Source organism: Olea europaea, chromosome 7 (assembly GCF_002742605.1).
Source record: "Olea europaea var. sylvestris chromosome 7, O_europaea_v1, whole genome shotgun sequence".
NCBI lineage: Eukaryota > Viridiplantae > Streptophyta > Magnoliopsida > Lamiales > Oleaceae > Olea > Olea europaea.
Window position 1 is genome coordinate 423311 of NC_036243.1, and position 66794 is coordinate 490104.

The window sequence follows — 66794 nt, forward strand, 5'->3', positions numbered from 1 at the left end:
TAGATGCTAAATCCAAACAACCACTAAATTATATAATCTTAAACCAAATTTAGAAATAGTTTGGGAGAGATTTAACTATTGTCGGGAGATATTGAGATAAATGCGGACTTCATGTGTGCTCAATTTTGTGTGAATTTTTTAAGGCTAATAAGATCAAAATTAGATGAAAATCTTATGTTAGGGGTCGATTTTTGAAAATGGGTGTTTGATAAGGGCATTGCAATAATCATTGTATAAAAAATTTTAAAAAAAATTGTCTCATTGTGAAACGTCTTTTTTTAGTCTTTATGACTTGAGTGATTAAACTTACAAGAATATTTAAAATTTGGTATCCTAAAGTCACATGACTTGGCATTTATAAGCCAAAAACTCGCTACATTGGTCATTTAGAAAATTTAATGAAGAGAAGTCTGCACATAACATGTGAAAAAAGAAAAACATTTAATAAAAAAAGGAAAAAAAGATTGTTACATGCCTTGATTAAGCTTCAAACACTTATTTGAGAGAGTTAGGCTTTTAACAAGGGATAATTAGCCTAGTCAATTTTTTAAAGTTGAAACAATCAAAAAATAAGGAGAATCCTCATTTGTTGATATGTGGAACTACAATTAGTAATATGTAATCAAAGTAGCGAGGGTGAAGACTAATATATAAATTCAACGTTAAATCACACCTTGGGAAAATAGTTATAAATAAGTTTGGGAGTGTGATTCTCAAGAGAGGAGAAATGGTAAATTTGATCATTGAGGGTTAAGATTTGAATCACTTTATAAATTTATGACACTTGACACGCCGTTTTGCATTGAATAAGTATAAATTAATTCGAACATTGTGATTTTGTAGTAGCTTACGACTTAATACATATATTCTAATCCTGAGATCAAAAGCAAATTATTTAATCATGTGTTTTTAAATTTTTTTTATTAAGTTAGACTATAGTTTTGTTTAAGGACAAACAAATGTACAAGTTTGGGGGTGTTTGATTTGTAAACTTATCTAGACTAGTAAATTAGAGTATGTGTTAGTGAATTGGATAAGTGATAGCTTAATTATATATTAATTATATTTGTCAGGTTAAACTCAACGCAAATTGGTGGAATTTGAAGAAAAGAACGAAAAAGGGGCAAAAATGAAAGAAATCCGAAGTTTGGGACCAAAATATTAAATATTCAATAGTTAATTCGGACCATGAAATGATTAAAGATCATATATGATCAATTGAATGCAATTAGAGTCAAATGAATGAAATAAAATTGAAATATTTTCACAAAATCAATATCCAGCTAAAGAACATATACTCCGAATTTTTAGCCTCAACTTGAGACTCATTTTTCGGATAGCAAATATTTGAATTAGAAAAATTATATTCTTGAAGAATTGTAGCTTTGAGTTAGCTTTTCATTGCACTTTAAATCACCTCAATTAAATATTGAGAGAGAAAGTTACGACCAAAATACCGAAAGCTATTCAGGGATGACTTCACGCAAACTGATGTATGCTTGCATTCTTGCCTGCGCAAAACACCAAAATTTTGACCCAAGAGTCATATGGTTCGGTGGCGTGTATGTGATGGTTATGCCTTTGTACGCATGAGTTTTTCAGACTAATTAGTAATTTTCTTTCGCTATTCAAACTCTTTTGGGACCTAAATTGGACGCGATTTTGACCTATTTGTGGATCTTATAAATAGAGAACAAGGGTTATACATTGAAAAAACTCTCTCTTGCTTCTTCATTCACATTGAAGAATTTAATTTTGGACCTGAAGATTAACATCTTTTGTATTCTTTCATGATCTGGAGTGATATTTTTCCATTATTATTATTATTATTATTATTATTATTATTATTATTATTATTATTATTATTATTATTATTTTTGTAATTTATTTAACGTCATGCTAGGTTAGATTTGTTTTTTTGTATTGGACAAGATGAACCCTGTTGTTTATTTGTGTTAAATTCAAGACTAAATCATTTTTTGATTAATTTTGTATACCCATTGCATTATTTAATTGATTGACCACCAATTAGATAATTAGTTGCATCAATTTTGTACGAACATTTGGTGCGCCACAAGAGGTTTCTGTTAGTGTATTCGATAGAAGTGGGCGAAGGTTGTAATGAAATTTAAATGGTTAACGTCGAACAAAATAAATTTTTGTGATACAATTCAAACCTGGATTAAGAATCGGTGATTAACTATATAGTTTTACTGTAATAAGCATATTAACTTCGAAATAAGTTGCATTTAGAGGTCTAATTTAAAAGGTACTCCTGTAGCCGGGAGCCACTGTTCTCCATTAATAAGAGACCTCACAGTATATCTACTAGCTTCCACTCTAGGAGGATTAATTCTTAAACCTTTCCAATACACCCTACTACTAGTTGTTGCACCAGGGCCCCAATTATTATACTCCACATATATTACAGTCTCTGGTGGAGGCGTATTGTTGTTGAACGGCAACCACCCTTGTGGATCAATCAACTTATCCATCAAATTATCCAAGTACGCCGCGATAGAGAAATCAGTCAGAGGCCTGCCTAAGTAAGTCCTGACGCCGGTGAGGTCCTCGGCCGCTCGAATGATGCAATTTTGTATTGAAATTCCTGTATAGTCCTCTGGGAGGAACTTCGAGTGAGAGGTTATGACATTTTCTTGTCCAGGCAATGGCCTTCGAATAAAGATGTGACTGTGCTGTATAACAGTGGCTGATAATCCAAAAATGAAATCTACAGTTCCATAAATGAAGCATTCTCGAAAGAATTGGCGCATGGATTGTGGATTTAGAGAATCTTGATAGCCATCAATGCGGCATCTGTAGAAAACTGATTGATCGGAATCTGAATATAAGGCAACAGCTTGTTTCTTGATTGCACCAGCTGTATTCCGAAATGTCATGTCTCGAGCTATAAACCCCTTGCCATAAACAGCTGCGAAGAGAAAAATAAATAAATAAATAAATAATATATATATATTTCTTCTAAGTATGTTAAGTAAATATTTTAAGCTTTTCCAGACGTGCTCTAATACACATATCTGGCTGTACTCAAAAGCTGCTTTATTTTTTAGCCGAATCTTTTGTAATATAGCTGACAATAAAGTAGAAAGAAATTTTAAAATTTATATAAAATAAATTATTACGGAAATAAGAATAGAAAATAAGGTGAATATGACTGATACGATGGACATCTTTACGCAAAGATCTATTTATATACAAGATTGCAAAGAATCTAAAGAATTATGCCCAAAAAAAAAAAAAAAAGTTCATCAGATGCTGAAAGTTGTAGATATTTCTAACACTTGTTATGGTGATCTATATAGGAAAAATATGATGGATATGATTATACATTTCCCCGAGATCGTTCTAGGCTTAACAAAAGAGCTGAGTACTTTCTGAAACTTTAGGTTCAGATGTTGGTGGTGAAATCCTTTTGCAATAAATCAAGCCTATAGAAATTTGGGAAAAAGAAGGATGCAAAAGGATAATGTTATAGAAACTTACAGAAAGTTCCAGTCAAAGATGTTTTCAATCCGTCGGACGTGCTGGCATGGCCAGAAACAACAGTCTTGTGTATTCCGTCACCAAACATCATGACATTCCATTTACTAAGCTCAACCTTAACTCTTTCAAAATAAACACCCTTCTTCACATAAATAACAAACCTTTTACTACTGTAATTTGGGACAGCATTTAGGGCATCGCTGATTGTTTTGAAATTTCCAGAACCATCTTTTGCCACTACAAGATTAGGGTTCATATGATTCAAAAACTTGGAATCTGATAACTTCGGAATATCCGTTGAGCTTATACGAGTGTTAAGCTGTTTTGTGAGTTGAAGAGACTTTTTTACCAATTCAACGGATTTGTTCAGTTTTTCCTCGGCAAGATTTCTTGTTTTGTCTATTTCTCCATCAAATTCCTCAATGCATGTATAAAGGTTAACACCTGCACCACTCAGCCAGGTTTTAATATCATTTAGTATTGTCGAATCCAACGAGGACTCACTTGGGGATATTAATGAATTATTGAGCTTATAGAGTGCAACAGAAATGTGTACACGACAACTTTCCAATGCTGAAATCGCTGGTTTATCTCGGGCAAGTCTTTGAAGAATTCCATCCTGGGAAAAATCTTTGAAGGCTCTTGAAAGTTCATGAATGGTGGAATGAACTGATTGTTCATAAATGAGTTGAGCTTGAATTTCACATCCCGACTTGATGAGTTTACCTTGAGACAGCCCAAAAATGTCTGCAGCCATTGTAATAACAATAAGGAACAATTTATTGAAGAAGGCCATTGTTTTGCAGATTGTGTTGGTATTTTATGAGAATGTTCAAGGCAACAACCAATTTTATATATACCAAAATTTATGAGCATCTATCTGTTTTGTGTGAATCATTCAATAAATTAGCATTATACAGCATTACAGTCAAATGAAATGAGCATCAAAATTGTTGATGATGGTCCCCAAACTTTTCAATTTCTTGCAGACTATATTTAAATCTTTCATTTATGCACTCATAGTTCTAAACCTTTTATCTCGATTGCAAATGGAGGACATATGGAAGGAACCCATTTATTCTTGCATTAGTTGACCAAAAAATTAAAAGTTTGACTCATTTTAACCCATTAAGCGAAGGGTAAAATTCTAATTTTACATTCCTCTCATAAAGTAATTTTAAAAAAGATTACTATTCATCTTCTCCAAACCCCCACCCCCATCCAATCAAATCCACCCTTCCCACCTCCAATAATTGTCGCCACCACCTTCTCCCCTACCAGAGCCACAACATGCATACCACCAACCAATCTACCACATGTGGCGGCGATGACAGGTGGGAGGGTCATGGCGGCGATTTTAAGAGGTGGGGATAGATGGATTTAATTGGGTGGCATGTAGGGGAAGAAGATAAATAGTAATTTTTGTTTTAAAAAAAAATAATTTACGAGAGAAATGTAAATTTACAATTTTCCTTTCACTTAATTTTTTTAAATTTTTTTTTTTTTTTTTTTTTTGGTCAACTAACATAGGAATGGACAGATTCTATCCATATGTTCTCGAGTTGCAATCAAGATGAAAGATTTGAGATTGTAGATACAAAAATAAAAAAATCTGAGGTATAGTCTGCAATAAATTGAAACGTTAGAAACTCCAGCTACTATCCTCCCATGATATTCATTAATAATTAATTAATTAATTAATTAATTTTTGGGATTGCTATTGAAATAATATGAGAATGTTATTATAGCAATTTATTTCTAGGTGTCATCAACTCATATTTTAATAGAATTCACAAAAAATTAGGTACTTTCAACTAAATTTTAATTAATTCCATTAAAATTTAAGTAATCCCAACAACTCATGGATTTCTAAAATTTTCATTAACTCAAAAGAAGTATTTTTGTGGATTTCGACCTCATAAACATACCTGTCGAACTCCTTCAAAATCCCAGCCTGGTACCTCAATTGAGTGGATTTCGAGCCTCATAAATATTAAGTCAAAAGTATTTATATTTATAACAAAAATTAAAAAAATAGAAATAAGAATAAATAAATAAATAAATAAATAAGTAAGTAAAAGGAGAAATTAGTTGCTCATTTTTATTGAAATGTGGGCTTCCAAATGTAAAAAATGAATTAGTTCATTCTCATTTAAAAACTCTTTACAATTAAACATGTTTTTTCAAGTAATATTTTGTACATAATGCTAGATACTCGGAGCGCTAATTAGGAGGTCCCGACTTTGTCTCTTTGATGGAATAGATTATGTATGTAGAGTGTATATTGATCACAAAGGTTGGCCCAGGCTTAGTTTCTTCCAACCAAAACACCACAACCCGACAACAACAAACCAAGACAATAACCAAGCTTTCACTTTCGGTTGCCAAAGAAATAGTTCATTTAGGAGACCACAAAGGTATACAATATCTCATATGCAATCACCACACGAGGTAGAAACCAAAAGGAGGCAGAAGTGTAGAAGAATAATGCAATGGCCGAGAGTCACAGAGAGAGAGAGAGAGAGAGAGAGAGAGAGGCGCAGATGGGTTCTTCCTGCAAAAGGAAGAGAAAGACCCAATATATTAAGTCAAGTGGCCCAAATATGGTAAGTAGCATCACGTTAACAATTGGGTCAAGTAGAGGCCTAATAAGTAGAAAATGGGCTACCAAGTAAAGTCTCTTATATTTGGCCATCCAAAAAAGCGGGTTGGGCCATGAGCAATACTAAAATATTTAGGTTTCTTCAAATGGCCCAATTAACCTTTATGTCGTGTCGTCTCGATTATGGTGTTATAATTTCGTTCAATCATTTGGCTAAACTGACTGAAGATTAAGACCGAATAATATCATAGCTCAGAGAGGTCGTTTGACAATAAATTGCCTAACAACCTCCGCCTTAGTGTCGAAGGACCTGCAAAAAGAAAATGTCTCCCATTAGTGACACCTCTAATAGAAAACCAATAAAATTGAAAATCATTTATCTGTACCAATGTTTAGAAGATCCTTACAACTTCTAAGCTTTACCAGTGGTAGCACTTTCATGCCCATAACTAAAGGGTTGTATTGTGTGTAGACCTTTTCAAGTCTTACCACCTCTTGAGATACATATCTCTCATAAAAAATAGTCTAACATCAATGTGTTTAGTATGTTTGTGAAGAATAGGGTTCTTGCATAAACGTATAGACGACTGACTATCCGAATACACTACCACATAATCATTCAAGACACATAGTTCATAAAGTAGACCTCTAAACCATAGAGAGTCTTTAATTGCTTCAGTGGTAGCAATATATTCTGACTATGTTGTAGATAGTGCAATAATGTGTTGTAACTATGATTTTCAACTAAAATAAGAAATAAATAAGGTAAACACGTAAGAGGAAGTTGATTTCCTACCATCCCTATCTCTCGCATAGTCAGCATCCATAAAACCCTTCAATTTTATGTCTTCTTACTAGCACTAAAATTTAGACCTATGTAACCAGTACCTTTCAGAGTATCTTAATAGCCACTTTAAGGCTTCTCAATGTTCAAGACCTAAATTAGACATATACCTACTAAGGGTGCTAACAGCAAAACCTAAATCTGATTTAGTGCAAACCATCAAATACATTATGGAAATAATCACATTAGAATACGAAATTCTATTCATGTATTCTAATTTACGTTTATTATAAGGAGCTTGTTCTTTAGATAAAACTAAGTGATTAGCTAGAGGCAACGTGATAGGTTTTCAATTATTCATATCGAATTTCTTCAACACCTTGGATATATATGGAGACTGATGCAAAAAAAGGCAGAAGTTGACCTATATATTTCAATTTCCATGCCTAAAATTCTCTTAGTCTTACTTAGGTTTTTCATGTCAAATTCACCACTTAAATTTTCTTTTATGTTGTTTATCCACTTAGATGATGAACTAATCAAAAACATGTCGTCTACATAGAGCAACAAAAACAGATAGTTATTATCAACCTCGTTGTGTTGAAAATAAAAACAATGATCAAATTTACTTCTTTGGAACCCTATAGTGAGTACAAAAGAGTCAAATCTTTTGTACCACTGTCTAGGTGACTGTTTCAAACCATACAAGGACCTTTTAGGAAAACACACATGATTAGGTTTTAGTTTGTCCTTAAAACCTTTCGATTGATTCATAAAGATTTGTTCATCACCATGTAAAAAAGCAGTTTTTACATCAAGTTATTTAAGTTTCCAGTCAAAATGTGCAACCAATGCAAGTATGACCCTAATAGCAGTGTATTTAACAACAGGTGAAAAATCTCATTATAATCAACGCCCTCCTTCTATGTGTAGCCCTTAGCCACTAACTTAGCCTTAAACCTTAAGGGTTCCGAACTACTAGTACTTTTCTTAACCTTAAATACCCATTTGCAATCAACGGTCAATTTATTCTTAGGTCCAAGTACTAGCTCTCAACTCTTATTCTCTAGAGAACTCATCTCTTCTTTCATCGCTTTAAGCCACTCTTTAGATTGATCACTATCCATTGCCTCTTCAAAAGTTTTTGGCTCTTTATCAACTAGTTCTACGTAACTAGCATGGGCGAAAGCTAGATCAGATTCATATCCGAACCTCCTAAATTCTCTCATTTGTCTCCTCTCTCTATCCCTAACTAAGTTGTAATTAGCTAGATGATTTTCTTCATTAATGTGTTCCTCTATTACTACTTCGTTACTATACTCCACCTCAGGTTCCTAAACTTGAGTCTCCACCTCATTTGGAGTGGTAAGAACAGATGTGCTAAGTTTTTCTAACTTCACCTTAAATCGATACTCACTTCACCTGGTTCAGTTTTACTCAGGCTCAATTTCGCCTTTAAGACAAGGCATATCACCCTCGTTAAATGTTACATCCCTACTCACGATGATCTTAACCCCCTTTTGGCTTCTATCCCATAACCTATAACTCTTAACACTCTCGGGGTATCCTAGAAAGACACACACTTTTTAGCTCTAGGTTCAAGTTTTCCCTCACTCTAATGAGAAAAAGCAACACAACCAAAAGTTCTAAGCATAGAATAATCATTCAATTTACCAGATCATCTCTCATGCGGAGTATTACCATTTAAAGCAGCAGATGGAGTCAAATTAATTAAATAATAAGCAGTCATAACAGCTTCACCCTAAAACGACTTTAGGACATCGGAATTTAATATCATGCAACGCACTTTATCAAGTATGGTTCTATTCATCCTTTTCACTACCCCATTTTGCTGGGGAGTGTAAGGAACCGTCTTATGTTTTGTTATTCCATTTTCTTTACACATACTGTCAAATTCAGTGTTGCAAAACTCTAGACCATTATCTATCCTTAAAAATTTAATCCTTTTGCTAGTATGGTTTTCCATTTGTCCCTTCCAGTTATTAAAGTTGTGAAAAGTTTCAGATTTATTTTTCAAAAGATAGACCCAAACTTTTATAATGTAATTGTCAATAATCAACAGGAAATACCTATTCCCACCAGATGTAGGATTACGGGCCCCCACAGATTAGAATGCACATATTCAAGTATGCTTTCAGGTTTATGAACACTAATGGAGAACGATGTTTTATGATGCTTACCAAACACATAATGATCACAGAATGACAAATCAGACACTCAGTCATTATCAAATACACTTTTTCCATTAAGTAGATTAAGTCCCTTAATGTCTATGTGTGCAAGCCAATATGCTATGTATGTGTGTGATCAACCTTGGAAAGAGATAGAAGAGTTCAAACGTCTAATCACTTTCCCAGTAGTTATGTAAATGTCGTTTTTCTTAGTTCCCTTAATAGAGAATAAGTGCTTGTTTTGTACAGATTTTAAGCCAATTAAAATTAATTTTTTAACCGTTATTTCATTATTCCAATCGTCATTTTTGAATTTTTCTCTCATATGTAGGACTTACTTTATCTCTAATGGTCAAAAAATCAATTATCAAAATCTCTACCAAACAAGCACTAATGCACCCTTAATCATTTTTAGCATTCCATTTCTAATTTTACAGTGAAGTCATCTTTTTCAAATCTTCCTACTGAAATCAGATTACTAGACAATTCAGGAATATATCTAACGTCCTTTAAAGTGTACACAAAGCCTGTGTCAAATTTCATATTTATGTCACTAGTTCTAGCAATTGTAAAGGCAAAGTTATCACATAGCACAACATGCCCAGTATTAGATTCATGAAAGTTTTCAAACCAATTCTTTTCAGATGTCACATGAAAAGATGCACCAGAATCAAGTATCCAATCATGCTTGTGGGAATTAGCAGTTAGATTCAATTTAACAGTGTATGCAACGGGACTTGTAATCATATAGACCTCACTGTTATCTATATCGGAAGTAGATGATAACACATTAACCTCATCTCTCTCTTTAACCTTTAGTTTACCATTCTCCTTATGACAATATTTTACAAAATGCCTTGTTTTCCCATAACCATAGCATTTTCTATCCTTAGTCCTAGACTTTGATCTAGACCTATCATTGCCTTTCTTCTTCCATCCATTACTACTCGACTCACCACTATTTTGGTATCCATCACGATTGTTTTGCCTAAACTGAGTTCTACCTCGCATCATATATAACTCACCACTTCTCTTATCATGTTTTGTAGCCCTAATTTCCATCTCCTTACTCCTAAGAGAATCTATGACAATTTTAGGTGTTAAAGTATCCCTACCATGCTTGATAGCATTTTTAACTTCCTTATAAAAGTCAGGAATATAATTGAGTAAGATTATGGCCTTGTAAGTTTTAGATACAGTTTCATCACAATTAACGATATCTTGCACCAATTTATTAAACACATCTAAATTGTCATCGAGATCATTTGAAAGATCCATTTTAAAATTGAAGAAACGTTCAACCAGGTAAAGTTTATTCGGTATAGATTTTAGCAAATACAAATCTTTCAATTTTTTCCAACGTTCTTTGGTGGTTTTCAGTTTACCTACCTTTTTGAAAACGACGTTATAGAAGTGTAAAATGATTGAGGTATAAACAAGCTCATTGGCTTCTTCCTTTTGCTCTTTTGAAAAAATTAGTTGAAAAATTGCTTTCAATGGCTTTTGAAACCTTTTATTGGACTAAAATACCCTTCATTTTTGTTGCTAGATAGAAAAATCTCTTCTTTCGTTAAAGATTTCCAAATCAAAGTTGTGAGTTGTCATTTTCATAGAACAGCCAAAAATGCACAAAACACAGTCAAATCACATAAAGTAGTCCTAGAGGTCACAGACAGTGTACTCGTTCTAGATTCATAGGGTCTTGTAAAACTTGTGGTCTTAGATCAAGAGAATGTTTGAACGGTTAAGGTCTCAGTATTCTAAAAAAATTAATAAGCAGCGAAAGTAACAATGCAACAAGAAGGATATGTCTAATCGAGAACCAGTTACACAACAATTATACCACTAAGAACGAAACATTGATTTAACCAAAAGATAAATACTCTATCAGACAGTTAATAGCAAGTAATCCTAATTTCTAGTACAGGCAATGTTGCCCTTTCATGGCAACCACAACACTATTGTCAACCCCACACGATGACGTGCTAATGTTGGAAAAGCTAATTTACCAAAGCGGACCTATCTGAGTCCATAAAGTGGAGATATGCGAATTTGTTGCTTTAGGGCCACCACTATTCACCCTAAAGATTCAACAAATGTGCCAATTTCAATTAGCCACAAACGTAGATTAATGTCTTGGGGCAAAATCATCCAACTTTCTCTACGTAACATGAAACACTAAACCAAACACATCAGTACGTTCAGGAGGTTAAAATAAGTGAAATAGCATAAAAAATCTCATCAGAAAGCTGTCCCAAGCGCTGTTGTTGCTGCCTCCACCACGCGACATCTTCTCCAAAGATGCCTTGGCCTGCTAAGTATGGGTCCAACCTCTATTTGTCCAACAGAGGTCTGGTTTGAGAGTAATTAAAGATTTCAGATTCAGCCTATTTGAATAAATCAGTCCTTTCTTTCAATTTTGGCCAAAAATTTTGCTAGATTTCACCAACCCACGCTTTGATACTAGATGTAGAGTGTATATTGATCAACAAAGTTGGCCCATGCTTAGTTTTTTCCAACCAAAACACCACAATCCGACAACAACGACCTTAGACAATAATCAATCTTCCACTTTCGGTTTCCAAAGAGATAGTTCACTTAGAAGACCACAAAGATATACAATATCTCATATATAATCACCACAGGAAGTAGAAACTAAAAGGAGACAAAAGTGTAGAAGAAAAATGCAATGGCCGAGAGTCACAGAGAAAGAGGCTAGGATGGGTTCTTGCAAAAGGGAGAGAAAGACCCAATATATTAAGTCAAGTGGTCCAAGTATAATAAGTAGCTTTAGATTAACAACTAGGAATAGAGGCCCAATAAGTATACAAATGGGCTACCAAGTAAAGTCTCTCATTTTTTGCCATCCAAGAAAGCAAGTTGGGCCATGAGCAACACTAAAATATTTAGGTTGCTTTAAATGACCCAATTAACTTTTGGGTCGTTTCATTTCGATTATGGTGTTATAATTTTATTCAGTCACTTGACTAAATCCACTGAAGATTAAAACTGAATAACATCATAGCTTAGGAATGTCATTTGACAACAAATTGCTTAACAATGTACATGGAAAAGAAGGTTCATAAGCAACTAACATTTAGGTATAGACTAAACACATTTATAATATTTGGGAACCGCTAAATACATTCACGATTGTTATGCATTCATCTCACTCTATATCTATTCATATTAAAATTTTGAAAAATTAATATTTTCATCCACATCGCATTCCAATACTATCCTTATTAAATTCATTCATTTAAACACTATAAACCCACATAAATTTTGTTTATTAATCCCATTCTAAATACATCTCTAATACAACTTCAAAATTTTAAAAAATTAATACTATATTCATCCCCCATTGTATTTTGACAACAAACAATGTTTGCAGTCCCAATGTCACCTCTTGTTGAGAATTTCTCACTGACCTTTGTCACAGATATCACAACTGCAATCAAAAGTCAGACCAAAGGGGAACAACATCCACATGGCACATCATAACTGTGTGTTATTAACATCATAGATTAGCTCTTGTATATTACAAAACGTATGTAAATTGTAGCGCATGTGGCTAACTTAGGACTTCCTTGAATATGTTGATATGTCTCTTTCTAAATCAGTTGGTCCGGCAGCTGATTGTGCTTGTTTTCTTTCGTTTCTCCTCTTTTCTTTAGTTATTATTCTAGATCATAAAATTATGTTTTAAATACCCGTTTATTTTGTACGACTCTATTTGGGATTGCTATGTTGGAAATAAAAAATTACGGGACGAAAAACTAGAGAGAAAAATTCAGAGAATTCTCAAAAATATTTGTATTCAATGGCTTGACTCTATAAAATGTCTCAAACACAAGGCTTTTTATAGGTACAATGGATCCCAAATACATTGTATGAACTTAATAGACTAATTAATGACTTTTCCTACATATTATGAATAATAGGATACACAGAACCATTTGGATACATGATTTAAATAAATACATGAATATTAAATAAACTAATTCATGTATCAAATTAAAAAAAAAAATTTCTTCATTCATGAATCAAGTTTAATTTCCAACACCCCTTCTTAAACTTGATTCCATCTTGATAACTCCAATCCAAGTAAGCAATCTTGCAAAATCATCATTCTTCAATGGTTTGGTGAAAATGTCTGCTACTTGATCATTGGTCTTCACATAAGCAAGCTCAACTTTTTTGGTCTCAATGCACTTTCTAATGAAGTGAAATCTCGTGTCTATATGCTTACTTCGATCATGGAACATAAGATATTTACCCAAAGCAATAGCTGACTTATTATCAACATAAATTGGTGTAGCTTCATTTTGAGGCATATGAAGCATCTCCAATAATTTTCGTAGCCAAATGGCATGACAAACACATGATGCAGTGGAAACCTAATCAGCTTCACAAGTAGAAAGGGTCACAATGGGCTGCTTCTTTGAACACCACGTGAAAGTGGTGTTACCCATGAAAAACAAAAATCCAGTGGTGCTTTTTCGATCATTAATATCACTAGCCCAATCACTATCACTATAACCATGAAGCTTGAAATTTGTAGAAGAAGAATAAGCTAAGCCATAATCAAGGGTACCTTTAATGTAGCGAAGTATCCTTTTAACAATCTCCAAGTGAGTTAGAGTTGGTGCCTCCATATAACGGCTAACAAGACCAACACCATAAAGAATATCGGGTCTTGTGCAAATTAAATATCTCACAAGCTTCCAACAAACTGTCTATAGAGAGATGGATCCACTTTCGTGCTATCGTCATATTTTGAAATCTTTGTTCCACACCCAATGGGAGTACTCACTGGATTGCAATTTTGCATTTTGAATCTTTCAAGAACTTTCTTTACATAAGCTTCTTGAAAAATAAAAATGTCATCTCCATTTTATTTTACCTCAATTCCAAGGTAGTATGACATGAGCCCAATGTCAGTCATCTCAAATTCTTGAGCTATCATTCTTTTAAATTCATCAAACATGTTTTCATTGTTGCCGGTGAAAATCAAGTCATCAACGTACAAGCATACAATCATAAAACCTCCAAATGCATCCTTTTTAACGTAACTAACATACTTATGTGGACATTTGATGAATCCATGATCTTGAAAATACTTGTCAATCTGGCTATACCATACTCTAGGCACTTGCTTCAAGCCATATAGCGCCTTCTTCAACTTCAAAACTTTATCTTCATGCTCCTTGACAACATAACCCAATGGTTGTTGAACGTACACTTCTTCTTCAAGGTATCCACTCAAGAAAGCGGACTTGATGTCCATTTGATAAATTTTTCACTTATTTTGAGCTGCCAAGGAAATGATTAATCGAATGGTTTCCAAGCGAGCAATGGGGGCAAAGACCTTTTCATAGTCAATGCCATGCTTTTGGCTATAACCTTTGGCAACAAGTCTTGCCTTGTATTTCTCCACCTCTCCTTGAGTATTTTTCTTTACTTTGTACACCCATTTCACGCCAATTGCTTTTTGCTCTTTGGGAAAAGAGGCTAGCTCTCGTGTATTGTTCTTTTTTATTACTCGAATCTCCTCATCCATTGCATGCCTCCATTTCTTGTCTTTCATTGCCTCTTCAAAGTTCAATGGCTCGATGTCAGCGAAGAGACAAAACAAAGATGGATTATCAACAATTTCACTTTCTTCATAAATTTCTGCAAGATTTCTGATACGATTCGGTCCTTTGGAAGGACTATCATGAGGAGATTGAGGAGTAGGAGCAGGAGAATGTGGTGGAGTGGCATCTTCACTTGCATTTTGGCTAGAGTCTCCTTCTTGGAAAGGAAAAATCACGTATTCTTTATTTTTCGAAACATTCCAATCCCACGAACTTCCTTCGTCGAATTTCATGTCTCTACTAATAAAAATCTTTCCATTGCAAGGATTATAAAACTTGTAGCCTTTAGAGTTTGCATCATAACTGATGAAAACAAACTTCTCACTTTTCTCATCAAGTTTTAATCTCTTCTCATCTTGCACATGAATATAGGTAATACTACCAAAAACACGTAAATGAGAAACATTAGGTTTCTTACCACTCCAAGCTTTTCTTGGAGTCATGGCTTGAACACTCCTTGACGGGGAAAGATTAGACAAATACATGGCACATGCAACAGCCTCGATCCAAAACTCCTTCTCCATACTCTTGCTCTTAAACATACTACGAACCATGTTGAGGATGGTTCTATTCTTCCGCTCTACAACACCATTTTGTTGCGGTGATCTTGGAACTGTAAGGAAATGCCGAATTCTATTGGTATCACAAAAATTGTTAAACTCCTTGGAAGTGAATTCTCCACCTCGATCCGTCCTTAATGCTTTGATTGAGTTGCCACTCTCATTTTTAACAAGGGCTTTGAATTTTTTAAATGCTCCAAAAACTTCATCTTTCGTCTTCAAAAAATAAACCCAGGTCTTGCGAAAAAAATCATCAATAAACAGTAAGAAATAATTTGCTTTACCATGAGAAGGTGGTTTGATTGGCCCGCACACATCTGCATGGACAAGTTGGAGTGGCTTTGTTGCTCTTGAGGTGGATTCATTTGGAAAGTTTCTTCTAGTTTGCTTACCAATGAGGCATCTTTCACCAAGTAGATTGGGATGATTAATTTTTGGCAACCCATTCACGATTTCTTCATTCGTCAAGGTCTTCAAGCCATCAAAATTTAAATGACCAAATCTTAAGTGCCAAAGCCAATAATTATCTTCAACACAAGCTTTTAGACACCTTGGATGGTCAACATTAACATTGAGTAAAAACATTCTATTCTTCTCCATTGGCACCTTTGCAATCAGTTTATGAAAAAAATCTCTCAAAGGCAACGATTCTTCAAGTAAATGTCATAGCCATTCTCAAGTAATTGTCCCAGACTCAAAATATTAGACTTCAAGGTAGGTACATAATAAACTTGAGAAATCAAAAGATGACTTCCATTTTTAGCAAGAATAAGAACATCGCCTTTGCCTTTTATTGGAACTTTAGTTTCATCTCCAAAAACAATGTTGTCTTTTACCGACTCATTTATTATTGAGAATAACTCCTTGTTGCCACTCAAGTGATTGGCGGCACCGGTGTCAAGATACCACGATTGTTTATCCTTTTCTTCTTTGGTTGCCAACAACAGCAAAAATTCTTCATCTTCCTTTGCTTCAACATAATTCACTCTCTCTTCATTATTTGTAGTGTCATTCCTACATTCGGAAGCATAGTGACCATATTTATGACAAGTGTAACATTGAACATTGGAATTGTCATATCTTCTTTCGCCACCTCTTTTGGAGCCATAGTTCCAACGCCCTCATCCTCTCGAGTGATTGCTTGATCCTTCATTATTCAAATTTTGTTTTTCATCATTTTTTTCATTACCACGACCATAATTTCCTCCGCGACCACGACCACGACCTCGACCATGAATTTGACATCTTCCTTGAGATCGTCCTTGCTCTTTCAGTTGACCTCCCAAGGAGACATTCGTTTGGAGAACTTGAGCTACATGTTCTCCTCTCTTCTTCAATCTTTCTTCATATGCTTGCAAGGGCCCCATGAGTTGATCAAGGGTCATGGTATCCAAGTCATTAGACTCTTCAGTGGCAATACTAACAAACTCATGTTTTGACTCAAGTGATCTAAGAATTTTCTCAATGACATGACTTTCTGCAATATTCTCCTCGTACCACTTCATATGATTGGCAGTGGAGGACACTCTAGTGGAATAGTCAAAGACAGATTCAGACTCTTTCATGTGCAGAGATTCAAACTCTCCATGAAGGATTTGAAGGTGCACCTTCTTCACTTTTTCAATTCCCTTGAAATTGTTCTCGAGAATCTCCCAAGCTTCCTTAGCTTTTGTAGAGGACGTAACTTTCTCGAATATGGCTTCATCTAAGCCCGTGTAAATAATAGAGAGAGCGTGTTGATCTAACTTGCAATACCTTTGCAAGGCATTCCTTTGAGCTTGACTTAAAGCTCCTTCATTTTTTGGTTCATCATAGCCTTTCTCTACAACTTCTCATGCCTCTTGTGAGCCAAGCAACGCCTTCATGCGTATGCTCCAATGTCCATAATTTTCCTTTGTTAGTTTGGGAACAACAAAAGAAAATGAACTATTCGTCTTTGAAATGGCTCTGATACCACTTTGTTGGAAATAAAAAATTATGGGATGAAAAACTAGAGAGAAAAATTCAAAGAATTCTAAAAAATATTTGTATTCTATGGCTTAACTCTATAAAATGTCTCAAATACAAGGCCTTTTATAGGTACAATGGATCCCAAATAAATTGTATGAACTTAATAGACTAATTAATGACTTTTCCTACATACTATGAATAATAGGATACAAAGAACCATTTGGATACATGATTTAAATAAATGCATGAATATTAAATAAACTAATTCATGTATCAATTTTTTTTTTTCATCATTCATGAATCAAGTTTAATTTCCAATGGTATGTCAATTGTCATGAAGGAAAAGCAACAGGTTCTTTCCATCATCTGCTTTTGCTTTTCCATATAGTCCCTTTTTTATCTCTTTCCTCCAAAGTAGTTACCTCCTCTATTTGTCAGTTCTTCTCTCCTTTTCCTTTTTCAAGTTTTGCTCCTTGGTCCTACATTACTTCGCATCTTCTACGTTGCAGCTCATTAGTTTATGTATGTCAAATTTATTACAGAATTTTTGCATGTAATTAATGATTAGTGCTAACACTTAGAAAAATGCTCATCTTATATTTCGGTTGAAGAGGATATCTCATGATTAATATTTGTGTTTTAGTTAAATACAAATTCTAAAAGGATCCAATATAATTTAATGAAAATAAATATTAGTGGACGAATTTAGAAAGATATATTTTTAGTTAGTTTCGTCTATGTCTATTTATGTAAATTTACAAAAAATAAAATAAAATATAATATAATTATCATTTTAAAAGTGAATGTACATATAAAAACCGTGAATGTAAATAACGGCTCAATAATTATAATTCAATTAAAATCTTCGCATTTTGGGGACTAACTGCTCCTTGTCATTATAGTCTCATCTCATCTTAATTTTATCAAAACAAGCACTTATATTATCAAATCTTTCAGAGTGAACTATTCTTCATTTGTTGATACATAATTTTGTAGGCTAATGATATTAGTTATTTTAAGTGATAAAATTATAAATTTTTTATCATTAATAATAAAGTTATGAATTTTATTTTCTATATTATCCTCTGGAAAAGCACTTCTTATGAGATGATATGACATTTTCGTGTCCAGGCAATGGCTTTCGAGGAAGGATGAAACCGGACTGTATAACAGTTGCTGGAAATCTGATAATGAAATCACCGGCTCCATAAATGACGCATTCTCGATAGTATTGGCGAAGAGAGTCTGAGTAGAGAGAATCTTGATAGCCTTCAATGCTGGATATGTAGAACACTGATTGATCAGAAGCTGAATATATAGCAACAAGTTGGTTCTTGATTGCAACGGCTGTATTCTGAAGACTGAAATGCCATTTGTCGAACAATAAATCCCTTGCCGTAAATAGATGCATGGGAAAAGCAATGCTCCCTTTTAAGTAATTTTTGTTTTCAAACACATTTGCGCAATTATTATTATTATTATTATTATTATTATTATTATTATTATTATTATTATTATTAAGTTTTTTTTCTTCTTTACTTATAAATAAATATTTTGATCTTAACCAGAAATGCACTAATTACAAAGTTTGGTTGTGCTTAAAAAACGCTTTATTCGTTGAGCAACATAGGTCAAAAAATTAGATATGAGGAAAGAACTGTATGGGATAAGGTTGAATCACAAGAAATCAAAACATGTTCAACCTCATCCAAAAGTTTGTTGGATGATTTATAACTTGCATTATTATTATCATTTATCATGTATCATTATCTTGTATATTCTCATTTATCATGCATCACTATCTTGCATATCCTCACTTACTTTGTATTATTATCTTGTATCAGGTGTGTATAAATACAAATCATTCAATTCTCTCATCTCTATCTTTTCCCCTATTTACGTGGTATCAAAGCCCTTCTCCAACGAGCAAAATTTTTGTCAATCTTCTAGAATCTCCATAAATAACACAGCTAACAAACCTATGTCTACTGAAACCATAATAACAAGTGCTTCCACGGTCACGTTACCAACCGACTCTTCCCTAACCTCTCTTCTTCAAATTAACACAGCATCTCAAATTTTTCTCAAGCTAACATCTACTAACTATTGTTCATGGAAAGCACAATTTACATCTGTACTCTGTGGACTCAATCTCCTTCATTTTGTCAATGGCTCCTCTACCACTCCACCTAAAACAATCACCACCGAGGGTGTATCTCTTCCCAATCCTACATGTATGCCTTGAATGCGCTAAGACCGGTAACTACTTCTCCCTATTCTTGCCTTTCTAACGAAATCAATCATCCATCTTATTTCCTTCACTACTACAAATCATGATGCCTGGTCCTGACTTTATCGAATCATTGCCAAAAGGTCTTAGTTACATAATATCCACCTCAAGGATACACTTTCCCAAATGACCTGTGGTACTTAAGAGTGTTGCTGATTTTTTTTTACTAAAGATAAAGACTGTTGCGGATGAAATTAGCACCATTGGTGTACCCCCAAGTGATGAAGATCTTCTTATTTACTGCACTCAGTGTTCTAAAAGGCATAATCCGTGGCGATACATTGAGGCCAAGCTATGGGCAACGCGAGTTTAGGCGAGACTTAGGCGAAAAAAAGCTTAAAAAGGTGTTTTCTTATTTTAATATTATTTTAATTTTTAATAAAACAAAAAATTATTTAACATTTAAAAATAATACTTACTAAATCTCCAACTCTAAACCTTCTTGTCTTGACCTTGTTATTGAAGTACTTGCTATTCTGTTCTAATAATTTGCAGTTCTGAGTGATGCCTGCTCTCTTACTTCTTCAAGCAAGTCAAGATGTTCAGTGGTTTGTTCCTCCACATTTGTCTCGAACTTCTTTATCGTTGCGAGGTTGATTGGGATGGTAGCTTCAAGTCCAAAGGCTAACATAAAAGGTGTCTCGCCAGTTGCGGTCTTATGTGAAATTTTGTACGCCCAAAGTATGGAAGGCAGCTCATCTGGCAAGTTATTTTTCGCGTCCCCAATTCTTGTTCAAAAATCTTGGAGTATGATCTGATTATTACTTCAGCAAGGTTATTACTTTGCAGGTGCGATACAGAGGTCAAGTGTTAAGTGGTGATCAATCCCAAGGTTGGCACAAAAATTTCTGAACTGTGGATTGTCAAACTACCTCCCATTATCCGTTATGAGGACCTTTGATACTCCAAACCTGCATACAATGGACTTCCATATGAATGATCTGAGTTTGGGCTCCGAGAGTGTTGCCAGGGATTCAGCCTCTACCCATTTTGTGAAGTACTCAACTACCACAGCCACAAACTTTAATTGCCCTCTGGCCAAGGGGAAAGGTCCAAGAATGTCAACTCTCCATTGTTGAAAAGAGCTGAGTAATGGATGGAAGTTAACTCTTCAGCAAGAGCATGTATGATATTATATAACTTTTGGCACTTGTCGCACTTTTGAACATAATTTGCTACATTTTTTTCATACTTGGCCAGTGATACCCATACCTTATCAATTTATATGCAAGAACTCGGGCTCCTTGATGGTTTCCACACACACCTTCATGAACTTCAGTCAAGGCTTGAAGAGACTCAGAAGATTTGAGGCATCTCAAATAAGGGAGTGTGAAACTCCTGCGAAACAAAATTCCCCCAATGATACAGTACCTTGCAGCTCTAGACCGGATACTTCTGGCAACCCTTGGATCAGATGGTAGGTTTCCACTGCTTATGAATTCAACTATCGGATCCATCCAAGAGGGTTCATGATCAATATCCATGACGCTTGTCTTTTGAGTTATGCTAGGCTCGGTTACCATCTTGATGTGCACTATTCTATCAAGTCCATCTACTCCCATAAAGACAAGTTTGGATAATTCATCAGCTTTGGCATTGTCGGCCCTGGCTACTTTAAAAGTTTCACAACTGATGAACTACCTCTGAAGGTCATGTACTTTTAGACAATATAAATTCATCTTTTCATCCTTTCTTTCAAAAGACCCCTCAATTTGCCCGACAACTAGCTGTGAGTCACTGAAAGTTTTAACATGCTCCAGCTCGAGATTTTTAGCAAATTCCGAAGCTATGAAAATAGCTTCATACTCTACCCCATTGTTAGTGGCCTCAAATTCAGATCTGAGCGCACATTGTATTTCTGTGCTCCTGTCAGGGCTTGTAATGATGACACTGGTCCCCGAGCTTGAATTGTTGGATGCCCCATCCATAAAGATCTTCCATATTTTTGAGGTCATGCTCGGTTATTTATCCTTCACCTCTTGGGACCTTAGGGTGAGTTTTGCTATGAAGTCGGCCAAAGCTTGAGCCTTGATAGGGGGTTGCGGTCTGAACTCTATGTCAAATTCTCCAAGATCAATTACCCACTTCAACAATCTTCCTGGGGTGTCTGGTTTCTGAAGTATGTGTCTAAGAGGTTGGTTGGTGAGTACAACGATTGGATGTGACTGGAAGTATTGCTGTAACTTTCTTGCAGCTACTACCAAAGCCAGAACAAGTTGTTCGGCAAGTGTGTATCATGTTTCGCATCAAGGAGTATCTTTCTTACATAATAGATAGGTTGCCGGACCTTCCCTTTTTTCCTTCACCAGCACTCTACTTACTGCGTTCTAGGAAACAGCCAAATACAATAACGTGTCCTCGGGCTCTGATTTGGTAAAAACCAAAAGTGTTGTTAATGCTTGCTTGACCTCTTGGAAAGCTAGATCACATTCTTTATTCCAATCAAAACTTTTATTTTCCCTAAGTAATTTGAAAACAGGAAAGCACTTGTCTACTGCTCGGGAGACAAATCTGTTCAGTGCTGCTATATGACCTGTCAATTTTTTAATGTCTCTTTTGCACTTAAGGGGCTCCATAGACATCAAAGCTTGGATTGTATCAGGATTAGCCTCTATCCCTCTATGTGTGATCATAAAATTCAAGAATTTATCTGACGCTACTCCAAATGCACATTTTGCAGGGTTACGCTTCATGTTGTACCACCGCAGTGTGGCAAATACCTCTTCAAGATCAGAGATATGGTCATTCACTTGCTTGCTTTTAACCACCATATCATGTATGTACGCCTCAACAGTTTTTCCGATTAAGTCGATCAAGACTTTGTTGACAAACCTTTGATATGTCGCCCTTGCGTTCTTCAGTCCAAAAGGACCATGTAACAACAGATGGCTGAATCGGCTATGAATGATGTCTTCTCCTGATCTTCTTCGGCCATGAGTATTTGGTGATACTCAGAGAATGCATCCAAGAAGCTGTACAGCATATGACATGACATGCTGTTAACAAGATTATCGATCTGAGGCATGGGATAACTATTTTTAGGGCATGCTTTATTCAAATCTGTGAAGTCAATGCAAACACGCCACTTTCCATTAGCCTTCTTGACAAGAACTACATTAGCAAGCCAATTAGGGTATTTCACTTCTCGAATGAACTGCGCATTAGCAAGCTTAGCAATCTCTTCCTTTATGACTTTTTACCTTTCAGGTGCAAACTGTCTTTTCCCTTGCTTGACAGGTCTTGGCTTCGAATTTACATTGAGTTTGTGCACTATTACCTCTAGGTCAATCCCAGGCATGTCCTCGACATTCCAAGCAAATACATCAATATTTCGGGAGGGACAACTCATAAGTTCAACCATGACTGCTACATCAAGCTCTCGTCCGATATTCACTTTCCTTCCAGGCTCGAGCTCGAGTCGTCTTTGATCTTCCAGACACTGGTCACATAATATTGTCGTGCCACTATTTGGCTTCCTCGAACCACCCAATCCCATTACTCGTATGGAGCTTCATAGTTAAGTGAAAAGTTAAGATAATGGCTTGAATTCTATTAAGCAGCAGCTTTCCCAGTATGGCGTTGTAGGCCATTGGAGTACGGACAACTTCAAAGGTTGTGATCTGCGTCACTTGCTTACCTTTCGATCCCAATGTTAAGGGTAACCTGACGATACCTTCTGGGGTAATAACTCCGCCTCCAAACCCCTAGAGAGGTGTTTTAACTGGCTTGAGCTATTCTATTGAGATACCCATTTGAACAAAAGCCTCATGGAACAATACATTAGTAGCACTTCCTTTGACTACCAAAATTCTCTTGACCTCAAAGTTGACAATGATGGCTGATATAACTAGAGCATCATCATGATGGAATGATATGCCTTCTAAGTCACTTGCCCCTAAAGTGATGTCCTCCGTAGAATCAAGATCTGTCTTTGAGACGGTTGGAGATTGCCTGGCATGCTACTTGCGCCTATTGCTAGAATCTTCCTCGAAGGCTGTCCTTCCAACAATAATATTGATAGTACCTACAGTAGGTTGCTTGTTTTCCCGATCCTCTGGGACCTTGTCTCTATTCTGACTGTTCCTTGGGCACTTATCATTACTAACGTAAGAGCCCAAGAATTCTCTTTTTATAAGAGCTTCAATCTCACGCTTTAAAGCAAAACAATCCTCCGTTGTATGCCCATGGTCTAAATGAAAATTACAGTACTTGCTCTTGTCATGAGTATCGGATGGAGACCGCAATCTAGGAGGCCAATTAAGCTACTTCAAGTCCTTGATCTCCATCAAAATGTTGGATCTCATGGTGTTTAAGCAGATGAAGGATGTTGATAGGGGGTATTGTCTTAGCTTGACTCAAGGGGCATCTTGTCGTAGATTAGACTCGTGGCCTTTTCTGATCAGACTTTCTTGATGATGAAATATCTCGTCTTGGGACCATGGTTTCTTCCATGTTGATGTATTTCTCAGCTCGAGTGAGCGACTCAGTTACTGACTTTGGAGGAGTTTTGGATAAGGACATTTTAGAGGAGTTTTAGATAAGGACATCTTGAATGCTTCACACCTTATTGCATATGTCAAAGTCGAGACCGCAGCTGTGATATGTAGATCGAGGATTTGAAGTCTTTTCTTATTGAACCTGGTCATGAAATTGTAAAGTGTTTCATTGGGCCCTTGACGCTTCTGTATGAGTGATGCTAATATCTTCCTGATTCCCTTGCTGCTTGCAAAGAAAGCAGAGAAATTATCAGCCTGATCTTAGAAGGAGGCAATAGAGTTGAGTTCCAGAGTGGAAACCCAATCTCTGGCTACATTAGTGAGAGTCTGAGAGAAGGCCTTGCACATCATCGCATCTGGTGCGACCTGTAAATTCATGATATCCGTATATACATTGAGGTGGTTGATGAGATCAATTGTCCCGTTATATTCCTTTATCCAAGGATACTTGAACCTATCCGGAAGGGGCTATGAGAGAACTTCTGGGGTGAACGGCCTGTTGGGTGTGAATCATGTTGTTGCTCGAGTATTTTGTTGCATACCCACTACTATCCCTTCTTGAATAATCCTAGGGAGTTCAGCGAAGTCCATTGTAACGGACCTTGAGCCTGAGACCATTTGCGGTACACCCGAAGTTCCAATCCCACCATCATCATGAGTTGTGCTTGGGACTCGAGTTCTGCCATAAAACCACCTTCATAAGTTGCAATATGTGACAGGTGTGAATTTCTCTAACTCAACAATTGGGTTAATACGGCAACTTGCTTATGGAGTTCCTCAAAGGCTCTAGTGGATACAACGGCTCGGGGAGGCACTGGCATCTCTAATGATTCTTCTTGAGGGACATGGCATTCCTCGGGAGGGGAAGGGTTGTCTGGAACGGATGAGCTTGCTGGAGGAAGACCTGAACGTGTATTAACCATGGCTTTTGGTAGCACTTCCCATAGACGACGACAATGATGCTACCAAAAAATCGTACCTGATAGATCATGAATTGAATGTTTGAACTTCGAACTTAGATGAACACGAACTACCTGAAACAAAGGCAACGATGTGTGTTCTCATCGTCCCTCCAATGCTTAAGTCAGATGGGGAATTTAGTGCGTAATGCTATGAATTGGATATAATGAAAACGTGCCTGGGTAATGAACTTTGGCCTTGTATTTATAGGTGGTGGTGGTAGAGTTGCGGTAGGATTTAACCACATACAATCCTTATCCTTATTGTGTAAGGTGTTTGAGTTCTATTGAAAGTGTACTGTTGGAAGTTGAGTCAAAATAGGAGTAGGTCAAAACGGTTAGAATAAGGATGCTAAGGAGTTGTAGTTAGAATGGGCTAACATTTTCAGGAATTACGTCAAGGGATTAATGATTTTATGCGCACAATAATGCCCGACCTATTTTCAGCAGGCCCGACCTCATTTGTGAGGGATTCAGAGGGGAACAAGGTGGTGGGTGATAGGTCGAGTTCGGGTTTGAAGAGTGTTGAGTCATCACTAATATTATTTTCTTCCCGGTGGCCTCATTTGTAAGCTCCTTCAGAAAAAGTGGAAACAGAAACTATATCAACTAGTTTCAAGATTATTTTCCCGTTTTACTAAGCATAGAGGTTAGACTGTAGAGTTTTAAAGGTTGTCGTTAAGCACTTGATGAATGGACTAAAATTTGTATTGTGTGTGTCTCAATATTATGTAGTTTCTAACACTTTCAGAAAAGGTAATTTATTGAACACAATAGACAGAAGAGAGGAATCATACGAGGAAAGTACGACAAAAGAAATATAACGGCTCAGTTTCTGAATTAAGAATTCGTATGGTAATTTCCATACAATAGCTAAAGCTGCTGCTCTAAACCAAACTTTAGAACAATTGTCATGGTTTTCCAAGCATTCTATTCTTAAATTTGATTTTAATTTTATGACCCGTACTAGGTTGGCGTGCACCTGCACTGTCTTCCGTTGTGTTTACATATGCTGAGGCACTGGCTTCACTTGGTTTCGTTTTAGTTGCAGGATCTTCCGCCATTTCTGTTCTACTTCTGCTGGAGTTTTTATTGTTACCCAATTTCAATGGAGATGGCTGCTTAGCTTCCCCATTGAAGGGTGCTCCTCCACCCTCATTAATTCGCAATCCAACTGAATCCACAGTTTTTGTCTCACCGTAGAGGATTTTAGCCATTTCTTTCTCTTTCCGCTTCTTTTCCTTCTTCAGTCGCTTTCGTTCAAGGTGCTCTGGATCACCATCATTGTCATTCCTCTTTCGCTTCTCCTTCTTCTTCTTCTTCTTCTTCTCGTTTTTTATCTTATCCTTTTCTCTACTAGAGGAATGAATGATGTTGGTAGCCAGTGGAGGTAAATTAGTATTTCCATGGCTCGGCATTTCCAAATCATTTTTCATGGTGCTACTAGGCAAGTGATCATCAGGTAGAAGCGGCAAAGAAACTTTACTTGAATCTGCAGTGCATTGTAGTTCAGTGGCCAGTTTCGCACTGCCAATGCTAGCAGTTACTCTAGATCCAACATCATGGCTAGAATTGACATCATCAAGGTTCTGATTGCTTGTGCTAATATTCTCGATGAAATTTCTTTGGGGTGCATCAACAGAAACTGAGCTGCTCGCTCCATGATCAGCATCAGCGCCCCCATCTTGAGATCGTATCTGTCTACCATTATCAGGTTCCTCTGCCCGACTGGATGCTGCAGAATGCTTGACCCTAATCTTAAGCTTTGGCTTCTTTGGTTCACGACTTCTGTAAACAGTATTATCTGCCTCTTTCGGAACTTCAGCAATGACTGCAGAATCATGCCCCGGGTCAATACCGGATTCCCTTTGTGGATGAATGTCAAATGAAGTGTCAGCTTCTCTTGAAGCCTCGGGAACAATTGAGTTATCACATACGATGTCAGTGACTTGCTTCATGTCATTACTTTCAGATAAAGTGGGCACTTTGCTAATCGTGATCGGACCATCTTCACCATGGTGCAACACTGGAATATGAGAGAGAGAATCTGCTGTCCTGTAAGCATCCATTGTTGCTGAACCAGTAGGTGTGGTACAGGTAGCTCCGATAGTCTGATCATGATTTTGAGGATAAGTATTTACTTCCTTGGAAACTTCTGGAACCAAAATATCACCTGGAAGTTCAAAAGTATCTGAACATGGCTCTGGAGGATTAGATTGCTTAACAAGAGCAGCGAAAATGTTTTTAAGTTCACTGCAAGTTTTTGCATGCCCCATCCTCAGTGTTTCATCTCTTGGAACCCCATACAGGGTTGGAGCCCTATATACAAGAGAAATATTTAGACAAGTTCCCAAAATTCCGGAGACTGGAACCAGATAATCAAACCATATAACTCCATCATATGCTACGCCATTAATGATAAAACAGATAAGCAAATAGGACTTCAAATCAGAACGCGTGAGATAAAATAAAAAATAAAAAAAGCACATATATTGATTGATAAACCTGTTAAGCTCATTAGAATTTCATCATATAAAATTCCCATATATGATATATCTATCAGAAAATGCTTAAAACAGCCAAGGACGAATCTATTTTTCTTGTTTCCCGTCCTCAACATAGAATAAAAGCATTCTCACTGTCAGCATTTAAGATACAAGGATAATACCTTCTTTTTCAAATCCTCCCTCCAGCTAAATTACTTTCTAGTATTAATTTTTCGAAGTTAATGTATAAAAGAATATACCTTGATTTTAGTTTCCATTATCAAGTTACACAAAAATAACCAGTCATGATTGAGACTGGAACTCATGATTCTTGTTAGCAGAAAGCTATGTATTTGTGTATAACATAAATCCTACCAGAAAGATGTTCAATAAATATTGTCATTTAATTAAGTGTATAATGAATTCCGTGTCTAACAATCAGGTGCATGCAATAATAAGTCGAGTTATTAAGAGAATGCAAGCATGGACACCTTCCAGCAAGAACTTGCAAAATGCAGAAAATGTAGTGACGAAGAATAACGTTGTTAAAGGCCAGGGGGCTCTCAAGCAAGCGAAGCATGGCCACGAGTGTGTCACTATTTACATCATTGCCAGGATCAGATGGATTTTGCATCTGACATAAGCGCAAGGCATGGACACCTAATTTAACTTGCCCTGTAATCAAGATAAGAAATTTCTTCAAGTTGTATACTTAGGCCTGATAAGGTAAACAAGATCTACCAACCATAACAAAAGAACATCATTAGCGAAAATTAGATCCATGAATGCGATTTTTTAGAAATCATAAATATGTGAGAGAACTGGGAGGACAGTAGACAAGAGGGGGAGGACAAAAAAAGAATGGCAATATGGAACTTGAGTTCATGAAGTATAAACCTCTCAGAGACATCTCGTCATTTAGGTATCTGATGAATAGTACTAGTACTGCATCCATTCCTCTGCATTGATACTCAAGGTCAAGGAGTGCTCTGCATGCTTCAATTCGAATTTTCCACATATTCGATCCCCGAAATGGTTTAATAAGTTCAACAACATGATCCTGCAAGCATAGGCAGGTTCTTCATCAGAAATGGTAGGTTCTTAAGAATGGACACTGTCTAATAGGAGAAAACTTACAAGAGGTATGAATTCTGACAGCTTGAGTGCAATTTGAGTCAATGACTGGATACAGCTATTTGTTAAAATCCCATTGTGGCTTGGCATCAACCTATTTGTCATTTGAAAAACAATGAGTACATTATAAACTGAAGTATGTTATTTTATCCAATATTCGATAAGTGATACCTGTCAAATTGCAAAAGCCGGTCAAGTCTCTTGAGAAGGGGTGATAAGTATACAATACTCTGCCACAGAAACAACAAGTACCACAATATAAGCTGTGAAAAAGAAAATAATTACAATATATGCAGCACACAAGGTTCATGGCTAAAGTGTAGTTTGATTGCTTCATCTCAACGAAGCAATTATAGTATCTGAAATAAAAATCCTTCATAGATGCACAATAAAACATCAGGGTTGTTTAAGAGTTCAAGTTCAAATGTAACAAGCTCCCATCAATGAGTGAATTTTCAAATTCAACAGAGCTAGTTTGAAAATTTCCAATGGATGAACAAAAATCCTGAGAAAGGTTTTCATTTGTCTATCAATACAAACAATCCCATCTAAATTATATAAACTACATTATGGAATTTAGACCAGATAAACAAAAAAATTGGGTTAAGCTGTATGAATGAAGAGCATACAGCGGCAAATCAAATACAGAGGTCTGGTTATCTATATTTACACCCCAAGTTGAGAGGGACTAAGGGAGTATTACATATATTAAGGGTATGCAGAACTTTCTGTGGGTCTCCAACCTATAAATGCACCATGAGTGCCGGTAAAGAATATACTTCTGCTCTGTACCACTCTTTCCTTTCTTCTTTACCTTACTTTCTGAACTTCAAACTAATTTCCGGTTTCCTCCACTATATGACACCTTTCAAATTGAATGAAACCAAGTAACTAAAGTGGCAACATATGGACCGGTATCCAAAAATAATCAGAAACTGATATCTCAGTCTGAAAGTATATATTTATCCCTATCCCCCATGTGCAAGCAAAACAAAAGGAAAATTGGAAAAGGCTCCAATAATAGAACTGATAAGATTCCCCCTACTGCTGAAGTGGCAGTGATGAATCTATGCTACAGAGGGATGTCCAGTTGATGCTGCTGGTTCTACAGGTCAATTTCTGGGTCTACTGGAGATGCTGCTTTGGATTGGCTATTGTTCTTCTCTACGACAAGAACCAATTATAGGTTATTCACTAGGACAGAAATTGATACGTAATTGGATTGCAGGGTTGTGAATACAGAGCAGCTGATTAATGTAATTAGTAGAACAGGATCTGTAAGATGAATGCTAGGAGACGATTGGAATTGTAATGGCAACAAACAGATGAATGATCTTTATTATTTACTGGAATGAAAGATATGAAAAGTATACAAATCACAGGCTATTTGAGAGGCCTGATCTCTCCACTGTTTTCTTAACATCTCACTGCATGAATGAAAATCCCAGCTCCTCCTTATCATATTTATAGACAATCTACTAGCTTTCTATTACCCTTTTACCCTTTGGCTACATGAAACACTCTAGAAAGTTGATGACTTTGCTGCAACCTGATTGGATATTTATCAAGAACCTAGAGGGGGATTTAAGGATCCAGAAAAGTGAAAAAAGCCTCAAGATAATGCATTACGTCTTACCACTAAAAAATAACCACCTGGACCTTCAACCTAGTAGAGCCAACGCAAATAAAACATAGCCAATTCCATCATTGTTTCCCCATTAACTTTTCTTTTTCCTGCTCTTTTTATATCTTCCTCTCCTTGAAGATGATTAATCATTGATTCATCATCAAAGAAATTTGGGGAAAATGAAAAAGAAAAAGAAAAAAGAACACAAGGAAATGGAAAATGGGGAAAGAAGAAACATCAATGAGAAAAAATAAAAATAGAAACAACATTGAAGCAAACAAGGTATATACCTGTTGTCCAAATTCAAGTTCACCAACAGACTGGACCAATGCAGCAAGCCAGTAGACATCAGAATATGGATTGCCATTGTTGTCATTGTACTACAAGCAAATCAAAATCATAAAAACAAAATGTGATGATATAATTAATATACAGGAATCAGAAAACGTGATACAAAAGAAATCAAAGAACATCAAGGCACTGGAATCAGAGTGAATAAATTCAACATTAGTTGAGCAGGATGTCTTAGGACTCCTCAAGAGTCAAGAGTATATGTTACTAGGTCTGTTGTTCACGACCAAATAGTGGTCCAATAAGAATCATACTATTGGTGCATCATCTCTATGGTTTCGTTCAATTTCCTGTTTAGTTTACCCCACAAGTCATTCCCATACCATACAAAAAATTGAACATTACCATACCAAAAAAGAGAATTTGGATTAAAATTTTCCAACTTATTTTTCAGTAATGAGATCTGCCTCTGTAACAAAATAAATTGCTATACTAAAAGAACGTAGTATAATTGATCCCTGCATGGATCCACTCGACATACAACCCAACAATATACTATGCCACTTGCACACCTGATATCCTTGCCTATCATGTTACGCCGGCTTAACATTCCACAAAAATGTCCATGAAACTTGTCACAGGCAATAAAATAATGAAAAGATACCTTCAGGAGTTGCAAAATAAACTCTACAGCTTCTCTGGGGCTTTTCTTGTCCGCGGCCCTGACCATAGCGATGGCATGTGGAATTGCCTATAATGAAAGCATAAAAAGAAAATTCAGCAAACAAAAGATGTCATATAGATGTTATTAATTCTCGTAAATACTTCATGCAGAAAGGGATTCGAAAATGGGTATAATAGATTGACAGTGTCTCTTACATTTTTTTTTCCTTTTTTTTTTTCATTAGAAACAGTAATTAATCATTACTTAAGATACAAATTCAACCAGAGGGGCAAAGATCTCTCTTTGAAATAAAGATAAACTAAGTTGGAAAGTAAAATCAAGAATGCATAACCACATTCTATCGACCAGGAACAACTAAAGATAAAGGAAAATCCTTAAACGCCTCGGTCATAGAAGCCAATAAAGAAGCCAAATCATAAATCACCAATCAATTGTTCTTTCGGGCCCAAATTATCTTTAAAAATAGCAAAACAAAAGCTTTCTACATAACACCATCTAACCTTCATGAGTAAAAAAATTCATAGATTTTAAAATAAACAGCTGGCTGCACCTTTAAGGAGAAACCTATTCAAAACCAGCTTCTATTAACTTGCATCACAAAAATGTAGCAACATCATGTTGCAAGAATATATTATTGACAATTCGCTTTCCTCCAAGACATCACACAACAAGAAGGATAAAGAATTAATAAAAACATAATAAAATGTCGAGGGCAATTCAGAAAAGGACGAAGCCAAGAGGGGATGACCCCAGTAAACATCTTCCTAAAGAAAGGTCAAATATTTCAAGGTTACAATATCCACTAGAACAACCAAACCAAGATGTCAAATTCAGAACAAAACACTAGTCAACAATGATTCCTACTTCCAAATAAGACATGATCAGGACATCTTAACATTAAATATTCCTTTAGTGGTATAAAAATGAGCCTCTGGAGTTTGAACAAGGAGAAAATGTGATCGGCAAATTGTAAGTAATGTTTTGCATATTATAATGGATATGTAAGTAACGAGAATATATGCCACGAAACAGAGATTCCACTAATTGGAGATGAGTTAAAGGAACGGAAACCAAGTTGATTGGGGAATGTATGATGTAGCAAGTAGAAAAGATTAAGAGAGATATTGGCCAAAATTAACATGGCATTATGTGCTAGCAAAGGGTTTGATTAAATTAGTTGTTTCAATATATATAGCAGGAAACTTGACATGACAGAAAAAAGAAATCATGTGGCCAACCCCAACTCAACCAAGGATAAGGCTTAGTTTGTCATTGCATTTCTGATGAAAATCTTTATGGGCAACCATCTAATGTTGCTTCTCCACTCATTACTCGCTGATTTTATCATTGCAAAATACGTTGCAGATCAAAGCCAACATTTGTATTATTTAAACAACGGGGGATAAGAAGGGCAACGCAAGAGGAGGAGAAAAATTCTCTCTCCTAAGAACAACCTCACCGTTTACAACAGTCATATATATGACTATTTTTTTTTATTTTTTTTTGCTGGGAATGATAACACCAGTCAAATATATTTTGATTGGAAAATGACCATTAGTAGGGGTCATGTATGTAAATAAAGAGAGAAAGAAGATCGTAAAAGATTTACAAGTTCATTTCAAATTTGAGCAATCACCCTTTTATACAGACAAAACGATAGAGAAAGAGATAGACCAGCATTGCAATTAATCAACTCTGCCTTAGGTAAAGAATTTATGCATATTTCCATTAGGAAAAGTGATGTAGCACGGAAGTATTAAATACACAATTCATAAAGAATACCACAAAATATTCGTTCGTTCTTTAAGAAGACAGAATATTCGATTTGATCAACAAATCATTAATTTGAGACCCAATATTAATATGGATTGAAAACTAGAGAAAATCTCAACAATATTGTTTTATCTCAATTCAAAAAGAACTTTTTTTTTCCATTAAGACTACAACCCATATATTTTTTATAGGTAATCAAATATTTTATTACACGGAAATCAGAAAGTGTATTATCAATTTAAATCAGAAAGAAACAACATGAAATTTGACAGTCCGTCTATATACCTAGTAGCCGTAGCATTAAACAAATTATACAATGTCAAATAAAACAATTATCTAATCTGTTCTGTTGTTCATGTTTGATCATCAAAACAGCGCCTATTTCTTTCTCTCCACACACCAAACGATGCAACCCAAAATAAGGTCCCATACAAACTTGCTTTTATTACTGCGAAACATTCTCCTTCATGCCTTCAACACATCTTTCATACGCCCATGTCAACACCCAATCCATGTGTTGAGAGACCATAATATCGTTCCACAGCAAACGAGTAGCATCGTGATGAAGGAACAAGTGGTCAATCATCTCCCCATCCCTCCTACACATATAACACCACTCTGGAACATGAAACCCTTTGTTCGGAGATTATCCATTATTAACATATGTCCACTGACAACCGTCCATAGTAAAAATACCCCCCTTTGAGGGAATTTACATTTCATACCATCTTTCAAGGGAATGAGCTCTCCAAAGATCCCATTAAGAATCTAAAATAAGTGCCGACTGAAAAGATACCATCCGTGTCAACCTCCACTTACTACAATCCCATTTTCCTATCCTGATGTGCACCTCATACAAAGATGCCAAAAGCAACGCATAATCATCTACTTCTCAATCCTACAAACCTCGCCCGAAAACAATGTTCCAATTGAGACTTCCGTTATATGTATCTAAGACCTCACTCACCTTAGTAGATGGCACCAAAGCAATACAATACAAAGTGGGAAACCCCACCCTAAGCGGTTGCTCTCCATGCCAACAATAATCCCAAAAACTAATAGTATTACCATTACCCACCGCAAGAGTCAATCTATCTATCCAAAAAATCGTTCCAACCTCGCCAGATATACCATCACACACTCACCCAGTAAGAATCACAGGCCTCGAACAAGCACATCCTCCCTCCATAACACCATATTCTGCCCCTATAATTTCTCTCCAAAACTCTCCCTCTCCACTCCAAATCGATACAACCACTTATCCAACAAGGCCTTATTAAACAATATAAGGCTCCTCAATTTGAGACCCCTTAATGGGAGAACAAACTGCACCCTAGTTAACTAAATGTAATTTCCTCTCCTCCCTAGAGAAACTCCTTTTGAATCCTCTCTAATCTTTTCACCACTACTGAACGAATAGGAAACAACGACAAAAAAATAAGTAGGAAGATTCGACAAGATAAACTTAATAAAGAGTAAGATTGCCTCCCTTTGAGAGGTACATGTGCTTCCACCCCACTAGCCTTCTCTCCACCCTTTCCACAATATTGTTCCAAATATGAATGCTTTTGAACTATGCTCTTAAAGGAAGCCCAAGATATGACATAGGCAACTACGCAGCTCTGTAGTCCAATATAGAAACTCCTTCACATTCTCAAACTCTCCCATTGTGATAGCCTCAGATTTTTCAAGATTTATCTTCAATCCGAATACAACCTCAAAGCACAAAAGTAAACGACGCAAATTTCTGAATTACTCAACATCTGCATCATAAAAGATCAACATATTATCTGCAAATAAAAAATGAGACACATACACCTAATCAATCATAAAGCCCCTTAACAAGGTCTCCATCACAACCTTCTCAATCATCCTACTAAAAGCCTCCATCACAATAACAAATAGCAATAGAGACAAAGCATCCCCTTACCTCAATCCTCTACTGCTCCGAAAATACATCCCATATTTATAACGACTAAATAACCTAATTAACAACTGATCCTGATAAATGACTAACTGTAATTAATGACTAATCCTAATTAACAACTAACATCTAATAATAACAAAAATTCAAAGTTTTAACATGAATTGAATTTCAAATTTATTTAATAAAGAAAATATTAACTAAAAAACTAATTAAAAACTCAATTTTCATCGTTCTCCTCCAATTCACAAAGATTCGTCATCGAATCTTGAAATATGTATTTCATCCAATTCCTCATAATTATACTAATTAACTCGGTAAATTAGCAAGGGATCAACATAATTCTTCAAACGAAGGTCAAACTATAGCTAGCATCTCAAGATCCATGGACTCTTAAGTGGCACTTAAAATCAACTTCAATTTCATTAGATCACCTATCAGAGACATTGACATCAAGTGCTTTATAGAAAATAGGTAAAAGTTCATAATTGTCAATAACAAAAATCCATACATTTTTCAATTTCTTCATCGAATATTCGGGATCCATTGTAACTGTCATTACCCAAATTCATAAATTTTTCAATTCCTTCGTCAAAAATTGGATAACCTTCGTAACTAGAATCCAAAGATTCTTCAACTTTTGAGTGATTGAAAGGAGTAAAAAGTGTTTCATTCCCAAACAAAACTATTACCATTGGATTTCAAGAACACTAACTCGTCTATATCAAGAACAAGGTTCCTCGCTCTGATACCAACTGGTATGGGGAGACAGAAGCGAAAAATACGTTGACAAATAGAAAGAACGATCCAAAAGCACATTGATGTAGGATAGAAGCTATAAATTTGTAATTCACATAAAATACAGTAAACTTTTTGTTGATTCTTTGCAAGAATACTAAATATTCGACTTGATCAACAAATCATTGATTCGTGCCTCAATACTAATTTGGATTGCAAAACGGAAAAAATTTCAACAATTAATATTTTATTTCAATTAAAAATATATTTTTACCATTAAGACTACAACCCATATTTATAAAAACTAAAAAATCTAATTAACAAATTATACTGATAAATGATTAATCCTAATTAACAACTAATATCTAGATAATAAAAAAAATTAAAAATTCTAATCGAAATTGAAATAAAGAAATCAGCTATTGTTAAATTTCCTTTTTTTTCCTATGAAGATATGAAGAATAGGTTATGATGAGAACTCAGAGCACCATCAAACAGTTGAGACATAAGAATCCCTCTTAACCCATCTACGTTACCCTCCTATAGATGCAAGAGTATTCAAAACATCATAAACGAACAAGTTTTTGTTTCATAAACTTTGATTAAATAAATAAATAAAATTCAAACTTCCCAACCAATCAAACTTCAATTTTAACTACACATTTCATGGGACGTATAACTTTTATCAATTTTTCAACCACAATTTTTAGCTTTTATGAAAAGCTTTTATCACACAAGCCCCAAATAAATAGGAGGTTGAATTGTGTTGCAACCATCCTTGTTGAACTTTGTCAAGAAAGTATCTTTCTGAAGTATTTCGTTCTCATGAACAAATTGATTTAAACTCGACTCAACAGACAATAAGAGGCATGGCAATATCAAAGCTGTGTACAGCGGAGCAAACAATAACAACCTAATAATGATCTCTATTCTCTAAGCATCTCCATGGACTTGACATGAAAAGGTGAGAGAATAACCAGGAGGAGGGAGAGACTATCGAGTTAGAAACAAAAGAAGTATGTCCTTTTCCAAGCTTGGTGCTTTCAAAAAAATGTGGAGGGGTGAATCTTGTTGGGAGAAGCCTAGAGAATTTCAAAAAGTAAAGAAAAAACCAGCTACAAAGTGCTGATGGAACTTGGATGCAAAAATCACATCCTACCTCACTGCATTACCTCAAGTACAAAGTACTCCTGGAAATTGCGGAAGTCATTTGGCCTAGAAATGAAGAGAATAGAAATTAACATAATAATAATTAGTTCCAAAAAATTATTCCAAATTTAACCAGTATAATATTCAAAACTTGCCTGGGAAGTCCAATATTTGGATCAAATCTCTGACTTTTATAATATTTGATCAGGTGGAGTAAGCCACCCCAGTCAGTATCCTGATTAGACGAGCATAAAAACATCATTTACATGCATATCAATAAGTAGCATTCATACATAATCAAACTGTAATAAGGTATCATCAACAAGCTTAGAAGATCAATCGTTATTACAACAGTGTGAAATAAATGAGAGGAAGAATCTTATCCAGGGATCATGAAAGAGATAAAATTGGATAGAGATGTAGCCTATATAACTTTCTAATAAAACAGAGGGTACATGTTGATCACCCATAATATAAACTTACAAACAGAACACGTGTCAAAACTGAGATTAAAGCCTACTTGTCTAAACAACCAAAACAAGGAAAAAGGAGACAAAATAAACTCAGGATGCACAGGCACGCAAAATATATACCACGAAGTTTATAAAAGCGAATTGGCAATACATTCCGTGAAAATGAAAGTCAAGTTCACCTTAAACAATGAAAATAGCAATTTTATTTGCCATAACAGTAATCACAAATAAAAAAGAAAAAAAAAATCTATAATAGCATATACAATACACATTCATCTATTTGTCATAACATAAAAAATAAAATATTCCATAGGGTATACCTCAGATGCTGTATTAGCTAACGCATAGGCAGCCTCGATTCGGACTCTCCAGAAAGCCTGAACAACACAAGTTGAAATGGATTCAACTCACTGAACATAGATAAAAGAAAATAAAATTGCACCTTCAAAAGAGGAATATACTAAATAAATGGAAAGAGAAAGAACCTTGGAATCCATGAGAAAGTTATTCAGAGCGCTCACAACAGAAAATGAAAGTTGTGGTAATGCCTCTAATGCTGCAATAGCTTGAGCCTGAGCAATAACATCCTTGTCCTTCTCCAATTCATTTATCTGGAAAGAAAGAATGTCATAAACCCGTTAAGATGATTAGCATTTCAGAATTAATAACATAATGAACCTGCCTAGGTTTCAAAACATTATCATAGCAAGTGATTTATAAAAGAGCTTCTTTTCATTTGGTTAATCATGAATGTCTTCGAACTTCCATTTTCTTCAGGCAAGGTGTGTGAATTAGTAGTTTCAGTTTTAAATAGATGAGAAAACTAAAATTTAATAATCCACATACAGCAGTGAGAGAGAGGAAAGCAGTTCTTTTTCCTTCAATATAGAAGCTCACAAACTTCAAAATACAACAAAAATTTTGTCCTCGTCTCTCACAAAATAACAGTTTCGCATAAGATATATCAAGTCCTATTCATGTTTAGGTATATAAGACATAAACATCGGGCATGCCTAAATATTTGTACTGTATAAGAGTTACCAGAACTTGAGAGGGAAAAAAACCCAATTAAATGTCTATCTCCAGCCATCAGACTACCTTCAGTGGATTCACCCCCTTAATCCTCTCTCAGAGAAAAGAACAAAACAAAAGAGAGAACATGAATTTTCACTTCCAATTTCTCCAGTGAATCTTATTGTTCTTTACAATCAATTTTTCTTCAGTAGTTGATTATGCAGTCTTCAGAATTGAGTTAAAAATTTCAAAGCAATTTCCATATGTTACCATTTGAATGTGTTCACTACATTGATATATCAGCTGCAGATAATAAACTACAAAAAAGAATATTACATCTGTCAAGGAGAGAGAGAGAATAACTCATCATTAATTTCGAAGCTTATCATCAATGGAGCAGAAGCATGAGAAATATACAAGGACAGGAAGGAAAAAGTCCAGGCAATAAGATCGACGACTAGAATGCTTATTTTTAATACATAATTGAACTAGACAAAGTAGAAAGAAACGAAAAGGCAAAGCATTTAACAACATAGAGAAGAAGAGATGGAGAAGAAGATAACCCTCGATATCTGCAGAACAGAGGACTAGGTAAAAAAGGAAGAGAGATTTGAGTTGCAATCGTCAATAATAAGCCTGTCATTACATGGATAGGCACTAGAGGTTTCACACATGTTACTTCAACTATCAATAATTATAATTCATACACGCAAGTGTATATAGTCTGCCTATTGAAGGAGCTGGCTAATGAAATAAATTAGCAGTTATAATAATAAATAAGGAGCCCTTTCGTTTCATTTTCTTCTACGAGAAATTAACTAAAAAATCAGGCATATTTTTTTCCAGAATACATTTTTTTTCTTAATGGTCATATGTCAATACATAAGTCATAGATCATCTATGTTAGGAATTGTATTTTTAGATTTACAGAAAAGCATAAATGTCGTGAAAGTTTTAGTTAGAAGTTTTTAGAAGTGAAATAAAAGTGTAAGTGAAATTTTCCCTTTCCCATGGTCCTTTTAACAAATAATCGTCAGGTAGTGATAAGAGTAAATACTCACCCACATCTGAACAGGTTGGTTAAAGTGAACTAAAGCAAGATACTCCATTTCTGGATCTGCCCGAAGCCACATCAGGGGAGAATCAGAACTGCAATGTTTTTATATCAACCCATGTAAGAATTAGGAAACCCCTCACAAAGTCCATATCCAATTCGAAGAGAGTATCTCACAGGTACAAACATCTATGTACTAAAAACACATGCATCTACACAACCTAAACTCGTAAAACATACTTTGGTCGCATATCGGTAGCAGGCACCACATCACCATTGTCATCAGAGCCATCAGGCTTGGAGCCTTTTTTGGGTTTCTGGAAGCGCTTAGCAGCAAGTTTTGAATGACACTGAATTTCCAGCAGCTGCGAAGGTTCACCAGACATTGGTAGAATTGGGTGATCATACATGCCATCAAACTCATGCACCCTTATGCTCATCATGCCTGGCCATCCAACATCACCTTCTCGGTTTTCATTATCAGGATTACCATTATTAACAATTGCATTAGAATCAGGTCTGGCTGTACATCCCCGCAGTACTGCTAACTCAACCATATTTTTCCTTTTGTTATAGGAGAACCCCATCCTTACAGGACCAAAAGTAAAGTATAAAAATCAAAGGGAAATCAGTAAGAAGAAGAACTGCCTAAAAGATAAAGAGCAACTTTTCAACAAGAACCATACCTCAGCACTGGACAACCACAGGATGCAACCCAGCGAGGAAAAAACTCTTTAAGAAATGGACGCTCAAGATTTCCAACCTTATTGGCAAAGTGCCGGAACTGCCATTTATACAAATATTTGATCAAATGAACGAAATATCGTATCAGAATCATATAGTAATCAACATATATTGTAAGATGATATATTCAATTAAAAAATTTCAATATCCGACACAGAAAGAAACATTGAGTCTGGATTAAAACCAAATCAACTGCCATTATGAACATTATGGGTTAACAAAAACAAGGGGAAACACCAGTAAATAAAATCATTTCCTCCCTAGCAACTTCTTACAACTTACGGCGACACATGTACTCAAAACGCAGGCTAAGAGAACTAGGAAATCATTGGTTAAAAAAGGAAAAACAGTAGCTGTCCTTCAAATAAAGCAACATGAGATGGTAGGATCCCCTCTATGATGTACATGGAGAAGGACATCTGAAAAATCTTATTCATGTAACACGTATTATCAAATATGTAAGTTGAGATGGATAGCAAAGGCTAGCCTTTCCATAATCAAAGTTCATAAAACAACTCCACTCCCCATAGAACAACTGCAGTATTATGTATTATCAGAAACATTATTTAGATAATGCAAGTAGAAAAATTAGTATTTAGAAGATTGATCCTTCCAACAAATAATACAACAGATGATCGAATATTAGTCAGCACATATCCAGTATTATCGGATTTTTATTTATTTAAAAGACAGGTAATAAAAGTAATACAAGGGGAGGACATGAGAAGGCGAATACAATGAATATTTCTTGTTGGCTTCGAGATGAACCAACATTCAGCTAATTCTAGAACTCAATTTGTCAACCAATTGGAAAATTTCCATAACTTCAATACATAATTAGATAAAGAATAATCTGGTAAAAGATCACAGTGACAAACTTCAGAATCTTTAAGATAGTAAGCAAACAATAGTTATCAAAAGAAACAGGAAACAGAAACAGATAAGGGACTGAAAGAAAACACAGCAATGCTTGCCAATCAAAGGTCTTCAGCATTGCACATCAAAATATTCTACTTCTGTTAAAAACCTTTTCAAGAGATATAGGACACCTGGTGTGATAACAGGCCAATGAGTTACCACCTCTCTTCTACCATTCAGATGAGCCCAAATAATGATCTATATATAGGAGGATGCATGTGTAAGAATTATCCAAGATATTGACAATCCTGGCCACAATATTTCAGCTAATGCAGTAAATTGTCCCAGTCTAATAACCATCACAAAATTTGCACCTTTTCCACAGTTAATCAGTTAATCCAAATTAATTTAGAGAGGAACCAACGATGTAGATACTGGGGGATCAGATATATATATACAAGAAATCACCTCCTTGGTGCTGAGAGTTCTAAAAGAATGAAAAGCATCTTGAGCCCGAATAACAATAGTTTGAAGAATCTGCAAGCGACGGAAAAATGTCTAACATCAATTACAATTAAAATGCATGAAAGTCAACATATTTTACGTATTTACATGTGCCCATCAATCTTGTCAATACTATGTATGAATAGCTTCACTTAAATCTGCAGACACGAAAAAAATATATGTGCATAATTACCAAACCTAAGAATATAAAGAATTATGCACTTCAGAGCATATAAGAGTCTTTGTATAAATCCACAAAGAAGCAATCAATTACTGTTTCCTTGACGGAAGTCGTGTTTCAAGATCATAATTACTTTTTTTTTTATGACCGTGAGTGTCCAGGCCAACTTACGCACATCTCGATTAATCCCACGAGACCCTGAAATTTACAATCAGATACTCACCTCAGTGGCCCTGAGAAGACTCGAGCTGGTGACCATTGGAGAACAAACCCAATGCCTCACCACTGAACTACCCCTCACGGTTGTTTCAAGATCATAATTACATCAAATAGATTATATATATTGACCAAGTATTATGCCAAAACCCAGCAATTATTTCATCAAAAAGAATGGAGGCAAGAGTGGAAAGACACGACTATCAAATCCATTCAACTATTCTGTAACTTATGTTTCACAAAAAGGGATCTAACCAATCAGTGAACTGGTACACAAAAGAACGTTAGAATTTGCAGGATAGTTATTAAAGCCGGACCAGTCTGGCCAGGAAACCAGTAACATTGGACCCTGATCTGGTCCAGGCAATATATTCAAACTCGTTAGCTGTTGAACCTGAAGTAAATTGGATAAACCGGTAGGTGTTTTATGAACCCAACGAATTGGTTCCGCCGGTTCTTTGAATCCTAAAAATCTCAAAAGTGGGGACTTGATCCTGGACCTCCAAGGAATCGTATAGAGGAAAAAGTCGTTAGGCTAGCCCCGTCACATTGTTTAATACGAGCAACTGCACTTATATAATTAAATTTCAGCTATCGAAAAAGATAAAATCATGTATTGACAAATATCATATCAAATTCTATTCGAACAACTTAAGAAATATTTTTATAAATTAATCCATGGACCACAACTTGACAGATTATAAAAATTAATTATATTTGTGATAAACAATAAGCCCATTTAAAACTTCTATTTTATTTCCACTAAAAGAAGTTTGACTAATAAATTTTAAAATTAAGTTGTAAATAAAGAAAGATCTATTGCTCCAACCAGTGACCCACAGATCGAGGACCAGTGATCCAGTAGCTTAGCTGGGTCAATATTTGGTCTGGCTGATAACTACGATTTTGAGTTTTTGGTTGCAATCACTATATAGAAAATTTCAGCATCATATCAGGACCATGCTTTCAGTCAAACCTTTTATTTCTATTTAGAAGTCAAATGACACTAATGACAGAGCACAAGGGAAGTATCAAAAGCAGCTAACAATATACAAACGAAAAGCATGGAACAACCTAGGACAAAAATGCTCACAGAGGTGCAATATCTATAATCCCAATTCCTAAAGAAAGATCTCCTAGTTCCCAATACCAAACACTTTAGTCAATTGCACGTCTCATTTCACTCTATAGACACATTTTGAAAGAGAGAATAGTCAGATCTCTTCCAGAAGTTGAAACCAATCTCCAAAAGTAAAAATGAAAATGCTCCCCTTAGCTCAATTGAGCCTCAAAGGAGAGAAAAGCCATCTTAATTTCCATCATTTTGCTATTCATTCCCAATAACAACAAACATTTGAGCACTGGAATGGAAAATTGTAAATTGATGAAGAATTGTATGAAGTAATAACAGTAATTAAAATCTCCAATAAGAATTGGGTAACAAGGGAAAAAATATGAGAAAGCATGCACAACTCAGGCCCAAAAGCTGGAAGCATAATCATTAGCTAGTATAATTTCTCTACAGCATAAAAGCATGATAATAACGCGAGTTTTCCTGTTCTTACTTTACGAAATGACTCAGGACCCATCTGCTTTTCCAACATTTGAAGGATGGCCACCTATTACATAAAACACTTTTTTTAAGTTAACTGAGTAGGGAATCTAAGCAAATTTAACAAAGTAAAACATCAACTTACAGATTTCCATGATCTCACTTTCCCGTAAAAACCTATACACTGGGTTCCATACAAATCCTTAGAGGCAGCAGCAGAGCTCAAGACAGTTGCACCACTATCATCCGCTTGGCAAACTGTGACATTAGCCTGTTAAAGCCAAAAAGAAGAGGTCACAACCGAATCTTAACACATGGAATCCATTTACACCAGTATTTCTTTTATATTATTTTTAATCAGCTAAGCTTAGTGATTAATCTCATGTATTACTTGATTAATAGCCATCATTTTCTGACGTGTGCACATTTGCGTGTGAACAGATGTATCAGACACAACACCTACATTTGCTGAAATCAATAAGCCAAATATCCAAGTGCATGTTTGGAATAGCTTAAGTTATAATTTAAGCCGGCCAAGACATACTTTTAATCCACACACTACAGCTTTAAAAAACTACCACGACTCCCGAACATGTTATAAATACTGATGTCAAGAAACTACCAATGAAACAAAGTCAAAGATAAATTTAAAAACACAGATCAACAAAGTATCATTCTACTTTGCTTTCTAAGTACTACTATCCAAACATGTTTGCAAGTGAATATATCGATAAAGGAAAGCATTTGGACAAAATATATGTCACCATCACTTCCAAGATGACTAAATTCCCATTTTCCTAAAACGATAATATAGAAAGTGTAGTAGCATCAAGTATATTCAAGTTATGACTAAGATGAACAAAGATAACATGATAAATGAGGTGTTGAAGGAAAAGCAAACCTTATACCGCCTATAGTGTGCTTCATTGTTCCCTAGATACTTCCTAATGAACGTATCAGTCAGAAACCCAGCAAGTCCATCCAAGAGCCATTCTAACAAGAAGCATCAAAGTAACTATATCAGAATGTAACTTTTGTATTCTTACCAGTACAAAGTGCAAGCATATATTTAACGCCTTACCATCATTTGAAGCTTCAGGAGTGATATATACTCCAAACCACTGTCTTGCAAGGGCATAAGAAAGTCTAATCCTCGTTTCTATAGTCTGTTCAATAAATCTAAGTCCATCAACAAGAACAGAGATAACAGAAGAAAGCATGATATAAGAAGCGGGCTATTGTTTAATTGGCATCCTAGAATCAGAACGCCTTTATAAAAGGAAGACAAATTCTGCAAGCAATGTGTTATTATTTTCTCATTCCACAAGGGGAATACAAAAGCCAGAAAATTTAAAGCCCATCCTTGTCAGACAAAAAATCAACCCAAGGATCACAATAAATGAGACCAAAAAGGAGGAAGAGAAACAGGGTATTCCTATTCCTCTCCAGCAAATCACCCAAACCAAACAGTGAGGAGCTAAATCCTAAGTCATCCTTCCCAATTTCAGATGTGGTGTATTAGCAAACAAATATGTTAATTCAAAAACTTGATTTTTATTCAATCATCTTAACAAAAATATGAACTTTAATAAGACCCCGTTTGGTAGGGATTTTTTATCCCAAAAAATTGATTTTTTTTACCGTTATTTTACTATTCAAGCCGTAATTTTTTTGATTTCTTCTCTCACATGTGGACTCCACTTTTCTTCTAACGGTCAAAAAATCAATTCTCAAAATCCCTACCAAACGGGCCCTAAATAAACAGAGTAAGAAGGTAGAATATATCTGTACAATATCTTATCTGCAGAACAGAAGAGAGGGTCTTCTACATAAACGAATTCTGAAAACTCCTACAATATATCAATTTTGGTTTTATCATAATCATTCTGAGGAGGATGGACATCATGCTTAGATAGATAGACTTCTGAACCTCACAATACATTCTCCGTCACAGTGAATGGCTCCGTGTGGTTCCATAGTACCAGAAGGGTTAGCCAAGAGAGTAATCTATTCCTTGAACCATTTATCCTTCTCATTAAGAGCCTATTTGGGAGTGATTTTTTGTCCCAAAAAATTGATTTTTTGACAGTTATTTCACTATTCTAACCGTCATATTTGACTTTTTCTCTTACAGGTGGACCCCACTTTTCTCCTAAAGATCAAAAAATCAATTCTCAAAATCACTCCCAAACAGGCTCTAAATGTTTATTGGATGAGAAAGAAAAGCTCGAGTGCTGTTAGTGAAGGTTTAGTATGTCTTCAGAAATGGTATCGATACAAAAATTAGCCATCTTTTGTTTGCAACTGGTCTTCAACTTTTTATTCTAATACTTTTATAGTTATTAAAGCCAATGAGCACAATCAATATGTAAACCAGCTTATTACGACCTATTGACAACTTGTTATTTCAAACTTCCACTCTTATTTATCCTTTCAAATATTAAACCTACAGATGTTACGACTAATGAAATTAATCCCTGTCATCAACATACCTGATCGATAAGCTTCTCGTCAAACAGCATTTGAGAACTAAAGATACTTAAAGATGCTCCCAAACTCAACGAGGACACTGCCATTTCAGGAGCTATAAACACTTGTGAGTACGACCCAAATGGAAATTTCGCACCAAGGTAAGACTCGTAGTGGCTGTTGGAAAGAACAATATTAATCTTGGCGTGAAAAGTCAAGTCAAATTATGAATGCAATAATAACTTATTTGGAAAACCATTTTTACTTGAGGTCCATAAACAAAAAAACAAGGGCCAATATTAAGAAATACCTGAATGCATTGTAGAAAAATCCAACTGAATTACGTAGCTTTGACAAGTTTGCTGGTAAACAAATGTGTGATAGGAGACCACTATGTTGATCAGGAAGAATTTCAAATGGAGCAACTGCCAGAGATATCCATTGAGCAGCCACAGGAACATTTAATCTATATACATATGTCTTCCGCGGAGGATCATCCTTGGTCAAAATCTGCTAAAGGAAAAACTTGTCGGTCGCAGTTTGAAGGAATAAAAAAAATTAAAAAAAAAAGAGAGAGAGAGATAAATATTGAAAATATATGGCATTAAAGGCATCAAACATTATCATCAAATAAGTCTTGATTCCAAACAAAATTCACATCAGCTGCAAGAATTCTTGTTCATCATTAAGTTCGGTTAATTGCTAAATCAAGACCATGTACTTCTTAAGCAACTATATCCTTTGCAACTACCACAATACAAGTTAGTTTTGGTCTACCTCTCTCCCAGCATGTTCTATACAAATCAAAACATGTCTCAACCACCTAAATCATCCTTCCATTAATTTATCCTAGTCAACACCACCCTCTTATCCATTTTATTATAAGCACACGTCCATCTTAGCCTCTTCCATTTCACTATATCAGCTTATGGATCCTATCCTTCAACAGCCATATGCTCAATATAATAAGCATCGCAAGTCTAATCAATATTCAATACAACAGGCTTTTAATTTTTTAGGGGACCTTTGAATCTCACAAACTGACAAAATTCATATCAGATTTTATCCAAAATGCTCTAATAAGATGTGTAATACAGTATTAAGTTTATAATTAATTAATCATTTATCTAGTGCATGCATACATCATTAGATGTGCATGTTTTTTTTCAGAACATAAGAAAAATGGAAGAAGAGAGTGAGATGTCATCTCCCAAACAAGAGAAGAAACAACCCAAAAACAATTAAAAATAATAATAATTAAAGAGAACAAATAAAATTAGAAAAAAGAAAGAAAAATGACTCACCTGATTCCTTCAAGTTGCTACTATAATAAAATTTAAAATAAGAAGTTGCCACTGCTGCCGAGCCACTGGCGTTTCCAAGTAGCTGTCGCCTTCACCAGCCAGTGCAGAGCTTTTCGTTTAATAGCGTCTCGCTTTAGGTGTTAAATTCTTATTTTTAACTAGTTTTATTAAGTACCTAGCAGATATTTGACTTTTCAAAGGTGATTCACAAAAATACTATGTAGGCTTTTAATAATAAGTTGCCCCAGCAGAAGATACAGATAAAAGGGAAGTACACTCCTAGTGGAGACTGAGGCGAGGCTTTGAGGCTTACGCCTCAATCAGTAGAGGCACAAGTTTCAATAATTCCTTGAAAATTCTCACCTAGAGGCCTTTCTTAAGGGTTTTATTAAACATTAAACCATGGTCTACAGATTCTTTGATTCCTCATTCCTTGTTAATAATCAAACCTAGATATTTATCAATCATTTTAGGGTATAACATGATACTCTGTATTAATTTCATTATCATCTTTATTCCACCTTTTATTAAAGTGAATTTGTATTTATCCTCTTATGCCCTAAAGCCTTTAGATTCTAAAGTTCTATCCTATGACTTATAAACTAAAACTACATGATCAGTGAACAACATGCACCAAAGAACCTCACTTTGAACAAATCAACGTTAATCATCAACAATATAAATGTTAATAATAAAATCAAAAATATTTTACATGCACCGAGTGGATGTAATTCTGTTGTCACATTGCCAAAAAGAAAAAAAGAGCAGTTTCCATCAATATTTAGTTCATCGATCTTAATTATTTGCATTTCCCCATTTCCCTTGTGCATAGCACAAAATTCATAACCTTATCTCACCTGATGAAGTAAGGTTCCAGAGCTAACTGCCACGAGGTTACTGGCCACTGTAAATTCCAAATCATAGCTGAAGAAAATGTAAAGTAGCTATCACTATATAATTAAAAATCATACGAATGCTAACAAAGTGACAACATAACCTTGCACATACCAGCAGTGCTGCAAACTGTCGTCCATGCAAGGGAACCAGCACCGTGCACGCCTTAATTGGTTATCAGTATGTAACACATTATCATCAAAATGAATGCCCGTTTCTGCTTTCTCCACCCAATAGTCAATGCGAACTTTTTTCACATTCTGCACCCAACACAACCTACATGAGAAGTCATAGAAGAGTAAACCTCATCATACACACATCTTAAAAGAAATGTGACAATATAGTTTAGCATGCAACAAGATACATTAGTTTAACCGATTCAGCTAATATACTAGTTAGATGCACATTTATCTTTCCATGACTTTATGTTAAACTCAATGTTTCTATGAAATTTAAAATACTAAGACAGGTAGTTCTAACCCATATTACTTTCTTCAAACTGGTCTACACACAATTTATTTGATGATACACTTCTTCTAAACATTCAGATGACGCTTGGTCCCCTGAGATGTATTTCGTTATGATTTTTAAGTACCTGTTGAATATAAATTATCGGAAAATTTCATCTAACACCTAACACATACAAATCTCATCTCAATAACTTGGCAAAAATACCAGGACAGTCCTTTAGTAGGACATACTCTAAAATAATAATTTGCTATGCCAGCTTAGCATTTCCAAATAGAAAAACACCATGACTAATATGCCAAGAAGTCATACGACCATCTAAGTATTGTTTTTCACCCTTGTTTATGTGCTTTCAAGCATTTCAGAAACATAAGAACACAATACAGTTCACTTTAATTACACCATCAAATATATAATGACAGAGGAATTAGAACAAATGTGCTTTTCCTTTCGATACTTATTGATAAACAAAGAGCTTATAACAAGAGATGACGAAATTCTTCTCTCTTATTAGGTAGATCATAATGATAAACCAGTAAATAGCTAAGCAAATAAAATGAAATAAAGATTCAAAGAACAAGGGAATATATGACAAACAAGAGAATGAGGTTCAACATGAGTTAATGAGATAACAAAAATATAATCCCATTTTCACCCACTTCAGAATGACCAACAATCATTCCAAAACTAGCCAAACACCCATCTCTTGACCTTAATGTGATGAAATGTGTGATTGGAAGATACATATAAATTTACAAGAAAAGTTCTACAAAACAGTTATTAGAATAGCCACGCTTGATAATACTGAGTATTGGGTTGTTGTAGAATAAAATGTCCATAAATGAAATTATGAATGTTACAAAGGCATGATAAGTTAAATGTGCATGTACTAGAATGAATAAACTAAGAAAGGAAATATACACCAACAAGAGTATCACGAACCAGGAAAAAATTAAGGAAATGACACCTTGGTTGGTAAAATATCATGTGCAGAGCTAAACAAGCTCACACTCATACAAGCAAGTCAATGTTGGTACACGCAAATCAAAAAAGGAGAGAGAAATCAGAATACACAAGCTGAAGCGGTTGCAAACAACTTAATTGCATTGGATCTTCCACTAGATTTCAAATGAAGAGTCAATAAAAATTCATGTAGCAGACCTCAAATTTATTCAGAATAATGTTTAATTTTTTATTGCCAATGTAGTTAAAAAATAACGATGCTATGTTGTGCACATAACATCTCTCATACAGCAGTCTTTCTACGGAAGAGTCCCAATTATCTTTGTTCATATCTTGCCTTAACTTTCATTCTTTGTCACACCTATATGCATCTAATAATAGTACTTGTACCATGTCTGTTATGGAAAAGCTGGTAAAAATGGCATGCAAACATCAGCATAAATTCATGGGCAGAAAACAAACGAACTTAACAATCTTTGCTTGTATGAATCAACTCACACACAGTCACACACCACTAAAGATAGTGACTAACGTTAACAAGCCGGGTATGAAGTGTATATAAAAGATGTCATGTCCCATAAATAAGATTACATGTTACCGAAACAAAATATGTCCAGAGTTGAGAATATTAAATATTAACCCAAGCAACAGAATGAGGAACTGGTCATAAACCTGCTCAGCATCAGCAGATGAGTCGATACCAGTGTTCATATGCACATGTCCTTGTTCATGCTCCATTTTGGTAGACTTGCTGCACATTATTAGCAAATTCGGAAGCAATTCAATCTCAAGAGATGACAAATACACCGAACCAGCTGCATCAGCTGCTGAGGTGGCCGACGAAACCACACACCATCTATCCTTTGGGTCTAATTGCTGATAATGAGGGAAGACTTCGAACTCTGCTGGCTCCCCGTCTACTGTAACCGTCTCAATAGCCAAATTATCTGCATGCAAACCTACAATGCCATTGTCTGGTACGACTATCAGAAGCTCTGTGTACCTAAAGTAGAGAATAATAACAGCCTGTTATGTACTTGCCTTATTTTTCTGAATTCTGACAATTCAAACTTATTATCACCGAAATTAACATTGTTATTTTAAAAGAATTTGAAGATTGTGATGAAAATAAATATTAGAGGGTTTTTAATGTGACCTCAAAATTGCATACTGATGCATTAATATAACGCAATTTGACACTATAGGCTGGCACACAACCGAGAAACTGAAGAAAAAATATGTTAAAATTTTAAATTTCCTACATTCAAATTAGAATAATCAATTTTTTTCAACAAACATAGCCTTGAATTCAGAAGAATTGTTATATGGTGTCATAAACAATTTGACAATACTAATATTTAAACTATATTTAATATTTAAACTATAAAAAATAAATATTTAAATAAAAAGAAAAATCCTAAAGAATCTGGCTCTGTGATAGGGTACAGCATAATGAAACTTAAGAATTTATTCACAGTAGCAAAAGGCACGACAAAATGGTAAATCTTACAGTAATTCTCAAGTTATTCAATTCAATTAAAAAAAGTAGACAAAGTAAGTTCCATTGGCAACACAAACATGGTAAAATTTAATTGAGCTATTATCCCAAAGAATAATTATAAATGCAGCGCAGCACATTAAAATAACTCTAAAGATTTGGTTTTTGTCAAAAAATAACCAAAAAAAGGTGAACTTTACGGTAAATCTATAGTTATTCCATCAATCAAAACGAGTACACAGAGTAAATTCAGTATTTAGCAACACAAATCACGTAGAATTCAACTGAGCTATAATAAAAATGAATAATAGAAATTTTACAAAAAAAAAAAATTACTGCACCGTTGAAATAATAGCTCAATTCCTACTCATCTATAGAAATTAAAAAGAATACAAAAGATTAAAATGAACAAACCCGTAGATTCGACGATGGTACATGTCGATAGAGAGACAAAGCTTCTGATGCTTAACCACTGCTTCAGAATTACTATTATCTCCTCCTTTCTGCTCTTCATTTTTTGTCTTTTTAGCCTTCGCCATTTCAGCTTATGGAAAAAAAATTACCACGAACGAATTTACATAAACGCTACTGTCGCGAGCTTCCTCCAAGGCTCAGTGTGAAATGAGGCGATTTATAGACAAACCAGAGAGGTGTATTTGGGGATCGATTGGGTAAGGCTGCGCCCTAGGCTAGTTCATGTGATCCTACTCGTACACGTGTCGAATGAAGTCGAGTGCATTGATGGTGTTACTGTTCCCCGTTTGAGGCCCCATTATTTGAAATTGTAACGTATAGAATAGTGTTTTTTAGGAAAATACGTATTTGAAAAAAAATTAAAAAATTTTAATTTACATATAATATTATTTTATTAAAAATGTGTTGTTAAAGGTAAGAGAGAGAAAATTTTAATTTAATTTGATAGGATTTAATGAGAGCCAAACGGGGGCTTAATTTGCACCATTTTGCAATATTAAGATGCTATAACTTCTACCTATTGTATCATAATTAAATCTTGGTTCTCAAAAAAAAAAAAAAAATTTAATTTGCACAAATAAGATGTCATAAATTTTATTTATTGTATCGTAATTAAATTTATAATTCTCAACCTTCGCTCGTTGTAATTGATTAAAAACAAATAAGAATGTAAATTCAATTTAATAAGTTAATGTAGAGAACTAGACCGAATGTCGACCGAATATGACATTGTTGGTTGTGGTCATTAAAAATCTCATTCCATTAATTTACTCATTACATATGGAAGAGAGAAATTGATAAACGTCTTCGATTATTAAATTTATCAAAAAAATAATTTAGTTTGTTGATTTTAAACATTTTGGCATAGTTTATTTTTCTTGTTCTTGACTTCACTCAATAGGAGTTGCTATTTAAATTCACCATTGTTATACGTATATCACTTAAAAAAATTATATTATACTTTTAACCTTATATAAATTTATTTAAATAGACATACGTAAAATTAAATGAAAATATATCCCTCTAAAGCCATTCACAAATATATTGATTTTCATTAGATTTTTATGAACTTTTTTCTATTCTTTTAGAATTAGCTAAAACATTGATATTCATAAACTTGTATAAAACATGACCGCTCGAAAAGTCTTCTGCATGGCACTCTGCATTTCAGGATCGGGAGGACAAGGAAACGAGCATATTAAAATACCACAATCACAGATTTGAATAAACTTTATTATTATTATTTTTTTTTTTTTTTTTTTTTAAAGGGAAAGTAGGGCAGAAGAAAAAGAAGAGTTATAAGAACCAATTTGCAGAAGCATCAATTACCACAAATGATTAATTCCATGCTCATTGGCAAGGACCTTCACAAGTTCACCTTGAAGGGCGAAAGAAGGAAGCAATTCAATCACGAATTGGTGTGGATGTATAATGTTTAAATGAATGCGTTTAATAAGAACAATATTATAATGTAACGAGGATGAAAATAGTATTTTTTTTTTTTTTAATTTAAAATTTTAATGGGAATAGATACATCAATCCTGTCCTTTAAGAAGTTAGGAAAGCAAGATAACTCTTAAAGTTACAAGGGATATATAGTTTGAGAATAATATATTTGTATTTTAACTACATTTTATTAATTAATCTTTGAGTAACAAATATGTGAAATATATTAAAAAGAATTAAGAGTGAGAGAATGTCTTAATTACAAAATAAATAAATAAAATCATACCTCTATTTGGCTACCTTGTATTTTGCTCATTTTTTTCTAAAATTCAATTTCAACCACACATTTTATGGACATACAATTTTTATTACTTTCCAACTAGAAATTCTACCAACTTTTATCAAAATCTACTAAAAATCTAATTCTTATCAATGTCCTAAAAAACATAAAGCGTGCCTAGATATGGAGGCCAAGTTTCAAACTTTATGAATCTAGGTGAGACTCAAGCATAAAAAAATGTAACTTATTTTTATTATTATTTTAAATACATAATTATTCTAAAAATATTTTGACAATTAAAATAATATATACCAAACATTTAAAATTATAATATGCTATATTTATTTAATGATCCCTACAATTAGTCTATTATAAATTTTCAAGTTTTCAAAATACGAAAGATAGACTATTTTCATAATTTCAACTTTCAACTAAACAAGTTCTACTAAACAAATGTATAGGAATTTCATCCATATTTCTGAAGTCTCAACAAAATGATAACTCTTAAAATCATAATTACATGTAGAAAGCACTGTAACTTAAATCTTATATAAATCTTTACAGAATAAAGTCTTTTTTTTTATTTTTGTATAGATAAAATCATTTAAAAACTTGAAATTAAAGTCAAACAAAAGCCTTTAAAAAAAAGTTTTTTTTAAAAAGGAAAATAAATTAATAAAGCATGCTTAGAAGTGTTGCAAATTAAACTGTCAACTTAATAGTTGATCGCTTAATTCGCACTTATTGTCAAAGCAAAATATAATGCCCGCACCTTGTGTCTAGACCATTTAGAACTTTGATTTTTATCCAAATCAAATAGGAGATATGTAATCAAAAGTTTAAACCCCTAATACCGTGTGTGTGTGTGTGTGTGTGTGTAGAAGTCAAAAGTTTGAACCAACTTTAAAGGTATTTCATCACTATATATGAGAAAACTTAAGAGGTTTTGCATATGATAATAGCGGTGTTAAAGTGACGCAAGTGGTTTATAGACTCGGCTGACGTTCAAGCGATTTGTCCCAAGTCGTATAACGATTCACTTTGCTAACGAGTGACTCGCGCAAGTTGGCTCCCATTTGCTAAATAGTGCAATTTTCAACGCTAAATAATTTTATTTTTTTTAAATGATGAGCCGTGAGTGACTTTAGAGCCTAACTTTCTTGACTCGGGTCCTCTCGCACTTGACTTGAGCAATACCCCACAGATATGTAGAATATATTATGAGGTATAAAAGCAAGTTTCGAGATTTTAGGTTAAACTTCGCAACTTTACCATTTTTCTGGGGGGATATTGTGTAAATAGTCGTAATAGTTAGAAATACTAGGTTTTCACGAAATTAAATATTACTATTATTTTGGATATCTATTAAATTATTATCGAAATTATGTGTTATAAAATTTTTAGGTAAAACTTAAAATGTGCACATATTTAAATTCGAATTTCATGATAAATTTTTCTATTGAAAGTTCAGTGTAAATTTTAAAAAGGTATTATTAGAATATTAATTAGGTAATTAATCCTTGTCCAATCACCATTATTTAATACTATTGTGCATGCTAATTCATTGAAAATTTAGTGAGAAAAAGAAAAGAAAAAGAGAAGCCAAGAGAAAAAAAGGGTGAGGGAATAGGAAGTAGGAACAGTGGGAGGAAAGAGAAAAAGGAGAGAGAGAATAACAAGTTTTTTGGCACATTCGAGATCTATTCGCAAGAATTTTCAGCCCTAAGTAACTAAAGCATACAAGTAGGGTTGGGCAAATCTCTCGAACCGAATCGAATCGAACCCGACGGTTCTTGTCAAATTAAATATTCGAACAGATATTTGAATTGAGAACCAACGAGTACGGTTCGGTTCTTGATTCTAGATCAAAAATCGAAGAACCGAATTATTCTAATTTTTTTATATTGAACAAATCAAATTATTTTAATTTTAATTTTTTCTAAACAAATTTACAATTTCTAAATCCAAATTTTTGGCCCAATAATTTGTTTCATTTCTTAGCCCAACAAGATTCAACTCACTAAATAACCCAAAACACTACACTAAAGTGCATAACGCTGTCTCGATTCTCGCACTCACTCTCGTAGCCTCGCTGACATTCCAAAACTTATACAATCGCTGACCGACGTTGTGACCTCCGACCGAAACTTTGACCATAGCGATCATTTGAACAAGGTAGTCTAGTAGTCTCTGACATTCCAAAATCATTGGATGTGTCGTTAGTTATATTTATATAATGTTGTTATAAATGTTAAAAAATTTAATTATAGTACGGAATCAAACCGAACTAAACCGAACGGCATCAAACCCGAACGGTTCCATAATTATATTTGGACGCAACGGTTCCATTTACTAGATAACCAAAAATTTTGGTTCGGTTCGGTTCTCTTTAAAACCGAACCGAATCGACCCGCGCCCACCTCTACATACAACCAATTTAACTCAATTAACTCATTCCATAATTTAATTTATTTTTACAGATTTTTTATTGATCGAGGTTGAAGATTGATATTGTTGACAGAGTCATTGTCATTTGATTAAAAATTTAAAATTTTTCTTCCAGTATTTGATTAGAAACATATTTTCAAGCAGAATTTTATTTCCAAAATCAATGTTGAAAATTAATACTAAATCATTTTATGAGACAACAAAATAGTTTATTTTGTTTTGCATAATACTTTAAATTTTGTATTCCACTATTAGTCAATCAATTTCTTTACAGATAAAGAAATTATTTGAGTATCTTTCGGGACATAGGTTTCGGGACGTTATAGTATGGTATGAGAGCCCAGTAAATATTTCTTATGGACTTTGTGAAATTGAAATTTTAGATTTCTTTTATATATTTAAATTAAATAAATTTTGATCTACACAACATTGGGAGCAGCATAATCAATTTCTAACTGACGAAGAAAGTTAGAATGTTGACAAAAACTTCATGACTGTGATGCTTGAAAAAAAAAATTCAATTTCATATAATTGGAAGAATACAAAGCTTGGTTACATGACAACATTATGATAATATCTATAGTAGCAATAATAAATTTTTGCTAGGGGGATTAGATCAAGGGTACTTAAGAATATATAATATATTTATACCTAACTTTTCCAACTAAATTTAAGGATGGCAAAAAACCCCGCCCCGGCCCGAACGGGTGAATATATAATATATTTATACCTAATTTTTCCAACTAAATTTAGGGATGGCAAAAAATCTCGTCCCGCCCTGAACGGATTGGCGGGGCAAGGCAGGTGCCCCGCCTCGAACCCGCCCTGTGAAAATTAAAAAAAAGGAATAAAAAAATTTATTTCTAGATAATTTACCTGCTAAAGACCCATTTTAAATTTGTACTTTATTCTCTAATTATAACATAACTCGAAATTTTGAAATGTAAAAAATAAATAAATAAAATAAAAAAAATTAAACAGGGTAAAAAGTTGCCCTGAATGCCCCCCACCCCGTCTCGTCTAAGGCGGGTCGGGGTGGGATTTTGGCTTGGTGAGGCCCCAAACTCGCCCTGTTGCCATCACTAACTAAATTAGCTTAAAATGAAAATATAAAAAGTGAATATAAGATACCAAATACACCTAAATGTGAGTACTTAAATGGAGACATGGGCGATTCTTAGAAGTCAAATTCAATTGTTACATTAGGTACATGAAGATTTGTATTCTTTTATTTCTAGTAATTATTTACAATAGATGGTGTAGTTTAAATATGAGAAACTCAAACCAATTTTTGGACTATACAATTCTTGAAGATGTTATTTCCTTGACAAAAAAAATTACTACCTAAGACGGATGATTTCAGATTACTTTCTAGCCATAGATTCTATTTCCATGTATAGCAGCTTACGTGACACTCCCTTTCAAGTTGGTGTAGGCAGGTCACTGACGCCCAACTTGTCAAGTGAGCTATGGAAGTCTTTGCTTGATACTACTTTTGTAAGTATGTCTGCCAGTTGATCTTCAGATTTTATAAATGGAAATCAAATCACCTTTGCTTCCAGATTCTCCTTGATGAAGTGTCGGTATATCTTCACATGTTTTGTCCTGTCATGTTGGACTAGATCGTGAGATATATCAATAGCAGCTTTGTTGTCATAATAGAGGTCCATTTCAGTAGAGGCAAAGCCAATTTCTGTGAGTAGTCTCTTGATCCAAAGAAGTTTACAAAGTCCCTTCGCCATTTCGCTAAACTCAGCCTCTGCACTTGATAGTGACAACACCTTTTGTTTTTTACTTCTCCATGTAACTAGATTCCCTCCAACAATCATAAGGTAGCTTGAGGTGGATCTTCTGTCTGAGATATTCCCAGCCCAGTCTACATCTGTGTAGCCTTCTATTCTCAAATGATTATTTTTTGAGAATATAAGTCCCTTTTTAGGTAAGGATTTTAGATATCTAAGTATCCGTGTTACAGCATCCATGTGTCTTCACCAGGATTATGCATAAACTGGCTAACTATACTCACAGCGTATGCAATATCTAGATGAGTATGTGAGAGATATATAAGTTTACCAACTAGCCTTTGATACCTCCCTTTATCTGTTGGTACTTGGTCTGGATGTTCATTAAGTTAGTGGTTCTGAATAATTGGAGTGTCTACCAGCTTGCATTCTAACAGTCCCACCTCGGCTAGTAAGTCCAGCATGTATTTTTTTGGGAAAGAAATATGCCTCGTCTGGACCTCGCCACTTCGATCCCCATAAATTATTTGAGACCTCCTAAGTTTTTCATTTCAATCTCGGTTGCCAACTATTTTATTAAGATTTAGATATTTCTTCCACATCATCCCTTGTGATGATCATATCATCCACATATGTTATTAGGGCAGTTATCTTGCCTACTCTATGTTTCCAAAATAGTATGTGATCCGAGTCACTTTGTTTGAACCCGTACTTCTTCATTGCCAGACTAAATTATCCAAACCATGCTCGAGGTGACTGCTTTAGTCCATATAGTGCCTTTTTTAACTTACACACGATGCTGGTGTTTGAGGAGTAGGTGTAGCCTGGAGGAAGATCCATGTATACTTCTTTTTCAAGGTCGCCATGTAGGAAGGCATTCTTCACATCAAGTTGGTGTAACAGCCAGTCTAAGTTGGCGGCAAGAGATAGCAAAACTCGCACCGTGTTTAGTTTTGCAACTGAAAAGAAAGTTTCCTGGTAATCTACCCCATATGTTTGCGTATAGCCTTTTGCTACTAGTATGGCTCTGTATCGTTCAACAGTTCCATCAGCTTTGTGTTTGATGGAGAACACCTATCTACATCCCACTGCCTTCTATCCCTAGGGTAATGGACCTAAGGTCCATGTGTTATTTTTCCGCAGGGCTTCTTTCTTCTTTAATTGCCTGGGCCCATTTTGAATATGATAGGGCTTCTTGGACTCCTTTTGGAATATGATTTGAGGAGAGTATATGTGCAAAAGCTCTCAAAGGCTCAGATAATTTGTCAGTGGACATGTAGTTTGTAATTGGATACTTTGATCCTCGCCCTTCAATATCTAGAGAATATTTGCTAGGTGGCTTGCCTCGATTGTGCCTGAAAGGTAACTTATATCTAGCATAAGTAGTGGAGTTTATACGAGAAGATATATCAGGAGTGCTTACCTCAGGTATATTCTCATGAGATGGGTTGGTACGTACTGACGGAATGGGGGAGTTTGGTTCACCTTCTGGTTGGGAGTCTGGTTCGGCTTCTATTATGGTCATCATTTTCAAATTCAGTTTCTATCCGGGCCAGCTCATTTTCTTGTTTTACTATTGTCTCTCCATTTGGCCAATTAAAGTACAACCAATCTAACTATTCCTTGTTTGTCTTCCCCTGAAGAGTAGAATTGGATGTTGAGAAAAAAGCTTCGTTCTCCGAAAAATAACGTCTATAGTCACGTAGGTGCATTTAGATGAGGGATCGTAGCACCTGTACCATTTCTGATGCATAGCATAGCCCACAAACAAACAGTTGGATCAAGCTTCGTTCTCTAATTTTTGTGAAGATGTACATAAGCTACACACCCAAAAACTCATGGAGGAAGCATGAGTGTCGTGGGTATGAAGACATGTGATGCAAGAGCTTGAGTGGGGTCTTGAAGTATAAAACCTTAGAAGGCATTCAATTGAGCAAGTAGACAGTCGTGGACACTGCATCAGGCCAGTAGGATTTCCGGACAGAGGTTCCATGTAAGAGAGCTCTTGTTGTCTCAAGAATGTGTCTATTTTTCACTCAACAATGGCATTCTGTTGGAGAGTATATGGGCATGACATTTCATGGATAAGGCCATGTTGTTTAAAATAGGTACGAAAGCGCTGATTCACAAATTCATCACCATTATCAGATCGAAGGACTCGAAGTTTTGCAGAAAACTCATGGCATGGAATGACTGAAATACCCTAAACACTTCATCCTTATGTTTCAATAAATAGAGCCAGGTCATTCGAGTACAATCATAAACAAATATAACAAACCAACAAATGCCAGATTCAGTAGATATAGAAGAGGGACCCCACACATCAGAGTGTATTAAAGAAAAATGAATAGTACTTTCATTCATGCACGGTGACTTTTGGTTACAATGCATGTATTACATTTAAAGTCAAAAATCAGCGTATTTGAAAAAAGACTAGGTTGTAGGTACTTCAAATAATTGAAAGATGGGTGTCCTAGAAGATGATGCCACAGCCAAATTTGTCGATCCCTTCTATTGCTTTGTATATGATAAGCTCGACCCATACTGAAATCTTCCATATAATATAGTCCCATCTTCTTAGTACCAAGCTCAAGAATCTCCTTAGTGAGAATATCCTGAAGAAGACAAGACTTACAGATAACAATTTATGATAAAGTGAGGGAACTAGTAAAGTATTAGATAAGTGTAAAAAAGGTGACAAAGATACATAGCCAACTCCTGTGACTGGGGAAATAGCCCCATTAGCATTCGCGACACTGGTGCGTCTAGGAAAGGCTGACTGAATAAAGTCATTAGCATCATATGTCATATGATCAGTGGCCCCGGAGTCAAGTAACCTTCCATTATTACTCTTGTCACTAGGATGCATAAAAAATACTGAACTAAAGTTACCTAGACTTGAGGTAGTGTTCTCATCATGAGATGAGTCAATTTGAGGGATTAAGGATAGTTATGGCTCTGCCATTGCCACTGCTGCTTTATCGGTTCATTTATTTGCGCTATCTCCTTCCTTATTCCTTTTTTCTTGCAGTTCGTGCTACCATTCAGGATATCCATTGAGTTTAAAGCAATTTTCACATGTGTGTTTCGAATTTCCACAATAAGAGTACTTTTCATTCCCACCCATTCCCTTAGATTTGTTAAAATCATTTTGTTTTCTAGAGCCCAGCGAAGACTATCCATGCTTTATCTCTTTCGTAGCTAAGGCTACTCCAGGGAAATTGTCTGACTCTGTGGTCATTACGGCTTGTCGAAGGGCCTCCCGTCGAACATGTGCATAAGCTTGTTCAACTGAGGGAAAAGGATTCATCGGCAAAACACTTGCCCTGATGTCATCCAACATGTCATCAAGGCCATCCAAAAACGTATAAACCCGCTTTTCTTGTACCAGCTTGTTGTAGTTCTAGACGTCCTTGGAGCTCACCATCGGATTGGGATGGCAAAATTCGATTTCAAGCCATAAACCTTGTAAAGCCATGTAGTATTTTTCAATGGAGCCATCTGCCTGTCTCAACCGCGCCACTCTCCGTCGGAGTTCATATACTTCGGAAGTGTCATTCTCGTCAAAGAATGTGGTGGTAATTGCATCCCAGACCTCTTTCACAATTGAGAACCGAATGAAGTTGCCAATGAGAGTGGGGTCCAACGAATTGATAGTCCAGCCCTTGACAATGGCATTATTCGTGCGCCACTAGCGAAAGCTTGGATCGATCGGTGGTAGAGGAGAGATATCGCTATTCAAGAAACCAAGTTTATCTCTTCCTGTTATATTCATCTCCATAACTTGAGACCATAGGGCATAATTCGAGCCATCTAATTTGATGCTGATTTGGGCTGAAGGGTCGAAAGTTGGGGTTGGTGCCGGTGATTTGTTTAATGCCTCAGCCATCTTTGCTGTGAATTCTAGGAGAAGGGTGTTTGTTTCAAGTGGCAGGGGGTTATTGGTTTCGAGTGGTAGGAGGTTGGGCATCTCACCATCATCGGTACCTTCCATGTGTTTCAGTAATTGCTTAAGAGAGCTCGGCTAAAACAAGACAGGGACAGCTGGATCGAGCACCATGCTCTAATACCATGAAGAATTGTATTCTTTTATTTCCAGTAATTATTTACAGCAGATAGTGTAGTTTAAATAGGAGAAGTTCAAACCTATTTTTGGACTATACAATTCTTGAAGATGTTATTTCCTTGACAGAAAAAATTACTACCTAAGACGGATGATTTCGGATGATTTTCTTGCCATATGATTCTATTTCCATATATAGCAGCTCACATAACAGTACAATGTCTTCTCTATAATATTCACCCAAAATCCTGCTTCAGACACAATATTTCTTCCCATTTTGGATATTATTTTGGTTGTAGTCAATGATTGTTGTTCTTGGTGTATTAATTGATGTTGATCAAATATACAGTTAACCTTAAAGTGGTGAAATGAATTTACTGTTTTCTATTCAAGATTGTAAAGAAATTTCACTCGCTGTTGGAATTGTTAGTTGGAATTTAAAACTTTTGGCATGGTAATATGGATGTTCATCCTAATGGGTTTTGATTTCTTGTGAAAAGGGATTTGACTAAGAGTATATCATTTCTTTTTATAAAGCTTAAACAAGAGGGTTCTTTTCATCAGTAGTTTATGAACTTCAAAATCATTATGAAAAATTCGTTGTTTGAGTTCTTTTTTATTACGTATTTGCAAGAGTAAAAGGCTTTGTCAAAGAAATCTAAACTATCTAAGGCGAGTTTGGAATTTAAGTTTGATTTTCCTTGTATAAAAAAAATTTCGAAATCAAAACAGGACAAAATTGTCTGCCACCTAGCAAATATTTGTTTGGAAACAAGATTTTTTACATCTTTTTGTAAAACATCTTTTGAAGCTTTGCAATCGGTTTTCAAAATAAATTTTTTATTGATCAAATCATCTTGAAATTCGGAAATACAAAGAACTATTGAAAGAATCTCTTTTTTGATAGTTGAATAGTTGATTTGAGGTCCAGACCAGACTCCACTATGAAATCTGACCAACTGTTCTTTTGACGATCCTAGGGGTAATTGCTTTAACACACCACCGAATCCTATATTTGAGGTGTCTGTTTCGACGATAATTGAAGCTGTGGGGTCAAGAATTGAAAGACAGGGAATATTTTTGACCAACTTTTTCACTTTTTGAACCGCATGCGTACACTCGTGACTCCATGGGTCAGGGTTATTTTGTAATCTTTTGAATAATGGGGCACAGATTTGACGTATATCTTTGACAAAATCAGCCACATAATTAACACAACCTAAAAAACGTTGCAAACTTGTTTTTTCTTTAATTTCATCTGAAAATTTGTCAGTGAAATCAAGACTTCTTTGAATTGGAATAATTGAAGAATTTTGAATTATATGACCAAGAAAACGAATTTTTGTTTGAAACAAAACAATCTTTTTAGCAGAAACTGCTAAACCATTTTTCTTGATAACATGAATGAATATATTAATATGCTTGATATGTTGTTCAATGGATTTTGAAAAAATGAGAACATCATCAATATAAACAATAATGAAATCTGAAAATGAATTGAAAATATCATTCATAATTTTTTGAAATTTAGAAGGGGCATTTTTGAGACCAAAAGGCATAACATTCCATTCGTATTGTCCGAAAGGAACATTAAATGCAGTTTTGTATCTATCTTCTTCTTTAATTTGAATTTGCCAGAATCCTGACTTCATGTCAAATTTTGAAAAGATGATAGATTTTGAAAGACGATTCAGAAGATCTTTCTTCTGAGGAATTGGATATCTGATCCATTGAAGGGCAGTATTGAGAGGTTTGTAATTGATAACAAGGCGTGGAACACCTCGTTCGATTTCAGCAGAATTGTTGACATAAAATGCAGAACAACTCCAAGGAGACTTACTTGGACGAATTAAATTCTTCTTAAGTAGATCATTGATTTCCTTGATACAAAAATCAAGTAATTCTTTTTTCATTTGAATGGGACGAGATTTTGTAGGAATATTTGATTCGTGAAAATCAGAATTATAAGGAAGATAAACAATGTGTTTCTTTCTATCCCAAAAAGCATTTGGAATGGTTGAACAAATTTCTTGTTCAATTTTCTTTTGTAAAAATGAAATTTGATTTTTAATAGAAGAATCTTCTTCTAATCTTTTCTCAGTTTTTTGAAAAGAAATTTCTTCTTTAAGAAATTGAACATGATTTCTTTTTAAATTGATATTATGAATAATTTTTGAAATTGTAGCTTCCTTTAAAGAATTAACATCTTTATAAGAAGGAGGATTTGAAAATTCAAAATGAATTTTCTTTCCAAAAATTTTTGCAGTTAATCCTTTATAATCAGCTTTAAAAGGATAAATTTGAACAATAAAGGGTGTACCAAGAATAACATCTCGATCCAAATCTTTTACCAAATAAAAAACATTTTTGAAACAGATATTTGAATTACAAACATAAGCTTTTGAAATTTTGTAATTAATATTGAGTTTTTTACCACTAGCACCATAAAGGCGTTCAGTAGTTTTTTCAAAATATTTTGTAGGGATAAGTCCTTCTTTGATACAATTTTGATCAGCACCTGAGTCAATCAAAACACGAGTAGTGAATTTGAATTCTTTGTTGACTACAATAGTCATATTGCAGTATCATTTCTGAAGTTGAATTCGATTAATAACATTAATCTTTTCTTCTTCAGTTTGAGGAAATTTTGAAATAGATGAAAAATCTGATGAAGATGATTCAGAATGATGAGAACGATGAGAAGGAGTTTTTGAGGAAACTTTGGATTTTCCTTTGTTTTGAGAATAATATTCGTTGGTTAAGTCTTTTGCTTTAAGACAAACTACTTCCATACGAATATCTTGAACATGTTTTTCAAGTTTTGAAATTTGAGATTTCATCTCCTTAACTTCACCTTGAAGATCAAGAATTGAAGGTTTGGAACCTTTTGAAAATTCTTTTTGAGCACGACGAAGAATAATTGTAAGATTGATGTCATCAAAATTTTCTTTTGATGTAGAAGATTGGAGTAAAGATGAGAATTTATCTTTGAGTTTAGGATTATCAATCCTATCAATGATATTTTGAAAGACTTCTTCTTCTCCTGTTAAAACATTTATGGTTTTGCAACCACAAATTTCTTTATCGTTTGAAGAAGTGCAAGAATCGGAATTTTGAGTAGATTCATAATCAGAATCTTCTTGATTAAGAAAAACTTGTTCTAATTCAGAGTTAGACTCATTATCACAACTAGATTGAATAAGATTGAGAAACTGATTTTTAGTATCTTCATCAACTTGAAGAGTACTGATTTTTTCTTTGAGAGGACATCTATTGGAGTAATGACCAGTTTTATTACATTTCCAACATGTAACTTTTGAATTTTTCTTTTGAAAATCTTTTGAAAATTTTCTTTTAGAAAATTTCTTTGTATGAAAATTTCTTTCAGGAGAGTATTTTCTTTTTGAAAATCTTTACTTATGAAAAAATTTTCTTGATTTTGAAGAAGGCGGTAAGATTTTCTCAAATCCATATTGTTTGCAGAATGATCCTAACTCATTTTGAGTTTGGGCCTTTTCTGCTTTCAATTTAGATTTAAGTTTTAAATCATTACATAAATTGAGAGCTTCCTTATTAATGAAATTAATAATTTCACAATAAGTAAGATGTTGAAGATCATTATTTTCTTCTAAAATTGAGTTTTTAACTTTTTCAGCGAAAAGTTTTGGAAGTCCTGAAATAAATTTTTCTTTCCAAAAAGATTGTCGAAAATCTTCTCTTTGCATGATACGTGTTAAAAACATATCTTTATACCATCGGAAATCTTGAAGTTTTGGACATCTTAAATTCACAAGAATGTCATTTTGAAATTGAATATAATTTTCTGGAGTACCAATAAAATGGTTGATAATAGCTAATCCAAGAACGGAATAACTATCATTAATAGGTTCTCCATTTTCATTTGTAATAATACTATTATTTTCATCACGTTTGACAGCAGAGAAAATAATTTGTTTTGAAGTGGAAGAGAGATAATTTTCCCACCATTGACCAAGCTGTCCTGTGAATCCAAGAACAATATTATTGGTGGCTTGAAGCGTTGTAGATCCTTTTGCCAAAAAAGTTTTGTAACAAATAGTCATTTGTCCCAATAGATTGATAATTTGATGTTCAGTAAAACCATCAATGTTCCATTCAACTCCAGAGGAACCATCGTATGATCTTTGAACAGGCAACTTTTCTTCGAAAAGTTGATCAGGAAATGAAGGACGAGGATAAAATTTTGGAAGATTTTGATAATCAGAATTTCTGAGTTTATTGATCTGATCGAAATTTTTTTCAGAGAATTGATTTTCAATTTCATCAAAATCAATTGTATTAATATTTTTTGAAACATGAAAATTTTTTAATTGATTAACAAGTTCAGAAAGAACTTCGTTTTCTGTTGAAAGAGATTGAGAAGATTTTCCAAAAGTAGGAATGATATCGTCATTTTTGAAAATCGGAGATGATGAAGATGGTTTTGAAATATTTTTATCTTTACTCTTACTGTCTCGATATTCTTTAAAAGAATCTTTTGGAACAGTAGAAGTTTCAGATTCAGAATTTGATTCAATACGATTAAGTTGAGAACAAACAGATTGAAGAACAATATTTGTAAAATTGTTCTGAACTTGAATATTTTTGATATCCTTAGCAACAACTTGTGATTCATCAAGTCGTTCTTTGGAATTTGGAACTCTTTTGAGTGGAGAGGCAAGAATTTCAGTTTTACCATGGGTATATGAAATATCTTGTAAAGGAGGATGAATTGATTGGAAAGTATTTCCATCAGGAGTTTTCCATGATTTTGAAGATGTTTTTGTAGTAAAAACTTGAGATTTTTCTGGTTGTATTCCAAAAACTTTAATTTGAATCCAATCATAAAAACTTAATTCTGTAGAAGATTCAGAATAATCTTCCCAAAATTGTTCTTTTTCTTCTGAAGAAAATTGATGTCTAAAAATTTTTCGAAAATTTTTAACTTGAATATTTTGATCATTCTTGAATTCTTTTCTTCTATCAATTTTAGAAGAAATTACATTACATTGATGATCAAATTCAGAATTTGAAGGGGGAACCATATCAGAAAGAGTAGGAGACCCTGATTGCTCAGTGTCTTCTTCTTTTTCTTTAGGTTGATAAAAAGGATTTGGAATATTAGGAGTGAAATCTACTCCTTTGAAAGATGATGATGTAGAATTTCTTGAAGGTTGGAAGGAATTCTTAGTTCTTTCTTCAGATCTATGTGATCTAGAAGAGTTGGATCTAGGAATTCTAGATGAAGATCCTTGAAAAATAACTTTAGCTTTTCCATCTGAAAAAGTTAAAATTTCATTAGGAATTGAATTTGTTTGAGCTGGAACTGGAGCTTGAATATTATCAAA

The 66794-nt window shown here is 34.7% G+C and overlaps 4 protein-coding genes across 5 annotated transcripts; all 4 read right to left on the minus strand.

Moving 5' to 3' along the window:
- Positions 1 to 2249: 2249 nt before the first annotated feature.
- LOC111397621 (pectinesterase-like) lies at positions 2250 to 4261 on the minus strand. Its single transcript, XM_023024624.1, has 4 exons — positions 3505 to 4261; positions 3393 to 3449; positions 3035 to 3091; positions 2250 to 2932 (listed from the first exon to the last, which is right to left on the minus strand). Exons 1-4 carry the CDS (start codon positions 4259 to 4261, stop codon positions 2250 to 2252), a joined length of 1554 nt encoding a protein of 517 aa, XP_022880392.1.
- Positions 4262 to 16402: 12141 nt separating this feature from the next.
- Positions 16403 to 18642, minus strand: LOC111397622. Its single transcript, XM_023024626.1, has 2 exons — positions 18390 to 18642; positions 16403 to 17073 (listed from the first exon to the last, which is right to left on the minus strand). Exons 1-2 carry the CDS (start codon positions 18640 to 18642, stop codon positions 16403 to 16405), a joined length of 924 nt encoding a protein of 307 aa, XP_022880394.1.
- Positions 18643 to 20002: 1360 nt separating this feature from the next.
- Positions 20003 to 21476, minus strand: LOC111397623. Its single transcript, XM_023024627.1, has 4 exons — positions 21163 to 21476; positions 20734 to 21060; positions 20394 to 20606; positions 20003 to 20249 (listed from the first exon to the last, which is right to left on the minus strand). Exons 1-4 carry the CDS (start codon positions 21474 to 21476, stop codon positions 20003 to 20005), a joined length of 1101 nt encoding a protein of 366 aa, XP_022880395.1.
- A 4305-nt stretch (positions 21477 to 25781) lies between these two features.
- LOC111396596 (transcription initiation factor TFIID subunit 2) lies at positions 25782 to 51600 on the minus strand. Of its 2 annotated transcripts, XM_023023007.1 has the most exons (25): positions 51390 to 51600; positions 50150 to 50480; positions 48161 to 48306; positions 48010 to 48076; positions 46159 to 46358; positions 45872 to 46025; positions 44461 to 44545; positions 44281 to 44372; positions 43525 to 43650; positions 43393 to 43446; positions 41395 to 41463; positions 40011 to 40108; positions 39565 to 39912; positions 39332 to 39419; positions 37742 to 37867; positions 37577 to 37633; positions 36939 to 37018; positions 36807 to 36849; positions 31179 to 31265; positions 30514 to 30603; positions 28768 to 28826; positions 28600 to 28690; positions 28360 to 28522; positions 27954 to 28137; positions 25782 to 27295 (listed from the first exon to the last, which is right to left on the minus strand). In XM_023023007.1, exons 1-25 carry the CDS (start codon positions 51512 to 51514, stop codon positions 25888 to 25890), a joined length of 4371 nt encoding a protein of 1456 aa, XP_022878775.1. In that variant the 5' UTR covers positions 51515 to 51600; the 3' UTR covers positions 25782 to 25887. The 2 variants fall into 2 exon arrangements, with proteins under 2 accessions (XP_022878775.1, XP_022878776.1); XM_023023008.1 differs by lacking the exon at positions 51390 to 51600 and having other exon boundaries at positions 48161 to 48322.
- Positions 51601 to 66794: the final 15194 nt, after the last annotated feature.

What these genes read in the sequence shown, in the direction of transcription:
- LOC111397622 (XM_023024626.1), bottom strand. Translation starts at nt 18,642, where the DNA reads ATGCATCTATTTACGGCAAGGGATTTATTGTTCGACAAATGGCATTTC. An exon ending in AGCAACTGTTATACAGTCCG is followed by an intron (nt 17,074 to 18,389) that starts GTTTCATCCTTC and finishes CAAAAAATGAAG; the next exon opens with GAGCTTTAAGTCAAGCTCAA.
- LOC111397623 (XM_023024627.1), bottom strand. Translation starts at nt 21,476, where the DNA reads ATGACCTCAAAAATATGGAAGATCTTTATGGATGGGGCATCCAACAAT. An exon ending in AAAGTACATGACCTTCAGAG is followed by an intron (nt 21,061 to 21,162) that starts GTAGTTCATCAG and finishes TGGACTTGATAG; the next exon opens with AATAGTGCACATCAAGATGG. An exon ending in CTCATAACGGATAATGGGAG is followed by an intron (nt 20,250 to 20,393) that starts GTAGTTTGACAA and finishes TTTTTGAACAAG; the next exon opens with AATTGGGGACGCGAAAAATA.
- LOC111397621 (XM_023024624.1), bottom strand. Translation starts at nt 4,261, where the DNA reads ATGGCTGCAGACATTTTTGGGCTGTCTCAAGGTAAACTCATCAAGTCG. An exon ending in TGAACCTAAAGTTTCAGAAA is followed by an intron (nt 3,092 to 3,392) that starts GTACTCAGCTCT and finishes CTTTATTGTCAG; the next exon opens with CTATATTACAAAAGATTCGG. An exon ending in TTTTGAGTACAGCCAGATAT is followed by an intron (nt 2,933 to 3,034) that starts GTGTATTAGAGC and finishes TTCTCTTCGCAG; the next exon opens with CTGTTTATGGCAAGGGGTTT.
- LOC111396596 (XM_023023007.1), bottom strand. Translation starts at nt 51,514, where the DNA reads ATGGCGAAGGCTAAAAAGACAAAAAATGAAGAGCAGAAAGGAGGAGAT. An exon ending in TACCATCGTCGAATCTACGG is followed by an intron (nt 50,481 to 51,389) that starts GTTTGTTCATTT and finishes TCTCTACTTTAG; the next exon opens with GTACACAGAGCTTCTGATAG. An exon ending in AAGTGAGATCATGGAAATCT is followed by an intron (nt 43,447 to 43,524) that starts GTAAGTTGATGT and finishes TTTATGTAATAG; the next exon opens with GTGGCCATCCTTCAAATGTT.